This window comes from Homo sapiens, chromosome 11 (genome assembly GCF_000001405.40).
Source record: "Homo sapiens chromosome 11, GRCh38.p14 Primary Assembly".
Classification (NCBI taxonomy): Eukaryota; Metazoa; Chordata; class Mammalia; order Primates; family Hominidae; genus Homo; species Homo sapiens.
In genome coordinates, this window is record NC_000011.10 from 111,287,299 (window position 1) to 111,343,632 (window position 56,334).

The 56,334-nt window shown below is 42.4% G+C and overlaps 1 protein-coding gene and 3 long non-coding RNA genes across 18 annotated transcripts, besides 1 other annotated feature; 3 read left to right on the plus strand and 1 right to left on the minus strand.

Annotated features, from left to right (window-relative positions):
• COLCA1 (colorectal cancer associated 1) lies at positions 6,091-17,750 on the minus strand. Of its 6 annotated transcripts, none has more exons than NR_169237.1 (2): positions 17,530-17,750; positions 6,091-11,368 (listed from the first exon to the last, which is right to left on the minus strand). It is a non-coding gene; the product is annotated as a colorectal cancer associated 1 (long non-coding RNA). The 6 variants fall into 6 exon arrangements; NR_169241.1 differs by lacking the exon at positions 17,530-17,750 and adding an exon at positions 12,847-12,934; NR_169245.1 differs by lacking the exon at positions 17,530-17,750 and adding an exon at positions 12,645-12,738.
• Positions 11,248-21,437, plus strand: POU2AF3 (POU class 2 homeobox associating factor 3). 10 transcript variants are annotated; one of them, XM_017017196.3, is made up of 6 exons: positions 11,248-11,290; positions 13,229-13,323; positions 15,122-15,172; positions 17,630-17,684; positions 19,096-19,325; positions 20,771-21,437. In XM_017017196.3, exons 1-6 carry the CDS (start codon positions 11,284-11,286, stop codon positions 21,137-21,139), a joined length of 807 nt encoding a protein of 268 aa, XP_016872685.1. In that variant the 5' UTR covers positions 11,248-11,283; the 3' UTR covers positions 21,140-21,437. The 10 variants fall into 10 exon arrangements, with proteins under 10 accessions (XP_016872685.1, NP_001258387.1, NP_001258386.1 ...); NM_001271458.2 differs by lacking the exon at positions 15,122-15,172; NM_001271457.2 differs by lacking the exons at positions 11,248-11,290; positions 15,122-15,172 and adding an exon at positions 11,626-11,760.
• Positions 12,188-12,387: a silencer, noted in NCBI's record as "silent region_3894". NCBI's record gives its function as "represses an Ori minimal core promoter by ATAC-STARR-seq in GM12878 lymphoblastoid cells {active_cell/tissue: GM12878}" and the evidence as "EXISTENCE:reporter gene assay evidence [ECO:0000049][PMID:35858748]".
• On the plus strand, positions 33,084-35,776 carry LOC105369491 (uncharacterized). Its single transcript, XR_948011.3, has 2 exons — positions 33,084-33,752; positions 34,777-35,776. It is a non-coding gene; the product is annotated as an uncharacterized LOC105369491 (long non-coding RNA).
• A 9,902-nt stretch (positions 35,777-45,678) lies between these two features.
• LOC124902755 (uncharacterized) lies at positions 45,679-46,497 on the plus strand. Its single transcript, XR_007062890.1, has 2 exons — positions 45,679-45,828; positions 45,931-46,497. It is a non-coding gene; the product is annotated as an uncharacterized LOC124902755 (long non-coding RNA).
• The last annotated feature ends 9,837 nt before the right edge of the window (positions 46,498-56,334 follow it).

Below are 56,334 nucleotides of genomic sequence, written 5' to 3' on the forward strand. Positions count from 1 at the left end.
TGACAAACAGCACCTCCTATTTGGTGGCTTACTAGTCGGAAAAGTGCAGCTCTTACTATGTGTCAATGAAGATATTGACATCTGAAGCATGAATCTGTCCACATTGGATTGGTGTGGGTTCCTTTGCTAATTGGGTTCCCAGCATAATTCCAGCATGCCTATCTGCGGCCAAGCTCATCATACATGCCTGGTATACACTGAGACTTTGCAGATGCATGAGTGGAGGCCCCCGGGTTGTACCTGCACCCTTCTTCTTAGCTTCCTACCACCTGTCTTTCTGCACTTCATTCTCACATCTTTTCCACCCTCTGGTCCCTCCTGATCCAATGCCATTTCTCTCCATCTTCTGGAGGCCAAGGCCTTCATTTTCCCTCTAGTTGCCCAAAGACCCTCAACACAATCTCCATCACATCCTCTGTGACTGTCCCATACTCTACCTCAGCAAGGTAGAAGCCCAGAAATTCCAACAAGGGGATTAATTCACACTTACAAGCAAATAATTGATATTCCTTTTTTTTCCAGGCCTTCAAGGTATTTTCTGGTTAAGCAAACTCACTTCTAGTTTATGGAGTGCCACCAGAAATGCTTGGGTAGTGAGCTTTCGTTCACCTCATCCTTTCGGCTCCCTCCAGGCAGAGCATTCTTCAGGGAGTAGATCAAGAGTGAACGCGTGGGGCTCTCTGCTCCTGGGCAGCACTGCCAGGCCCCCTGCCCCACTTCCTCCCCCTCCACCAGCTCCTTTGGGCAGCCTGAACTTTGCTTTGCTTAGTGCTTGCTCTTCAGTGAAAAGTGGCAACATTCACAGTGCAAGAAAGGAGCTGTTCTTTCCTAAATCCAGCATGACTTGCAACCTCAGTCTTGGTTCCCAATATGGCTGGTAGAACCATCTGTCATTCAGCAGTTACTCATACCTGAAGAGCAGGCCTGTGCATCAGAAAGAAGAGATCTGGCCCTCTCTGCAGATATAGAGGTCTTCACAAGGGTCTCAGGGTCATTTTCCTAGATTGGTGTTGTAAAGTTTAAAATGATTTGTCCTCTACTGCTTACCATTTTACTGGGTATCAGTAACACAGTAGTGGCTGTGTAAATCATGAATATGTGTCCACATAACTTTAACTTTCATGTGATTATGACTCTGAATTTTTGTTTGTTTGTTTTTTGTTTTTTTAATTATTATTATACTTTAAGTTCTAGGGTACATGTGCACAACGTGCAGGTTTGTTACATATGTATACATGTGCCATGTTGGTGTGCTGTACCCATTAACTCATCATTTACATTAGGTATATCTCCTAATGCTATCCCTCCCCGCCCCACCCCATGACAGGCCCCGGTGTGTTATGTCCCCCTTCCTGTGTCCAAGTGTTCCCATTGTTCAATTCCCACCTATGAGTGAGAACATGCGGTGTTTGGTTTTTTGTCTTTGCAATAGTTTGCTGAGAATGATGGTTTCCAGCTTCATCCATGTCCCTACAAAGGACATGAACTCATCCTTTTGTATGGCTGCATAGTATTCCATGGTGTATATGTGCCACATTTTCTTAATCCAGTCTATCATTGTTGGACATTTGGGTTTGTTCCAAGTCTTTGCTATTGTGAGTAGTGCCACAATAAACATACTTGTGCATGTGTCTTTATAGCAGCATGATTTATAATCCTTTGGGTGTATACCCAGTAATGGGATGGCTGGGTCAAATGGTATTTCTAGTTCTAGATCCTTGAGGAATCGCCACACTGTCTTCCACAATGGTTGAACCAGTTTACAGTTCCACCAATAGTGTAAAAGTGTTCCCATTTCTCCACATCCTCTCCAGCACCTGTTGTTTCCTGACTTTTTAATGATTGCCATTCTAACTGGTGTGAGATGGTATCCCATTGTGGTTTTGATTTGCATTTCTCTGATGGCCAGTGATGATGAGCATTTTTTCATGTGTCTGTTGGCTGCATAAATGTCTTCTTTTGAGAGGTGACACTGAATATTATGCATGTTCACGTGTTCCTTCATCTCCTAACAACTTGAAGATGCACTGGCTCTCAGACAAAGAGAGCTCAACAACCAGACCTTGGAACAGAGGTAAATACAGGGAGCACGACAATGTTTACATTCTTCTTAAAGCATCCTATCCCTTTCATAGCATTTGACTAAATTAACTTATAAAAAAGAGACACACTCAGGCCCACATATGCCTGCTAGTGTCCACTTCAGTTATCTAGTCTAAAAGGGGTTTGGGGAGTAGGGCTGGTGCTAATAATTCCAAATAATAAGTGATCTTCAAGAATTCTGTTTAGTTTGGGCTGGGCGCAGTGGCTCACGCTTGTAATCCCAGCACTTTGGGAGGCCGAGGAGGGTGGATCACAAGGTCAGGAGATCGAGACCATCCTGGCTAACATGGTGAAACCCCGTCTCTACTAAAAAATACAAAAAATTAGCTGGGCATGGTGGCAGGCGCCTGTAGTCCCAGCTACTTGGGAGGCTGAGGCAGGAGAATTGCTTGAACCTGGGAGGCGGAGGTTGCAGTGACCGAGATCGCGCCACTGCACTCCAGCCTAGCGACAGAGCGAAACTCTGTCTCAAAAAACAAAAAGAATTCTGTTTAGTTTGACAATGTGTCTCTGTTTTACATATATTTTAATTTGATTCTGTTTTATTGTTCAGGGAATACTTTGTTAAAAGGTGAAATCAAACTACAAAATTATGACAGGAAAATTAATTCTATTTCCTTATCCAACCCCATTTTTCTTTCAATTCCTCTCTGTTTTCTTTCCTTTCTTTTTTTTTTTTTTTGAGACAGTCACCCAGGCTGGAGGAGGGTGGAGGGCAGTGACACAATCTCGGCTCACTGCAACCTCCGCCTCCCAGGTCCGAGCAATTCTCCTTCTTCAGCCACCTGAATAGCTGGGATTATAGGCATGCACCACCACACCCAGCTAATTTTTGTATTTTTAGTAGAGATGGGGTTTCACCATGTTGGCCAGGCTGGTCTGGAACTCCTGGCCTCAAGTGACCCACCTATGTTGGTCTCCCAAAGTGCTGGGATTACAGGCGTGAGCCACCGCGCCCAGCCAATTTTCTACAACACGTGGGGACTAATCGCACCTTTTCATAACAATGTACCACGCCAACATACAAAAATAGGTGCATTCTTCTCTCCCTCACCTTCCTTAAACCTGCTATTCACTGACTTACAACTTTCCTGAGAAAGTCAGAGAAAATTAAAGAGCTCTGTTTCAACACTCCATCTCTTTCAGGTCTTGTAAGGACACAGGATATATTTAAGACTTAAAGTAATCAGAGATGGTATGTCAAGTTCAAGCCACTAAAGAAAGCTGACTAGATGATAATGCCAAAAAGAAATTGAGCACAATTTGCCCATGCAAAAGCTGCAATATAGACAATCATGCCATGAAACACATGCAGTATGTAGTTGAAGGCATTTGCATTCCTCTTACAATATTACACAAACCCCAAAAAAAGGAGAGAAGAAAACTACATCTTTACCTCATTTATTTAATAAATGATTTCAAATGATCATTATGACTTGCTATAGCTCAGTTAATAATACAATTTCATGGTACTATTGGGTAGGAGGAGAAGACAGAAGCACTCTAAAAGAAATTGCATAAAGGGAAAATAATTACTAATGCCAATAGTAAAACATACATTGACATACATACATACATATATACATACGTACACACATGTATAAAAGTATTATAGTATCTTTGTGATCAGTTTTTCGATATTTAATGTAAATATCTAAATAGTGTAGTCACAAGGAATAAAACATCAGTTATATTTAAAGTACCAAAATAATGATTGATGTCTAAGGTTTAAGTCACATTACATTATAGTGATTCTACCAACCACACACCAAAATTATACTCTTTACTTAAGGCTCCATCACTGGGTTCTGTCTACAGTATCCTCTCTATGCAAAACAATATTACACTGTTCATCTCACACACCATAGACTCTAGAGAGGTTAAGTGCAAAATCACACACTCTAGACAAAGTGGTTCTCCAGCTAAAGAGACTCATGGGGAGGACTCATGAGTGGCTCACCTCTGTGTCCCAGCACCTGGCTCGAGGCCCAGAACACTGTAGATGCTCAGTAAATTTTTGTTAGATTGAAGTAAAATTATACCATAAAGATGAGTAACTTTTTAGCCCTTGGTTCTATGGGTGACAGCTCTCTGAAACCAGTATCTGAGAGGATTCTCACCATGTTTAGTATCTAACATTAGCCATACTCTCTCCAAATTCAGACAGTAGGTGGATATTGGGCTTTAGTGGTAATATATTTAAGATGACTGGTTTAGTCTTTTTAGATACCTTTATGAAATAAAATTACTGAACCTTTGAAATAGCACAGAAAAATGTTGATATATTCATTTAGTATGTACATGTACTATGATCTGTTGCTAAGAAATCTTATAAATAAAAGTTATTTAATGTTTGATCATTATCTCTGGTGTGACTAAAACAAGTATGATAAATCAGGAACAAGAATCCCCAAAGGTCAAGCTAAATAAACATTAAAATATTCTATAGTTATTTGCAAATGATGGCATTATATTATATTTGATTTTTGATATGGAAGTATCCTCTGACCAGGTGTGGCAGTTCACGCCGCCTGTAATCCCAGCACTTTGGGAGGCCGAAGCGGAAGGATTGCTCAAGCCCAGGAGGTCAAGGCTGCAGTGAACCATCATTGCACCACTGCACTCCAGCCTGGGAGACAGAATGAGACCCTGTCTCAAAAAAGAAAAAAAAAGTATCCTCTAATTATAATCTCTGATAAATAACATACGTGCATTTGTAATATGCAATGTCATTGTTAGTACAATTAAAAAAAAGAACAGTAAAAAATGTTAGAAGTTCCAAGAGGAATGAAATGTGGACCAAACATACAGTATCTAGGAATTAGCTCTTTTGGATTAGGAAAATTGATAGATATACCTGCTAAACTTCCCCCTAAGAAAATATCTTAACAGGAATAAGCATGGGCAAGGACTTCATGTCTAAAACACCAAAAGCAATGGCAACAAAAGCCAAAATTGACAAATGGGATCTAATTAAACTAAAGAGCTTCTACACAGCAAAAGAAACTACCATCAGAGTGAACAGGTAACCTACAGAATGGGAGAACATTTTTGCAATCTACTCATCTGACAAAGGGATAATATCCAGAATCTACAAAGAACTCAAACAAATTTACAAGAAAAAAAAACAAAACAACCCCATCAACAAGTGGGCAAAGGATATGAACAGACACTTCTCGAAAGAAGACATTTATGCAGCCAACAGACACATGAAAAAATGCTCATCATCACTGGCCATCAGAGAAAAGCAAATCAAAACCACAATAAGATACCATCTCACACCAGTTAGAATGGCAATCATTAAAAAGTCAGGAAACAACAGGTGCTGGAGAGGATGTGGAGAAATAAGAACACTTTTACACTGTTAGTGGGACTGTAAACTAGTTCAACCATTGTGGAAGACAGTGTGGCGATTCCTCAGGGATCTAGAACTAGAAACACCATTTGACCCAGCCATCCCATTACTGGGTATATACCCAAGGATTATAAATCATGCTGCTATAAAGACACATGCACATATATGTTTATTGAGGCACTATTCACAATAGCAAAGACTTGGAACCAACCCAAATGTCCAATAATGATAGACTGGATTAAGAAAATGTGGCACATATACACCATGGAATACTATGCAGCCATAAAAAAGGATGAGTTCATGTCCTTTGCAGGGACATGGATGAAGCTGGACACCATCTTTCTCAGCAAACTATTGCAAGGACAAAAAACCAAACACCGCATGTTCTCACTCATAGGTGGGAATTGAACAATGAGAACACTTGGACACAGAGTGGGGAACATCACACACCGGGACCTGTCATGGGGTGGGTGGAGGGGGGAGGGATAGCATTAGGATATATACCTAATGTAAATGACGAGTTAATGGGTGCAGCACACCAACATGGTGCATGTATACATATGTAACAAACCTGCACATTGTGCACATGTACCCTAGAACTTAAAGCATAATAATAAAAAAAAGAAAATATCTTAACAGGAATAATCCAAAAGTTTTAATGGTTTTAATAAGTTAATTTAGTCATAAATGAGAGATCACTCAACTGTTTTATTTCTTAAGCTTGGTAATACAGTCATAGATTTTCATCATGGTATTCTTTATATGTTTTTGTATGCCTTAAATGTTGCACAATAAAAACGTTTTAAGTAATAGAAGAGGAACTCTTCAAGCAGTGTACGGTGGTGTTTTTCTTAAAGGATGAATTATCAAATGCTTGCTCCCCATGGAAGCCTCTTAAGGAAAAGTTAAAACTTTGAATATGTCTTATGGGAAGAGACTGACGTAGCACAAATCATTAAAAAACCTTCACCTAATTGTCTTCCTGGTCATTTTCATATGGACCAAATGTTCACTCTAGGGCCCAAAAAACATTTGTTTCCTGCATGTATTCAATCTTCTGGAACTTGATATTTCCCACGAGGTTTGGTAACAGTGTCCCAAAGTCAAGGTGACAAAAGAACTTTGCATTAATAAAGACAATTTCGAGCTGTAGTCAAATTTGGAGGGAATAAACTACCCCTTTTCCTTATACTGAAAGTCTTTTAATATGCCTGTGCCTTAGTTGAATAAAATCTCCTACGTGGGGGGGAGAAAACAATGCTCTGCAGTGTCATTTGCATACAAGACTGCCAAAATTTTTCAGTCAAAATATTCGTTTAAAACTTTAAAAAGAAATCTATTCCATTTCCATCACTTTGGGTATGGACTGGGTATAAGAAGGTTAAGGTCAAATACAGGATTTCTGAGGTCAATGGCAAGGATAGCCAGAGATCTGAAAAACAGTGATATATGAAGAACTAAAGAAACTGGATGAGGAGTCTCAAAAGGAGAAGGCTTGGGGTGAAGATGGGATGGGCATAACTTCTTCAGAGTTAGTACTGGACCTGGTCAGAGTAGCTAATCAGTATATGATTGTTGAATGAATGAATAAACCAATTAATGAACTAAACAAACTCACAATAGAAAAGCAGTAGTACAGAAGTAGGAGAAGAGAGTAATTGATAGCAGAAATCAAGGTTTACTTATTTTTGTACTCCTGGTACTTGATACCATGCCTAGTGCATAGTTGGTGCCCAATTAATACATGATTGGATTATAGCATAATCACTGATCACTACATTTAAAGCAGTCCAATAGTGGAACAGGCTGCCTCACAAATAGTGAGCTCTCGTTTCCTCTACACAGATTCTACTATGGGCCAGGATCTCAGCCAAGCAGTGGAGCCAGAGGCTGGACAGACACAAGCAGAGATTTTGGAAAAAGACTGAGTCCCTCTCAGCACTTCAAAGATCCCTTCCAACACCCAAACATCAAAAGCCATGTTATATTGCCAAGCAAGGGTGCCTATGAACGCCTGTTGAAACCCCACAACAATTTTTTCAGCCATTTATTAAAACCCCAAAGAGACTATCAGGACTTCAGGGCAAACATCCTAGAGATAGCAATGCCCCCAGCAAGAAGAAAAGAGTTCTCAGTCTGAGAGGCACAAACTGTAATCAGTGTAATTAACAGCTTACCCTCACCTCTAGCCAGGCGTTTCTTCAAGATTCTAGTGTTTCCAGTCCTTACAGAACATTCTCAAGTCAGCAGGCTACACTGTCTTAGTGTCCTTGTACAAACTGATGGTAAAACAGATAGCACCCCAAAATATTTCCACATGCACAAACAACCTTGAAACGTGTGTTCGCATATCTTACAAGCAGGTATTTTTCCAATGCCACTCACAGCCTATTAGTGGGTCATTAAATTAACTCAGTGACTCCCAACCAACATATATTTCCCATAAATAGAATGAAATGGAAAAGGTGGACTAGAATAGAAAATATCAGAGTGCCTGACATATGTAGGTATATCTTGTTTCATGAAAAGTTTGTTTTAGAAATATAAATGTTGTTATAGATACATGTGAACATGTAAAATGGATTTCTTATTGTAGGTTAAAGTCCAAAAAGTTTAAAAGCTTCTTGTAGAAAAGATCAGGAAGACAACATCAGTAGTTAAGAGCAAAGGCCGGGCATGGTGGCTCATGCCTATAATCCCAGTACTTTGGGAGGCCGAGGCAGGCAGATCACAAGGTCAAGAGATTGAGACCATCCTGGCCAACACGGTGAAACCTCCTCTCTACTAAAAACACAAAAATTAGCTGGGCGTGGTGGTGCATGCCTGTAGTCCCAGCTACTCAGGAGGCTAAGGCAGGGGAATCACTTGAACCCAGGAGGCAGAGATTGCAGTGAGCTGAGATCATGCCACTGCACTCCAGCCCGGTGACAGAGTAAGATTCCATCTCAAAAAAAAAAAAAGCCAGGGCTTTGGAGTTAGGCCTAACAAAGTCTGAATCCTAATTCTGCTACTGATATACTCAGTGATCTTGGCATGCCACTTATTCCTCTGAGCCTGTTTCCTCACCTGTGGAATGTGAATGCTATACAATATAGCACCTGATGTCCAGTAAACAATAATGAGTCTCCTATGAAGTCTTCTCTGAGTCTCCTATGAAGAACAGCCAATGCTGTGGGTACCTGGGGTCTCAGGGTTGCTCTGGGCCTGATCATCCACTCAGATCTGTAAGGAGGATTTGCAGGATCCATTTAGAAAGATCCTCCCTTACTTCCACAAGCATGGCCTTTGGCTCTTAAATACCTGTGCTGGGGTTTTGTAATTATAGAAACAACAGGAACCAAAACTCATTAATGTTGAGCTACAAACCAGAGGGAAGCTTCTTTCTCAAAACAGGGCTCAGGCCTAGAAAAATCTAGTTTTCTGAAATCGCTAGCCAGCAACAGCACTGAGATGGCCATCCCAGAAACAAGGCCAACACAGAAGCACCCATAAAGGCTGCTGGAGGTTGGGACAAAGAGATCCTTGCTGTCCTTACAGACCCCCTGACTTCCAAGGAGCTCCCCTCTCACCCAGCCTGGCCTGCCTTCTCCACAGGGTAGCTGATCGTCAGCATCATCTTCAATGGTGTTGTCAAGAGCACTCAGTGCTCCTGCCATCCCTGTCCATCTCCACATGAAAGGAGAGGTTAGCACTCCAGCCTGGGCGACTGAGCAAGACTCCATCTCAAAAAAAAAAAAAAAAAAAATAGAAAGGAGAGGTTAGGAAGGAGATGAAGCCTGAAAGCACTGGGAGGACACCCCAGCATAGGGGAACACAGAGACACGTGAAGCCAGGGAGAAAACCAGTAGTACAGATAAGAAATGGAAGAAAGCAATGACAGGAAGAGAGACAAAGAAACACAGAAAGAAATAAACAAAAATGCAACAAAGAAGGTTTTTAAAAGCAAATCAAAAAATAAGAGTATAACAAAAAGGAGGAGAGCAGCGAAGAAAAGAAGTAATGGAAGACGCTATGAGGACAAGAGACCATCCCTAGATTCCAAGCTGCTTGGTTCACTGTTCCTTCAGAGGGGGCAAGGCCTAGGCACAGCGAGGAAGAAGGCATGCAGGGAGGGGAGGTGCCATCTCCACCCCCATTGTCCTTCCCCTCCTCAGGTCTGGTCCATCAGGGAAACCTAGGACACAGGCTCAGGGGCATTTGTAGAAAGAAGTTCCAGAAGCTGTCAGATTTCAATACATCCATCCTGCCCTCCACTGCCAGGTGCCACCTCAGGTGTTCCCAGGCCTGCTCCTCTCCCCCAGAGATGTGGCTTCAGCTGCCAAGCAATTCCTATCAGTCTTGTCATTCTCAGTTGCCCTTTCCCTAAGCTCTGTGTGTTTCCCTCTGTATTTGACACATTTGGGGGCACCCCAATCTTTTTCTTGAGGCCTCTGGGGCTAAACTACACTTTTTGCATTTCTGAGAACTCAGAGAATAAACAGCAGAGGCCTAAAACCATGGACTGGTCTTGAATCCTGGAAATATCTTGGTTATTTGCAAAAGGAACCTCACCATGCCTCTCTCTTCTCTTGCTGTCCCCTTCTGTGGAGGGGGCGGGTGGCTATGAGAGGACTTGGCCTGGCACTCTCTCCCTCTGTGGACCATTCCTGTCTCCTCACCTTCCAAATCACATGGAAGAGGCACAGTAAGTACTCACAGAAGATGACCCAGTAGAATCCCAAGTCATTAGTGAGGGGCTTGGGCCTGGACCAAGGGGGAAGCCTGATCCCAAGTCCCTCCCCCTTCTCACCCCAATGGGAGAAGGCTTGAACCTAAGTCCACATCCTTTCAGTTAAAATGAGCAGGAGCCAAACTTGTCATTGTTTCCTAACATGTGCTCCTACAGCAAAAAGGCAGGGGTGGCTCTAGAAGGCGAAAAAGCAAAGAGGGCACTTCGCAGTGCGGTGGTGAAACCCAGAGTCAGAAAGTCTCCAGAGGATGAGGCTCCTGGCATCCCCAGCTCTGTGGGGAGGAGGAAAGGGTCTTAATGGGCAGTCATTCTGAGCAGAAACCCCAGTGTCGGGCCCAGGAAGAGCGGGATGAAAGGGGGAGGGAAGCCCGCTGGTAGCCAGGCGGAGCCAGAAAAATAGGAGGTGCAGAGCGAAGGCCTCTGCTAGGCCGCTGGCCTGCCACCTGGGCCCAGAGCGACTTCTTGCTGTGCCACACCCACTAGCTGCCATGTTCATTCCTCAAAACCTGAGATTTCCCCTCAAAACACAGATGGGGGATGCGGGAATCAGTCTGGCCAGCCAGTCTGGCTCCGGTGTTCATGGCCAGGGCAGCCTAAGTCACTCATGGCTTCTTAGCTGCCCTGAAGGCTGAAATACAGAGCATCTTTGAGGACATCTGCTCTATCTGTGGGAAGGAGGACAAAATGCTCAAACTATAATAAAAGCAAGGGCCAGGACCCAAAGGGGTCTCACTCCCTGTTTCTCTGGACTCTCTGTGGGGTGCCTGTGTGCAGGATTTCTGCAGAAGATAGTCCATTTTGTTAAGCCTTTGAATATTCAAATTGAAAGTATCGCGCAATCATTGATTGTCAAATCATGGGTTTCTAGAGGTTTTAAATACTTGGCATGAGGGGGAAAAAACTCAAACCTATACCCGAAGGTATAAAACATTAATTCTGTTTGTCTCCTGTTCCAGGGACCTGGGTGCAGCCGGATGCTTTGTGAAATTTTAAAAATGTTGCATCTCTGCTTCTCTCCCTGCCCCAGGAGCCCTCCCAGGCGCTGAGTCCCTGCTGCTGCAGCATCCAGCCACCGACCCAGCTCCTGCTGACCACGATGTCGGGTAACTCGGCTGCTTCTCCTAGGGTCGGGTCAGGCGGGCCAGGGGCATTTCAATCCGGGTGTGTTTCCACGGCTTTTCCTGCATAGAACAGAGAGGCACAAAGTCAAGGCATGCGAGTAAGGGCCGGGGATCCGGAGAGGACGCGAGCCACGCTGTGGCCGCTCCCACTCAGCGCCTGTCCCGGAGGGCAGAGGCCCAGAGGCCGAGTTGGCCGCTCCGGACGTCCGCGTACCCCAGGCCCCCGCCCGCCCTCCCACGTATCCACTGTTGTGTCCTGAGACACGCGGTGCGGACCCTGCGCGCCCAGAAGCTGCTACGGGGGGAGCTAGAGGCTCACAGTGAGCCTGGGACGGGGGCAGAGCGCACCGACTGCACTGAGCCGAGCTGTGGCGGTCCCTGCGCGGACCCCGAGGGGCGCCCGCTGCCCGCGGAGTCCGGAGCCGATCGGGGAACGGGGTGGTGGGGCTGCGGTAGGCTGGAGCGCGGAGAGGGCGCGGCGCCTGGGCCCTGCGGGCGGGGCACGGGATTCCCTGGGTCCGGGCTAGGAAGAGCGCAATCTCCTTTCCTGGGGAGACCCTAACTCCTGGAACCCGGCTTGAGGGGGATCCCTGCTGTCCAGCTGCGGTCCCCGCAGTGACCAGGCGAGGCGCTGGCATCCTGGCACTATCTCCAGGCGTCCAGGCTGAACGCGCGGTCACCCTCGGCCGCCGCACCCAGCGCACTTCCCGGCGCGATTCCTGGACGCACACTGCAGGGTAGTGGTCAGGGCCGGAGCCGCCCCGGACTCCTGCGGCCACCTCCACCTTGAAAGCTCGCCCGGCTCGGCTTGGCCTAACAGCCAGTCCCCAACCTACTCACTGCGGCTTTTCGGGGCCCGGGGCTGAGGCTGCCCCTGCTCCCAGCGCTCAGGGGTCCCTCCCAGCGAACCCCTCTTGAGCGCGCCCGCCACCTCCCGCGAGCCGGGGCAGTCCGACCGGGCCCCGCCAGCCCCGGGGCGGCCCCTACCGAAGGGCGGCCTCCCGGCGGAGTGCAGGGTCATCGGGAGCCCCGGACGGCTTTCCCCAGCTCGCGCTGCGCGGACTCGCCCCGGAGCCTCAGTGCGCCTCGGAGAAACGCCTGCCCCAGAAAGGGAGGGGGTAGGGAGAGAGGGGAAGAAGGGGAGAGTAGGAGCGGGGGCGAAGGAGGGAGGAGGGCAAGATGGAGCGCGGAAAAGGCGGAGAAAAGGGACGAGGGAGAGCGGGCAGAAGGCAAAGACAGAAGGGAGCGAGGGAGGGAGTTCCTCGGGCCTGGCCCCTTTACTAGGTCAGTCTGGCAGGTACCTCGCCGGCCCAGGACGGGGCTGGCCAAACCTCACCGCTTGCTCCCGGGCTGGCTTCCAGACCAAGGGCACGCAGAGGTCGGAGCCTGCCCAGAAGCCACACCTGGCCAGGCGGAGAAGGAAGGGACTCGGGACTTCCATGCTAGTGGGAACATCACAGTGGGGTGGGCTACGTCAGCCGCCATAATCAGAGAAAGCCCCCTGCCCCAGGCCTGGCCCCTCCCCAGGTCCATAATACCCTCTCTCTCGGCTGTCTGGGTCTGAAAGCCAAGGTTCCCCCGACCTAATCAGAGTGGTGGGCTCCGCTGCACTGGTCTCCATATTCCAGAGCAGAAAAACCCGTTTGCTATTGGCCTAGGACTGAGGCCCAGCCAGGGGTGGATGGCCCCACAAATTTCCACGGATTCTTTTCCTACTGGGGCTCTGAAACCTGCTCAGCTACTCTTCATTCTTTCAAGTTTGAAATGTTTGGGTTTTTACCATCCTTTGACATTTTTTGTGTGTGTTCTCCGAACTTAGAAACTTGGCTTTGGGTGCCATAGCCTATAAAAGGGGCCCCCACTCTGCACCCTGGCACCCAGACCTTGGACTCGACCACTGACTCAGTTGCCTTTCTCCAGAAAAACCGAAGGTGTATCAAGGTGTCCGAGTGAAGATCACAGTGAAGGAGCTGCTGCAGCAAAGACGGGCACACCAGGCGGCCTCCGGGGGAACCGTAAGCATAAGCCCTTCCCTCATTCCCCAGCCCATGCCAGGCCTCTTTCAAAGCTGTGTCTGCAAGGTGTGGAGGCCACTCAAGGCCCCACGCACTCACCATTCCCAGACCTGGCCTTCCTCTGCTGTTCCTATGACTTCTGTACCCAGCTGCATCCCAATCGGGAAGCTACAGAGGACAGCTGGGGCATGTTGTGGGGCTCAGGATTTGGGGGAGCCCATCCATCCCCCATGGGTGAAAGTAAAGTATAAAAAGTGCGTTGGTCCTCTGCAGGGGGAGGAGCGGCCAGCAGGTAAGTATACATCGTTTTGTTAGGAAGACAGTGGATATATGTACAGCCCTTGCAGACCCATAGAAAATCTCTCCCAGAAATTCACCTCATTTTAGGGGCCCCTTCCAGGATAGCATCTGTGTGGAACATCCTCCCTTCCCTCCTCATTCTTCTGGAACTCACCCTCTGAGATCATTTATCTGTAAATCATCAGTTACCTAAAGTATCTAGCAGAAAAGGGCCCTGTCTCTGCAGAAGAGACAGCTGGAGTACAGGACCACTTCCCTAAAATGTATCAACACCTTAAGCAGTTTCAGGTTATTACAAAATTGAACTGAGCAGTCATAAGGGTATACCCTGACACTTTATACACCTTCCTACGGTAAGTACTGCCAAAGGCACTCAGGGCAGCAACAGAACCAAATAAACTAGGTGGGGTTATTGCCCAAGAGAGGGCAGCTCATCCCTAAAAAGCCTCAATCATACAATTGCTTGGGGGTTGGTTTGGGTGTGAACATAGGATCTGACAGCTGGGGCTCATATTGCCTCTGTTAGGATTGGTCCTTCTCCAGCCCATTGGCATCTGCCCCACAACAGTTTTTGTGCCTGATGCTGTTCATGTGCAATGTGTGACTTCATGAAATAGGCCTTTGACAGCGGGACTTCTTGAAATGGGAGGGGGCAAATGATGTAGGGGAGGTAAACACAGGTTCCAGAACCAGATGGACTGGGCTCAGATCTCAGTTCCTCCATGGTGTGTATCCTCAAGCAAATTACCCAATTCCTCTTGCCTCTGTTTATTCGTCTTCAAATTGGGGATGATAGGATTTTGTGAGGGTTAATCGAGTTATTGCATACAAAGCCGTTAGAAGAATGCTTTCCACATAGTGAGTGCTCAATAAATGTTAGTTGTCATTATTTGAGAAATAATAATATTATCTGGGGAAAGCAACTAATATTCCAACCAAGGATTGAAAGCCAGCTATTTGGTAATGTTTGTTCACACCCTTTGCTCAGAGTTTAGAGTTCAGATGCGAGCCAGCTGCAATTTGGCATATACAGCACATGCAGCTGGAAAAGTAAGGACCTCCATGTGCAGAATTTCAGGTAACGCATTAACACTCCCTTACATTTCTAGAGGACTTCACAGTGGTTCTTCTTTTAAAGCACTTTTGCACAGCCACTATTTCATTTAGTTTTTATAACAACCAGCGGAGGTAAGTAGATCAGAGATCTGTACCTCGATTACAGGCAAAATTCAAAACCTTGAAGTTGCTCATGGCAACGCTAAAAGTAGGACTAAGGTCTTTTTCTTAGTGTAATATAAAAACCCTTCTGTTGGCTCTTTATGCTCTAAATTCATCATTCTGCAGATCTGACGATACTAAGCAGGAGTCTGATAGCCTCAACCCCTTCAGTTCAGAGATGGTTATATAATTAACAAAACCAGGTACAAGGGAACTGGAAAATGCTTCTGGAGAAAAACATCATCAAGACTTTCATAATAAAATGTAACGTTTCCTTAAGGAGCTTTGGTACTTGCTACAGTTCTGCTCAGCTGCACCTGGAGAGCCCCATGTGAGTGTGGCACTTCTGTTGCTGCTGGGCCCTTACAGATGGGTGTGGCCACTGTTCCCTTCTTAGCTCGCTACAGGAGCTAATGTGAGGGTAACACACTTCACTTGTGTATCTGACCAGTTTCTGTTCCCCGGAGTAGTTTGACTTATTTAAATTTTTCTGAATTCCCTCCTGAGAAATAAAGCAGGACTTCTGAACCAGTGTCTTATAGGAACAGGCAGAGTAAAGCCTGCTCTACTTTGCTTCCCTTAAGACTGCATCAGCCTATGCCCTCGCAAGCAAGCAGGTTTAACACGCATATAATTTAATTACAAAAGCCAGACGTAAAATCCCTCACTGGAAGCCATCGGATGGATCTGGGATTCTAAAGAAGCTGTGAGAGCGTACTTAGTAGGCAAGGGTAGCAGACACCAGGGGATGATGTTGCCTGCTTCTTAGTGTAGACCTTTCTGGTATAACAGAGATGATCCCCAGTTTGTTCATTTGTTGAAGGATGCCTCTGGGAAACTTTAAGCCAAGGAGAGGGTTAATTATATCAAATACTACAAAGTGGCAAGAAATCTATCTTAATTTGTTATAAAGTCAGTGTAGTATCCACAATTTAAAATTTTAAGAAGGCAATCACGAATGGAAGTTATAGGTTGAGACAGACATTCAGTAAAGAATTCAAATATTCTTCAAGCAGTGCCGGAAGAAACTGTGTGTATGCCGGATTGGAACACTCGATTTTAAAAAACTTATTTCAGCCAGATCAATTTGCAAACATGCGCATGCACGCACACACACAGACACACACACACTTGCCTTTGGGGTAAAAGGAAACTTGAGTTAGTCGTTATCAAAAGATATCATTTACCTTTCTTTTTTTAAATCATTAATTTTTTAAACAGCCTTGATGTGTTTTTATAAATTGTAGACTGTGAATTTTTGTGCTGTTTGAAATCTAAGAGAGAGTTGCCTTTCTTTGTATTCTTGGAGCAAAGTAGAAAGTGAACCCATGACTAGAAAGATAATATCAAGTAGGATATTGTAAACACACCTCAGGGAGATAACATGGGGTGGAGGCAGACAAACAGGCCAATCCGGGGGAGGAATGGAGTTAAGGAAAGCTCTACAATGAGGCAGATTTTTTAATACCCACTCCTTCCAAGTCCTTCAGCTCAAGCTGCAGCCAAATATTTGCATAAAGAGCTGGTAAAGGATTCCAGCTTCCTGGTTCATGACATTACAGCATGGATCGTTTTCAAAATTAATACTGCCTCCTGTTTCAGCAGTGGCTGCCTGCACAGCTCTCCCTGTGGCTCAGAGTATGGGAGTGAGTATGCCCTGTAACCCAAAAGAGGTGTGGTGAGCTCGGCTTCCCAGCACAGAATCACAGAGCAATACGGGTACCTTTAAACTTTAAAGCCACACCTGAAATTTAAAAAAAAAAAAAAAATCCTAAATTACTCAGTATAATTATTAATTCAACTGAAAAATGCAGGCTGCTTTACTTTGAATAGTTAAAAAGAGCAGTCTCATAAACTTTTAAGTATTTAAATACAGTAGTTTAAATAAAAGCAACTTTTATAGATAGTAGTACAAAACATACAAAGTACTGGAATAATTCCCGACCATTAACTAGAATGAAAGTAGGTTCCAACTCACCAACCACAGCTTTAAGAAAATATTTTCTATTTTAATATTTCATGTATACTAAGAACATGTGAATATTTTTAGCTACTCAGAATTAACAAAATTAAGAATTGTGTTCTTTGGGGAAACGACTCCCTAAGGCTAAGTAGCCAGATGGTATATGAAATTTTTGAGAAAAATAATTGACTAAGCCATAGATAGTTGAGATTAAATAAATGTTAGTCCTTAATAATTTTAAATCGAATAGTTTAATAGGAAGCCTTTTGCTGCATTTTCTCAAACTGTTACATTTTTACCACATAAAATTATTTACATTAATTTTTTACTAAAAATTAATCACTTTTAAAATTTAAGTAGAAGAATCTGATATTAGGAAAAAAACTCCCCAAGCAAGCAAACATAAATATTGGATCTAGATAAAACATAATATTGGTTGTATTTAAGAAGTCTGTTTTATGATTCGATTTCAGGTTTTCATTGTTCCAATGCAATTTTCCAGATTGAATCTTAAAAGGATTATAAACGTCAAAAGGCATTTTAAATTCTACACGGACTTAATACACCTACCGCAATTCTATGCACCTGTCTTTCAAATTCTATAAAATATTTGTTGACACTTTCCCTTTCACTTGTTTTTTACAATATATTTTGTACAAAAATTTGTCAAACATTGAAAAAAAAAAAGAAAGCAACTTTTTCTGAGAAGGAAGAATCTGGCTTACCTTATAGCAGAAAGAAACATAGTCCTCATCAAAATGTCTTAGCTTTCCCTTCAGAGCATTTCTTTCAGCCTGCTTCACGGTGATATTCTTGCTTTGACAGCGGTCCGGAGGCAGCAGTGTCCACCTTTCAGACCCAGTTGCACCATCTTCTGCAGGTCAGTACAGCCAGCATTAACAGTTCCCTCAAACACTCTTTCAAAAGTCCATCTCAAAAGTCTTTCAGTCTTGATTCAGGGGTTAAGATAGGCACCACCATTTAATTGGAATCCAACCAATCAGAAGGTGAAAAAGGCATAGTCACTCCACATGCAAGCCCAGCAAGAAAACAAGCATAAATGTTGTCTTCATTTCTGAATTCTCTACTCTCTGCTATATTGTCTCAAGAGTTTGTTCTTCACATTTATTCCAGTTCCTCATCGCCAAGTAACTAAACTGAACTACAAAATCAGAATTGTTCTCAGGAACTTATCTTTTTTTAGTGCACTGTTAGATGGAATACAGAACATCCCAAGACACTCAAATAATGCCTTTGCTCTGTTCCTTTAGTTTCCAGCCGACAGGGGCTTCCCTCCCCTTCTCTGTTCCCAGAAAGCAGTTCAAACAAGTGTAGGTTTTCTCAGCCCAATAAGAATAACTCGATTACATAAACACTCCTACCTCTGCTACTCAACAGCTAAGAGTTTAAGGAGGTCGTATATAAGGAAACCTCTGCCTATGGCCTCTCCCCACTAAATGTGTCACCGTAGCTTCACCTTAAAGGAACTTGAGACCTCAAGAAGAACACAGTGTCCTTTAGTCCCTTTGATGAGCACACTCTAATCCTCTCTTCTTCCAGCATTTACAGATAATTATCACAAATTGGGCCTATTAATAATAAAATGGAAAAGGAGTAATGTTTACTGATTATCTTTGTTTGATGTTTAACAACTTACTTTGATCACATCATGATGTTAACATGTTCACTGAGAAAACATTTTTGCTTTTTGTACTTCCGAGCCAATAGTGTTAATTGGTACTCTATGTTCCTGGTTTCCATGATTATCATTTGCATTCTCATTTAAATCACTTCTCAAAATTCTCTCCTCCAAACTTAAGTTACTGAGTAAGAGTGAAAAGTTCAAAAAAGCAATCACCATAAGTCAAAAGAATTATTTCCCGTAGCATCAGAAGTTTTCTCAAAGCCTCAACAACTTTGTCAGTTACTTCTGAGAGGTTTACGTGAACTGCCGGTAGGGGCTGGATGTCCATGGTTTTACAGCCCAAGAAAGGGGAAGTTTGAGCCATTATTTGACTGTGACACTTGGACACAAATTGGGTCACCATCCTTTTATTTTTGCCCTAACCAGTTTTACAGCCAGTTTCCACATTATTAACCATGTTCATTTCCCTGGAGCTTGAATTAGCTAGGACAACTAAAGAGTCAAAATTGCATTCCCGTTTACTTTTCTGGATTTGTTAAGCCCCCTTTCCCCCTAGACATAGTAAATATTCAGAGTATAGATCTCCATTCAAATCTGTGTTTTGCAATTTTTATGCAAAAACCTGCCTTTTTCCTTTCTCCTCTAGGACTGTATTTTGAGCCTGAACCAATTTCTTCCACGCCCAATTATTTGCAACGGGGAGAATTTTCCAGTTGTGTTTCATGTGAAGAAAACTCAAGCTGCCTCGACCAGATCTTTGATTCCTACCTTCAGACAGAGATGCACCCGGAGCCTTTGCTCAATTCCACACAAAGTGCTCCACACCATTTCCCAGACAGCTTCCAGGCCACCCCTTTCTGCTTTAACCAGAGCCTGGTAATTTTTCTCAGTTCTTTATATACCTGATTGTGTCTAACTATGGGGTAATAGTGCTTTGTGAGTTTGCACCATCCCGTGGGAAATCATACAAAAACTATCAGCAAGGAAATCATCCAAGGAAACAAGCAGAGAAGAATTTAAAAGTCAATGTATAGAAGTAGCCACACACTGCAGGGCATAAACCTTTGGATACACACGTAATTTAGATTTCCCAAGATTTAGATTTTTCGGCCACCAAGTAAGTTGGTGGGTAGCAATAAAAAGAGGTTCCTGGCAATATTCATTTAATGTTTTTTAAACTGTAAAGTCAAGAGACCTACTAATTGGAAGTCAGTGGTTTAAACAATGGCTCTTGGATTTTTTGATGGAATTTTGAGTTCTTGGAAATGGAATTAAGGCTGTGTATATATGGTAACAAACTTCATTTCATTAGGGGGAGGTTTTGCTTTGTTTTGTCATTGAACTGGCTCTACTAACTGATAGTTTGAGTCTGCTATAAGCACAATAACTCATTTGGGTCTGAGATGGTTAGTAAAAATGAAGCCGTAATCTTTGAAAAAAATTAAATTGGTTGTTCTCGGTGGATCTCAAATGTTTGAAAATGTGTTATCCTTCAAAATGAAGTAAGGTTTCTATTAGTGGAAACTAGTTATTTCAGTTGTCTTTTAGAGACTCACAGGTTTGTTTTGTAAACCTTAAATTGTAAAGTTTTCTTTTTTAAGGAATGTAAATACTTTTTGCCTTTGGATTGTCAAAAGTCTGTGTGGGCATCAGACTAAATTTTAGAGCGGATGGGAAATTAACTCTGCAGAATATGCACATTGTCACGGGGAAAATATGGGGCCCCAGTGACCCAGTTCCTTCCCAGCCTCCAAGTTAGGTTTTCTCAGTAACAATTGTAGACTTGCTTAAGAGAAAACAGACAGTAGCTCTCACTCCAGGGAACAAGACTTTAGTGGCGAGACAGGTAGTGACACATCTTGGCATATGCCAGGGATACTCCAAGATCCTTGAAGATCCAAGTTATGCCTTTGCATGATCACCTGATTCTTCATGGTGAGGGTGTGGAGAAACATCCAGGGTGCCACCTACAGCTTAGATTGTGGCATACAGCAGGATTTGATATGCAGGTGACTTGAAGCACAATGGGATTTTGTGGTTTCAGAACGAGCACCCTCTAAAGTAGGATTATAACAAAGGAAGCCAGTGAAGCAAGGCAATTTATTGTTTGGAAAGAAATAGGTAACTATAGATTGTGGTGTCATGAAATCATGTAGTCAGCAAATAAAATTACTTCTGCAGACTTGGGTTGGGTGTTGTTTCGTTTGATTTGGTTTTTTACCCCTCATTTTCTCACTCTGCATTGGTAAACCCACACTGTTCAGTTCTTTGATCCTGTCTAAGTTATTAAGCTCTTTGTTTCTTGGTTGTCATTTCTCTAGATCCCAGGATCACCTTCAAATTCCTCCATTCTCTCTGGCTCCTTAGACTACAGTTACTCGCCAGTGCAGCTGCCTTCATATGCTCCAGAGAATTACAATTCCCCTGCTTCTCTGGACACCAGAACCTGTGGCTACCCCCCAGAAGACCATTCCTACCAACACTTGTCCTCACACGCCCAGTACAGCTGCTTCTCCTCGGCCACCACCTCCATCTGCTACTGCGCATCGTGTGAGGCAGAGGACTTGGATGCTCTCCAGGCAGCAGAGTACTTCTACCCGAGCACAGACTGTGTGGACTTTGCCCCCTCAGCAGCCGCCACCAGTGATTTCTATAAGAGGGAAACAAACTGTGACATCTGCTATAGTTAATAGAAATTACAGTAATTCAGAACATGGCATGGGTATATCTATTTTTCTACCACGTCTAGATGACACTGCAAAATATGCAACTTGGTAACACAATATCCCAAGCACAGTTTACATGTCACTATTTCCAATTTTCTGATGCTAAGCATTCATATGAAGTCCTCAGACCCGGTCACAGCGCCACTCCTACTTTGTATGCTCATAGTTTAAATTTTTGTAGGAAACTTTCAATTGTTTTACTTTTTGTATAACGAACAAATGCTGTCTCCTTTTTTACTAATAAATAATTTTGTATTACTAACTGTTGGATTTTTTTTAATTTCCAGTAGTCATTTTTAATTGATTTGAACATTATCCATTAATTCTGGAAATTGCTAATTACTCTCAAGTGGTTTAATCTTATGGATTCATGAATTTAAAATTATTTTTATTTGGGCCAGGCGAAGTGGCTCACACCTGTAATCCCAACACTTTGAGAGGCTAAAGCGGGAGGGTCACCTGAGATGAGGAGTTTGAGACCAGCCTAGCAACATGGAGAAATCGTGTCTCTACTAAAAATACAAAAAAAAAAAAAAAAAAAAAAAAAAAAATAGCCAGGTGTGGTGGTGCATTCCCGTAATCCCAGCTACTCAGGAGGCTGAAACAGGAGAATCACTTGAACCCAGGAGGCGGAGGTTGCAGTGAGCCGAGATCGCACCACTTCACTCCAGACTGGGCGACAAAGCAAGACTCCATATATATATATATATATTCATTTAAAATGCAGTGAGACACCTTGGCTTCCATGGGATGGAGGGTAGGCACAGCTAGGATGTTGGAAAAGGGAAACCCTGCCTCACCTCCAGATGAGGGGGTACATCTTAGAGCAACATCACGAAAATGCATTTATGAACCATTAGTTTCTCTTATCTAACATTAGTCAATGAAGTGTTAGGACGACCAAAAAGCTCATGTTGCCTGCAGCTATGTTAGCCTGTAGATCATTCTTTTTCCTTTCCAAAGCATTGCTTTGGAAACTTTCTGAGCAAATAGTTGATCTTTTCCTTGAGAGCTGCCATACAGTTAATGCAGCCCAAAGTTTAGAAGTCATTATTTTCTATTTCTGAATTTTTGGCTTTAGGTTCTTAAATATACATCACTTTTGTTTACACGTTGATTTATAGTATTGACTATGTTGTTTACACTTGAATTTTAGAGTTTGCTTCCTCTGATTAATCTATTTGAAGAAGCCCAGCTGTCTTTCAAGGTAAAGAGGAGTTATTTAATCTACCTATGTGGGACTAGACTGTTGAATCTTGTTTGCTGAAGGCATTAAGGCACAGGACTTAATCTCTGAAGTGAAGTCTGAAGAGCCTTTGCCACATCTCAAGTGCCAGTACAATGGCAGCAATACTGGTACCTTCAGCATTGGCCACAGGTACCATTTTCTGAGCACGTCCTATGTGCCAGAATTATGTAAGAGTATTCTCACTCGTTATCTGATTTAATCTTCACAATACTGACAGCAAAATGAGGAGTCTGAGGCTCTGGGAAGTTAGTTCACCTGTCCAGTGTCACCCAGCCTGTAGGCACCCAAGCTTGGGTCAGAAAGATAGCAAAGCCCTGTTCCTTCCTCTCCAGGGCTGGGAAGTTTGAGCCACCATTCGTGAAAGACCATTCAGGAACCCATGGCATCATTAAATGCCAACTTCCTCATATACACAAAGGTGTGTCCCAAAAACAATTCAGTCAGACCTCGCCAAAAGGGCCGGATTGTCCATAGGACACAGAGATGCCAGGCACAAGAGCTACCAGATTATAGGTCCTATACTCTGGGGACTCAGGAAGAAACTGACTCACCACCACTTCAGTGTGTTTCTTCCTACCAGGAAACAAATATGCTTTGGAAATGTCACCATCTGACCACCCTCCCTGGGGACTCAACTAAGGCTTGGGCAAATAGAACAAGTTGCAGCCTGCCCCATGGGATAATCGTGCCAGGGAAACAGAACAATTGCTGCCTTTCTGAGATGCCAGTAAAACTAGATTTTTAATGGCTTGAAACTAGCCTCTTGTCAGCAAGTATCTATTCACACAGACCAAAGACCCTTCATACTGTTCACCCACCACCTCACCCCCAGCAAGTGTTCCCAAGATATAGAGAGCAGAGAATCCAAAGCTGTCTAGTGGTTGGCACCAATATACCCCTTTTCTAGATGCCATTCTTTTTTTATTCCCCATGTCAGTCCTGTGGCACCTGAATCAATTCTCTTGCAGCTTAAACAGAGAGCATTTTTCTACCTCCTTAGGACTTACTCTTTCCTCGCACGCTCCTAGTTTTTCCCTAAATCTAGTGCAGAAAAGGATTCATAGAGGAATGTGAGACAAGGGTGAGCACAGCTCCTGTGCATCACGATGTGTAACTCCACCTTAAAACCGTCATTAAGAACTTGCTAGAAATTTGGGCCAATGGGTAACCTGGTGCATTCCTAAGTGGGTGGACACTGCCCACTCAGTCTCTCAGGTGCTGCAGCTCACACAGAACACCTCAGGAGCCCTGTAGCCTCAGGCAGCACATCCATCAGCAGCACGTCTCATCAATATATACTGTGGCATCTGGTAAAACCCGGGTGCTTACACCTCTGTGTGAGAAAGAGCAATTCAATAAATCCAGGGTGGGGCCCAGGCATCTGCATGTTCTAAATGTACCTAAGTTGATACTTTCTGTTTTTTGTTTATCGTGTGTAAATGTATGTGTGTGTGCGTGTGTGTGTGTGTGTGTGTGTATGATGGAGTCTCACTCAGTCACCCAGGCTGGAGTGCAGTGGCCCAGTCTCAGCTCATTGCAACCTCCACCTCCTGGGTTGAAGCAATTCTCCTGCCTCAGCCTCCCCAGTAACTGGGATTACAGGTGCATGCCACCACGCCTGGCTAATGTTTGTATTTTTAGTAGAGGCGGGGTTTCACCATGTTGGCCAGGCTGGTCTCGAACTCCCGACCTCAGATGATCCACCTGCCTCGGCCTCCCAAAGTGCTGGGATTACAGGCATGAGCCACCACGCCCGGCCTAAATATACCTAAGTTGATTCTGATAGAGATGATCTTCTGTTTACACTTGAAAAACACTGACATAGTCAATGTCCAGATTGTTTACTTGAAGAACCAGCAGCACAATAATAATAGCTTTACATGGATTAAGCTTTTTCTATGGTCCGGTGCTGTGCAGATTATCTCACTTAATCCTCAAAAAAAAATCACACAAAATATGTGTTATTGTCGTCCTCATTTTTATAGATGATGAAGCTGAAGTTTGGAGAGATATGATAACTTGCTCAATATCACAGCACTGATATACCAGGAAAAGAGTTCTCTAACACAGGTGATCCGATGTTACTGCCTGAATTTCCAATGGCCTCAGTATACTTTCCATGCATTATACACGGAAGAATAATCTTCTCTGGAATTTTATCTTTTGCCTTAAATGTCACAGGTATATCTACAACCAGTTCCTCATACCACAAATGCATTTGATAACATTATAAATGGAAGTTTACATGAAGGAATATATTTTGTTATTCAGAACCATTATGGAAATCAATAATCCACAAAATGTGAATTTAGTGCTTGCCATATGCAAGACTGATTACATGTTACATGCCTTCAAAATGCAAAGGCAAAGGTTAAAAGGGGATGTGATTTTAAAAATTTAAAATTATGAGGATTTCAGGCAGGATGGGCATGGACAGATTTTAAAATTCTTAGAAAAGTTTAGTTAGGAGTCAACTCTTGAAGCTCGAGAGAGAGGAGACAAAGCTGAAGGTAGTAAACATTTGGAAACTATTATCTCAAGAAATTTCCAGAGCATGACATCTTGGCAGCTGGCCTAAACCAGCAGGTGAACACTTGGGAGCAAGGTATAGACAGATAAGGATAACTGAAATGATGGAGTCAGGGAGGGGAGGCTACCTATGGATAAAAAATGCTTTTAAAAATCACTCTTTACTCTAGAAAGATGAAGACTGAAAAGGGTTAGGATCAAAGCTAGTGAAATTGTGAATAATTAGGTGAAAGTAAACATGAACTTACCATTCTTTCCAAATCCTCGCAACCTACGTAACTAACCCCATAGCAACTCACTGGTGAGGCTTTTCTGAGAAGCCCCCCTCATGGCTCCCTCCTCCTCCTACAAGTGACAGTATGGAGATGCCCTGCTAATAGCATTATTTGGTCAATGGGGTATCTCAGAGCCCTGGGGGCTAGATTTCGGGGTGGCCAGAGGGTGGCCATCCAGGGCCAGGTGGCTCTGTGCTTTAAGGCAGAGTAATTGACCTCATTTTTTATGCTTCTATAGGCCTCTGGGAAAGATGTAGAGGCTGGAAGATGAACAAACCTGAGACAACACAGCTTTGCAGGTAATAAAGCACCAAACTCAGTGAATACAGGAACCTGTGTCCATTAGGTCATACTTCAGAAAAGTTTCTTTTGCTTAATATGGATAGAGAACATACAGTTGTTATTTGAGAAATATGGAAGCATGTGTGTGTGTATGTGTGCGTGTGTGATCTTTTTCATTCTTTTTCAGACAAACAAATGCTGAGAGAATTCACCACTACCAAGCCAGCACTACAAGAACTGCCAAAAGGAGTTCTAAATCTTGAAACAAATCCTGGAAACACACCAAAACAGAACATCTTTAAAGCATAAATCTCACAGGACCTATAAAACAAAAATACAATTAAAAAAATCAAGGTATACAGGCAACAAAATCACAATAAATGGAATGGTACTTCACATCTCAATACTAACATTGAATGTAAATGGCTTAAATGCTCCACTTAAAAGATACAGAATCACAGAATGGATAAGAATTCACCAACCAACTATCTGCTGCCTTCAAGAGACTCACCTAACACATAAGAACTCACATAAACTTAAGGAAAAGGGGCGGAAAAAACATTCCATGCAAATGGACACCAAAAGTGAGCAGCAGTAGCTATTCTTAAAACAGACAAAACAAATTTTAAAGCAACAGTAGTTAAAAAAAAAGACCAAGAGGGACATTATATAACGAAAACAGATCTTGTCCAACAGGAAAATATCACAATCCTAAATATATATACACCTAATACTGGAGCTCCCAAATGTATAAAACAATTACTAATAGACCTAAGAAATGAGATAGACAGCAACACAATAATAGTGGCACTTCAATACTCCACTTACAGCACTAGGCAGGTCATTAAGACAGAAAGTCAACAAGGAAAAAATGGATTTAAACTATACCCTGAAAAAATGGACTTAACAGACATTTACAGAACATTCTACCCAACAACTGCATAATATACATTCTATTCAACAGTGAGTAGAACTTTCTCCAAGATAGACCATATGATAGGCCACAAAACAAGCCTCAATAAATTTTTTTCTTTTTTAATTTTTTTATTATACTTTAAGTTCTAGGGTACATGTGCACAACGTGCAGGTTTGTTACATGTGTATACATGTGCCATGTTGGTGTGCTGCACCCATTAACTTGTCATTTACATTAGGTATATCTCCTAATGCTATCCTTCCCCCCTCCCCCCACCCCACAACAGGCCCTGGTGTGTGATGTTCCCCTTCCTGTGTCCAAGTGTTCTCATTGTTCAATTCCCACCTATAAGTGAGAACATGCGGTGTTTGGTTTTTTGTCCTTGCGATAGTTTGCTGAGAATAATGGTTTTCAGCTTCATCCATGTCCCTACAAAGGACATGAACTCATCCTTTTTTATGGCTGCATAGTATTCCATGGTGTATATGTGCCACATTTTCTTAATCCAGTCCATCATTGTTGGACATTTGGGTTGGTTCCAAGTCCTTGCTATTGTGAGTAGTGCCGCAATAAATTTAAGAAAGTTTAAATTATATCAAGGATTCTCTCAGACCACAGTGGAATAAAACTGGAAAGCAACTTCAAAAAGAACCTTCAAAACCATGCAAATGCATGGAAATTAAACAACCTGATCCTGAATGATTATTAGGTCAAAAATGAAATCGAGATGGAAATTTAAAAATTCTTTGAACTAAACAACAATAGTGACAAAACCTATCAAAACCTCTGGGATACAGCAAAGGCAGTGCTAAGAGGAAAGTTCATAACCCTAAACACCTAAATCAAAAAGTCTGAGAGAGCACAAAAAATCTAAGGTCACACCTCAAGGAACTAGAGAAACAAGAACAAATCAAACCCAAACCCAGCAGAAGAAAGAAGATAACCAAGATCAGAGCAGAACTAAACGAAATTGAAACAAAAAAAAATACAAAAGATAAATGAAACAAAAAGCTGGTTCTTTGAAAAGACAAAATTAATAGATCATTAGCAAGATTAACCAAGAAAAGAAGAGAGAAAATCCAAATAAGTTCAATTAGAAACGAAGCAGGAAATATTACAACCGACACCACAGAAATACAAAACATCATTCAAGGCTACTATGAACACCTTCATGCACATAAACTAGAAAACCTAGAGGAGATGGATAAATTCCTGGAAATATACAACCTTCCTAGCTTAAATCAGGAAGAATAAGATACCTTGAGCAGACCAATAGCAAGCAGCGAGACTGAAACGGAAATTTAAAAATTACCAACAAAAAAATGTCCAGGACCAGAAGGATTCACAGCAGAATTCTACCAGACATTCAAAGAAGAATTGGGAGCAATCCTATTGACACTATTCCACAAGATAGAGAAAGAGGGAACCTTCCCTAAATCATTCTGTGAAACCAGTATTGCCCTAATACCAAAACCAGCAAAGGACATAACCATAAAAGAAAACTACAGACCAATATCCCTGATGAACACAGATGCTAAAATCTTTAACTAAATACTAGCTAACCGAATCTAACTACGTATTGAAAAGATAATCCACCATGATCAAGTGGGTTTCATACCAGGGATGCAGGGATGGTTTCAACATATGCAAGTCAAAAAATGTGATACACCATATAAACAGAATCAAAAACAAAATCACACGATTATCTCAATAGATGCAGAAAAAGCATTTGACAAAATCCACCATTGTTTTATGACTAAAACTCTCAGCAAAATCGGCATACAAGGGATATACCTCAATGTAATAAAAGCCATCTATGACAAACCCACAGCCAACATAATACTGCATGGGGAAAACTTGAAAGCATTCCCTCTGAGAACTGGAACAAGACAAGGATGCCCACTCTCATCACTCCTTTTCAACATAGTGCTGGAAGTCCTGGCCAGAGCAATCAGACAAGAGAAAGAAATAAATGGCATCCAAATCAGTGAAGAGGAAGTCAAACTGTTGCCGTTTGTTGGTGATATGATTGTTTACTTAGAAAACCCTAAAGACTCCTCCAGAAAGCTCCTAGAACTGATAAAAGAATTCAGCAAAGTTTCTGAATACAAAATTAATGTATACAAATCAGTAGCTCTTCTATACACCAACAGCGACCAAGCTGAGAAACAAATCAAGAACTCAATACCTTTTACAATAGCTGCAAAAATAAAATAAAATACTTAGGAATATACCTAACCAAGGAGGTGAAAGACCTCTGCAAGGAAAACTACAAAACTCTATGGAAATAAATCATAGATGACACAAACAAATGGAAACATCTCATGCTCATGGATGGGTAGAATCAATATTGTGAAAATGATCATACTGCAAAAGCAATCTACAAATTCAATGCAATTCCCATGAAAATAACATCACCATTCTTCACAGACTTAGAAAAAACAACCCCAAAATTCCTATGGAACCAAAAAAAGAGCCCACATAGCCAAAGTAAGACTAAGCAAAAAGAACAAATCTGGAATCATCACATTAACTGATTTCAAACTATACTATGAGGCCATAGTCACCAAAACAGCATGGTACTGGTATAAAAATAGGCACATAGACCAATGAAACAGAATAGAGAACCCAGAAATAAACCCAAATACTGCCAACTGATCTTCAACGAGGCAAACAAAAACATAAAGTGGAGAAAGGACATCCTATTCAACAAATTGTTCTGGGATAATTGGCAAGCCACATGTAGGTGACTAAAACTGGTTCCTCATCTCTCACCTTTTACAAAAGTCAACTCTAGATTGATCAAGGACTTAAATCCAAGACCTGAAATGATAAAAATTCCAGAAGATAACATTGGAAAGCCCCTTCTAGACATTGGCTTGAGAATAGACAATTATCAAAAGAAGATATACAAATGGCCAACAAACATAAGAAAATATGCTCAACATCACTAATGATCAGGGAAATGCAAATCAAAACCACAATGTGATACCACCTTACTCCTGCAAGAATGGTCATAATCAAAAAATCAAAAAAAATAGATGTTGGCACGGATGTGGTGAACAAGGAACACTTACATGCTGCTGATGGGAATGTAAACTAGTATAACCACTATGGAAAACAGTGTGGAGATTCCTTAAAGAACTAAAAGTAGAACTATCATTTTATCCAGCAATCCCACCTCTGGGTATCTACCAAGAGAAAAAGAACTCATTATACAAAAAAGATACTTGCATACAAAATGTTTACAGCAGCACAAATCTCAATTGCAAAAATGTGGAACCAACCCAAATGCCCATCAATCAACAAGTGGATAAAGAAACTGTGGTATATATATATATATATATATATATATATATATATATATATATACCACATCATATATATATATGATGAAATAATACTCAGCCATAAAAAGTAATGAACTAATGGCATTCTCAGCGACCTGGATGAGATTGGAGGCTACTATTCTAAGTGAAGTAACTCAGGAATGGAAAACCAAACAGAGTATGTTCTCACTCATAAGTGGGAGCTAAGCTATGAGGATGCAAAGTCATAAGAGTAACACAATGGACTTTGAGGACTCGGGGAAAGGATGGGAAGAGGGTGAGGTATAAAAGACTACAAATTGGGTGCAGTGTATACTGCTCGGGTGATAGGTACGCCAAAATCTCACAAATCACCCCTGAAGAACTTATACATGTAACCAAACACCACCTGTTCCCCAATAACCTATGGAAACAAAAAAAAATTTTTAAAAGAAAATAAAAGTTTATTTTGCTTAATATGGATAGAGAACATACAATTGTTATTTGAGAAATATGAAACAGAGAGAGAGAGTGTGTGTTTGTGTGTGTGTGTGTGTGTGTTCCACTAGTTACCACCTGGATAATCAGGAAGAAAGAGGAGACATCGGCCCCCTAACCTGTCACAATTGGACCTGGAATGCTAAAGCGGACCTGGAATGCTAAAGCTTACCTGGGACAGTCCTAGTGAAGCCACCACTTTCCCTCCTCCATTGTGTAATTCTTGGTTGATTATCTCAGATTTTGAGAGTATTTCCTCTGTGGGTTACTGAAGTTCTAGGATTATCCTGATGAAAGAAAAGGGGTGAATCCTGGAAAGGGATCAATTTGGGGATAGACATCACTTTCCCTAAAGGGGGATGGGGTAAAGAATTTCACTATTGCTGTACAAAGAAAGGAGTTCTCTGAAAGGAGGACTCATCAGAGGACATGGAACTGAATGAGGAATTGGAGTGCATCCTCAAATGGGCTCCCTGTGATTCTGGTATACCATAAGGCTTTCAGTGAAAGTATAGAGAATAAAGTGAAGAAACTGCAAAGGGCAGCATGGCCTGCCCAGTTCCTCCCTCTCTGCTGAGAATCATGTGGAGCTGGTAGCATCTTATTGCAGGGAGTTGCAATCAAGGGATCATAGGAAGTGATTGTCAGCCAGTGAGGGGTGGGTGGCTCATGGAGAAGGTCAGAGTCATGGCAAAGGGCATCCGTTGAGAAGATGCAGCTCCAGGACACAGGTAGAGGACAACAACGCTTGGGAGTGAAAGAGGCTAGAGCTTGGGTCACTCAAAGAAGGAGTAACTTTAGGACAAATTCAAGAAAGTTTTTATACAGCAGGTAATAAACTTAACATCTTACCCCTGCACACTGAACATGTAAATAGTTTCAAGAAGGGTTTAGATAAATTTAAGTGATAATATTTTAGGGCTGGAAAGGGATCTGGAGATCACCTACTTCAGTAGTTCTCAACCATGGCTGCACATTGCAATCACCTGAGGAGGTTTTAAAAAACATTGACGTCCAAGTCCCAGACTAATGAATCACAACCTTTGGGGTGGAACTTGGGCATTAGGATTTTTTTTAACTTTTTATTTTAAAATTGTAGGAAGTTGCAAAAATCATACATACAGTCTCATGTACCCTTCACCTAACTTCCCCCAGTGGTGATTATCATCTTAAATATAAATAAGACGATATCAAATTCAGGAAGTTGACATTGGTACAATGCTATTAACTAGACTACAGATTATTCGTCTTTCACCATTTTTTACATGCATGCATTTATGTGTTGTAAGGGTATGTGTCTCTATGCAATAAAAATTAGTATTTTTCACAAACTCTCCAGAAGATCCTAATTCACAGTAAAGGTTGAGAACTAGGGATCTAGTCCAGCCAATCCTCAGTTCACAGGTGAGGAAACTGAGTCCAGAATGGCAAAGTGACCTGCCCAAGCACACAATCATCTTTTGGAGGGAAGGCAGTGGACTTTCTTAGTCCAGTGTTCTTTGCTATGCATTAAGTTACCTCTGCTCCTTTATGGGTTACAGGTCACTAATGTGCTACTTAAGAAGAGCTGATTTCTTGGGGGCAGGGTCAGGAGGTAGAAGGGCAGTGTGCCAATTTTTTAGGTTGCCTTAATTAAAAGACAAACACAAAAACACAACTTTTGGTAGTTCTTCTAACGTTATAAGGTTATTGAATGACATTTCTAAAATAAATTCATAAAAAACATGGGCCCTGGTCAATAGTAAGCACCCTCCTTCCCAACTCCCACAACAATATTCATTAGTATTATTAGAGAATTCTGGCCTAGAGGGATCACGGGTTGGGCATCCTGTCGAAATTATTTTATTCTTTGGCTTTCTCCCACTGTGGCTCCTTTTATTTGCTCCACGTTGCAAAGGGACTTCTAGCAGCTGAGGTCAGCCTCCTGATCGTCACTCCACAGAATGAGGAGCCACGGTCAAGCTTGTTAATATGACCTCCTGCCATGCTGGTCCTGGGAATATTCCTCCCTCTCCACTGGCAGCATGCAGCCAGGCAAGTGCGAGAACTGACTTACTCTCTGTGGGACTTAATGTCTTCATCTGATATGCTTTCCTGGCCTGAACAAGACACAGAAATGTTTCTTCCTTCTACAACAGCCCTCTGTTGAAAGCAGCACATCCAGGGAAGTATGTCAAAGGACTCAATGGCTCCAGCCCAAGCTCTTCTCAGCCTAAATACTTCACCTGTCTCTAGAAATCCTTCTGTCAGAGGTGTTTGAACCAGAGCAACTCCATCTTGAATAGGAGCTAGGTAAAATAAGGCTGAGACCTACTGGGCTGCATTCCCAGCCGGTCAGGCATTCTAAGTCACAGGATGAGATAGGAGGTCAGCACAAGATACAGGTCATAAAGACCTTGCTGATAAAACAGCTTGCAGTAAAGAAGCCAGCCAACTAACATGGTGAAACCCCATGTCTACTAAAAACACACACACAAAAAAAAAATTTTGCCGGACGTGGTGGCAGGCACTTGTGGTCCCATCTACTTGGGAGGCTGAGGCAGGAGAATGCCGTGAACCCGTGAGCCGAGATCCCGCCACTGCACTCCAGCCTGGGCAAGAGAGCGAAGACTCCATCTCCAAGAAAAAAAAAAAGGAAAGAAACCGGCCAAAATCCACTAAAACCAAGAGAATGACCTCTGGTCATCCTCACTGCTACACTCCCACCAGTGCCATGACAGTTTACAAATGCCATGACAACGTCAGGAAGTTACCCTATATGGTCTAAAAAGGGGAGGCATGAATAATCCACCCCTTGTTTAGCATATCATCAAGAAATAACCATATAAATGGGCAACCAATAGCCCTCGGGGCTGCTCTGTCTATGGAGTAGCCATTCTTTTATTCGAATACTTTACTCTCCTAACAAACTTGCTTTCATTTTACTCTACAGACTCACCCTGAATTCTTTCTTGCACTTGCTCTAAGAACCCTCTCTTGGGGTCTGGATCCGGACCGCTTTCTGCTAACACTTCTACATACCACGTTTATTTGAGACAGAAAAATACAGCAAGGACATCCATCTAAACTTTGTCTGGAGTCTGGGCCCAGGGGAGCTGCAGTACATGGAGGGTCTCTGGAAGTGGGTATGGCAGATTAGCGCCTAAGCTCAACTGGCTTTCCTCCTCTGCCTCTGTTCCTGGGACTTGCTCACGGCTCACAAGGTAGCTTCCCACTGTCAGTCCATCAGCAACAGCCAGTTAGAGTCGATTGGGTGTGAGAAGCGAGACTATTCATAAGCAGCCTGTCCCCTGTGCCACTGGCTTATTAAGCAGAGCTAGGCATAGACAGCTGGGAACTCTGGGCAGCTCCTTTAAATTTCTCTTTGAAGAATGTTAAGTATTCACCAGCAGTGAAGGTTACAAAGGCTGAAGTTTTCTCTCCACCCCCAGCATTTCCCAGGGGAGTAAAAGGAAGGATCAAAGCTACAATGGGCTTGGCTGCCCTTCTCCAGGAATGGCCAGAGGACAACTTCTGCTTGGTGAGCAGCCATTTATGCCACCCCGGTGCTGGCAGGTCACCTCTCCTGGGCTGGGGAGCAGGAGTTCAATGATTAACTAGAGGAGGCCATCTCTGGAGGACAGAAAGAGTCTTCTGATCTGGTTAGCCATGCAGACCTGAGCCTGGATTTTCCTTCCCACTCCACTTCAAGAGAGGGGTGGGTTCATTTCCACAGTTCTCCTTCCTGCAGCAGGAAGGGAGAGTAGAAACCCAACTTCCCAGACACCAACTCCATTTCCACACAAAGCAGTAGAGCCCAGACCTAAGGGTTCTGGAGCCACACAGACCTGGTTTGAGTCCTGGTTCCATCACTTATCTGTTCTGGGACATTGGGCAAGTGCCTTAACCTTCCCGGGCTACAACTTAGTGGCGGAAATCAGTGGAGTAAAACCTCATTCAGAAAATTTTTTCAAAACTGATGTCATCCTGGGAACAACTTGCAGAATGCTATTTTTCTTGCACTGAGCAAAAAGAGGTTAGTTACACTAGGTGTCATCCCGGGGAATCAGGTCTCATCACAGGGCCCACACCATCTGAGACCTTTTCAGATCCTCTAAGATGCTGAGACAAGAAGCCATCTGGTCTTGGAGGGAATGGAGATGGTAAGAGCATTGTCAATGACATGGAAGTCTGAGAAGTGTCCTATTCATGCCTTTGGAAAAGACTTCTCTGCCTGTCTGGTTTTTATGCTCTCCCCACACTTTAGGAGAAAATAATGGTTTTGCTGACTTCATCTGGTCACCTCTGCAAATGCCCCCAACCCCTGTTATTTTGTGTCTGCTGTGTACCAGATTCTCTGCTAGACTGCCTACATGCACTATCTCATTTCATCTCCATAACCAAACCAATGGAGTAGGTATTATTATCCCATTTTATACATGAGAAAACTAAGATTCAGATAGATTGAGTCAACTGCCCAAGGCAGTAAGTTAGAGCACCATAATTCAAACCTAACTCCGTGTAATTCCACAGCCTATTCCATAGCCTGTGTTTTCTTCCCCTAGGAAAGTTCCTGGATACTTCTGGAACAGAATTCTCCTGGGGTGAGTGGTTCACACAACTGACCCACTTCATCCCCACTCAGCAAAATGAGAGCGCCGTTGACTGACAACAAAATGCTGAACTGGAAACCTCCGCAGTAAAACGTGATGCAGAACAGAGAAAGAACTAAGATGTTCTGCACAGACGGTATCATGCCCTCTATGAGGAAACTACTCGAGCATATCTGTGTTTCAAATGATGTCTTTGAACTATTTATGTTAAATGCCCCCCCAAAAAAATGGAAAGGCTTCTTCGTAGAGGAAAGAGCTTGAAGTTGCTAGGCTGTTCTGCCTTCAACAGGCATTTATTGTGCAGCTACAAAATGCTGCACCAAGCACTGGGCAGTGGAAAGGTGATTCAGACACAGTTCCTTTGACAAAACCTCAAAATCCCATGTGAAGTTCTCTTTTATAAAGTAAATCAGAAAAGATTCAAAAGTTGAGGTACCAAAAAAAAATAATATAAATGCAAGTAGTAAAGCGCTATTGACTGTAAATAGAAGCACTTAATAAGTGGTTGTTGTTTCTGTTCTTCTCTCTAATAAGTGTATACAGGTGGCTAAATGCTTTTGTTGAGCTATGAGTACCTCATTCTGTGGAGTGACTCAGAAAGTCTCTAGGTGTTAGACTGGAAACAGGTGATGTTCAGTGCACGCAATGCTTGAAGTGTTCCCAGGTATTTAGTTTCAGGTAAATTTTACTGTTTAAAAAAATTGTTTTTACTTGCTATTAAGTGTGTTGACCTTGGATAATTTACTTAACCTCTCTATGCCTTGCTTCCTTTTCTGCAAAATGAGAGTAAGAAAAGTGCTTACCTCATTGGCTTTTTGTGAAATTCAATGAGTTAACACGTGGGAGAAAAGATGTTTTTAAATAATCAATTCTTAGCAGTTGGTCATTGTTATGAGTTACATCATGCGTAGTTAAATATTTTTTAAAAAATTAAAATTTATTTTCCTATAGGAAAAAGGAGGGACTGAATTGTGAATCCATTTTCTCTGCTTTCAGTTATTTCTACTCCTGAGAAAAACCCTAAGCACTTAGGGTCTAGAACCACATCCCGAGACGGTGAGCTCTTCCCACATTTTCACATGTGCCTGAATCATTTGTAGGTCTCGTTCAAGCAGAGAATCTCCGGGATTCTCACTCGGGAGGTCTGGGGTCGGGCCTGAGTCCTTGCATTTCTAACAAACTCCCAGTTGATGCTGGTGCCACTGGTTCTGAATTAAGATGCTTGTTTACCTAGTGACAGCAACAAAAATTGTAGCAATGGTATCCAGAAATAAACAGCATACTTTTATAGGGCTAGTCAAATGAACCCAAACATACAAAATAAAGGCAAACCTCACAATCTTCTTGCAATGATTTATTACTCTGAGAGCTCATTTTAGGTGAGATTGTCTCCCTCCGGAGCCTGATTCCTAAAAGCTTTCTATGACTTTGAAATTATCGTTTTCCTTTTGGAGGTAGCACAATATAAGAGCTAAGAAGAGAATGAGAACTGGAGTCCCTCCCAGGTTTGCCCCTCTAGGTATGTAAGCTAAGGTAAACTACTTAGCCTTTCTTAAGCCTCAGTTTTCTCATTACAAATGGGCATATACGGAACATTGGCTTGCCTCCTACAGTTGTTTGAGGACTCAATGAAAATGTACGTGAAGCTGGTTGCGGTGAGCTGAGATTGTGCCACTGCACTCCAGCCTTGTGACACAGCGAGACTCCGTCTCAAAAAAATAAATAAATAAATAAATAAAAATAAAAGACTGGTTGCGGTTGCTCATGCCTGTAATTCCAGCACTTTGGGAGGCTGAGGTGGGCGGATCACAAGGTCAAGAAATCAAGACCATCTTGGCTAACATGGTGAAACCACATCTCTACTAAAACTACAAAAATTAGCTGGGCATGGTAGCACATGCCTGTAGTCCCAGCTACTCGGGAGGGCTGAGGCAGGAGAATCGCTTGAACCAGGGAGGCAGAGGGTGCAGTGAGCCGAAATCATGCCACTGCACTCCAGCCTTGTGACAGAGTGAGACTCCATCTCAAAAAAAAAAAAAAAAAAAAGAAAAAGAAAAAAGAAAATGTACGTGAAGCAGTTATCCTGGTGCCGGTGCCTGGTACGTATCAAGGGCACCAGAACATTAGCTATTTAACCTTAAGGTTTCAAATCCACCCTTCTCTGGAGACTTCTTGTTCCCTACTCTCATGCATCTCTGCATCATGGTCATAACCCATAGCAACGAAAAGCCAAGGTTTCACTCTTTGAAATCTGGATAATGGTATTTGTCTGCAATAATATCCTAGGAGTAGAGCTAGAGAATTTGTTTTGGGTTTTGTTTGTTTTTGTTCATTTTTCAGACACGGTGAGTCAGAAACGTAAGGCTCAGAGATATTTTTAGTTTTTCCAGCCACTAAGAATTCTTGTTGCCTGCAGGGAAATAAAGAAATGCAGAGAAGGGGGAGTGCTAGACTTGCCTGCTTGCTATCCAAAACCACTTCTTTCCTTTGAAAAAGGGTCTGTGCAGCCAAAACAAGCAGCGCTAACGCTGGGCTGAGAGTAGGCACCAGCCATCCAGGAAAGAGACAAGGCAACCATCAGCTACAAAAGCTGCTTCAACAGCAGACAGCTCAAAGAATCAAAAAATGCATCCCAGGAGGGCTGGGTGAGGAAAGACAGTGATCTTGCCTTGGTATTTGCAGCAAAGTCACAGACCAGGAAGGTCAAATCCTCGCTGAGAACCATGTGGACAAATGTCCAGGACATGGTCGCTGGCCTCAGGGAGCCCACAATTTTATTGAAGAAGCAAGATTGTCAGAAGTAAGGACCAAAACTCGTGTATACAGAGAAAGGAGAAAGATTGAGAGGAAAGAAGAGGAGAATCAAGGAGGCAGAGATTAAAAGAAGGAAGGGATAGAAAAGAAAAGAAAAAGAAAGAGGGAAGGAGAGAAGGGGAAAAGTACGGACTCCGTTTCGTGACTACATCACAAGCATTGATGAAAAGAAGAGAAATCTGTGAAAACGAGAAAGCAGGCACTGTATGTTGCATCCTGACACACAGTGAGTTGTTACACTTTAAAAGCCACAAAGAAGAGACGCTCACCCAGAGACAGACTTGATGGATTTGGCAGCTTATCATACTGGGAAGGGCAGAATTGGGTTATGCTATGTTTTCAATGGGTCCCCTCCAAAAGTCAGCCAATGTGATAGTATTAAGAGATGAGGCCTTTAAGAGGTGATTAGGCCATGAGAGCTCCTTCCTCGGGCTTGGAATTAAGTGTCCTTATACAGAGGTTTGGCACAAGGAGTTGGCCCCCACTTGCCCTTCCGTGTTCAGCCATGAGGACACAGTGTTCCTTCTCTCTGGAGGATGCAGCGTGAGGGCGCCATCTTGGAAGCACAGAGCAGCCATCACCAGACACCAAACCTGCTGGTGCCTTGATCTTCCCAGCCTCCAGAACTGTGAGAAATTTCTGTTCTTTACAAATTGCCTAGTCTCGGGAATTCTGTTATAGCAGAACAAAAGGACTAAGATAAGTTACCTTTTCTTAAAGGAAAACTTTGATAAATATTCTTTGTCCTCTATTCCTTTCACCTATACCCCATGAAGCTGGGAGGATAAGGGGAGTAAGAGGAGGAGCTGAAACTAAGAGGTCAGCAGACCCTAAGCCCTAGTCGGAAGCCTCCAAAACTGTCAATCAAACCACTGTGTCTCCAGCCCTGGGCCTGACTCAGGAAACCATCACCTGCCTCTTCTCCAGCCTCTTCTCTCCATCCTTGCTTGTGAAGTAGTCATGGAATACTCTCCATACTCTTTTTCCCCCCTTTCCTTCCCTCTTTTTCTTTTGTTTTTTCTCCCTTCCTTCCTTTATCCTCCTCTGCCTCCTTGATTTTCCTCTTCATCTTTCTTCTCAACCTTTCTCCTTTCTTTTTATACCCTAGTTTTATTCCTTACCTCTGACAATCTTGCTTCTTTGACAAAACATTAAACTGAGATCTCAGACTGGCATGCAACCTGATTAGTAGAAACTTGCTCTTCCTGGCCTAGTGCAGTTCATCATGCAGCCTCTCTTCCTCTTCCCCTGGCACCTCACAGCAGTCAGCATCCACGTGCTCCTGCTAACAAGTGCAAGGCCAAATGAAGAAAACACTAAGAATGCATTCACAAAAGTGACAGCATCTCCTCTAGCCACTTTGAATTTTCCCCTCATTTACTGAGGAAAATAAAATTCCTATTTGATCTACAGGTCTGCCACCTCTAAGGAGTCGTTCCATTTTCTGAAACCCAGAATTAACCAGAACTACAATCCCCACTGTCACCCAATTTTGTGTTGTGTTCAGAGATGTTGGCTGGTCAGCCAGGTTTTTGAGAATAAAGCTGACTTCAGGTTGAAATAGTCAAAATCAAAACCTTGGGCCCTTTGGACAATTCCCTAGGGACTCTTCATAAAGCCCAATAAAGGTCTCCATAGAAACACCTTGCAGCCCATTTATGAGCTTTTTTAGCAATAGCTGTCCAGAAAACTTTTACACCCCCCTGAAATAGTCAATCTACCCCATCTGCTCCATGACAACAGAAAAATGGTGCCTCATATCACTAGCCAGCATCTCGTAACACATCAGGGTTTTGGCCTGAGATTGTTCTCTGAGATACACTATGCAAATATCCAGCTGGTATCACCAGACAACAGGAATTTAGTTGGGAAAGGCACAAGGATTGGGAAGTCTGAGGACGGGCTCAAGGTCTCCAACTGGACAGCCAGCTCAGGACTCCTTTGTCAGGGTCCCTGGGGACCTGGCTGAGGTTTTCAACAGGTAGGGCTTGATCCTAGTGCAACACCTTGTTCTTACCCTGGGTCTCTTAGATGAGTGATCTTGGCCAAATCACTTAAGTGATCTCAGATTGTTTGCTCATCATGATAATAATCGTAATATTGCCAACCTCACACGGCTGTTGCGAGTGCCCAGAGAAAGAAAAGGTAAAGGAATGTGGCCCTCCTCACATGAGAAAGGAGACTAACAGAAATTAAGGAGCTTGCCCAAGTTCACACAGGAGGCAAGCTGTGGTTTAAATCTAAGTGTATCTGACACATATTGTGTTCTGTTTCTACTAAGCTCTAGATATAAGATAAAAAATATTATGCTTATTTGCATATTGTTATGCATAATGTCCAAATGTATGCTTCATTTGCACATATGATTGCTACTGTCTCTCATCTGGGATGTAGTTCCCAGCTGGGTAATACATTTGAGCTAAACTCTCCTCAAGCCCAGCTTCAGCCCAGCAGAGAATTTTTAGGGGCGAAGTCTCATCACAACACATAGCCCTTCTGAGCAATCAGGTGAAGCATAGAGTTCCAAAAAGCCCAAACTTCACTCAAATTTCCTCTCGTAGCTCAGGATGGGAAGCTGGGGCTCTTCCAAGGGTAAGCAAGCCAGGTATCATGGCAGCTTCACACCACATTTTTGTATTCATTCTTGACCACTCCCCACCATCCCCAACCCTGCTGCCTGTGCCCTTTTCTAAAGCTCAAGACTCTCAATATTCCAGAAACAGCTAATACCATTAAAAATAGTAATTAATTTTGTGGAACACCTACCAAGGTAAGTCAGCCTCTTTATGATATTTAATATTCAACATGAAACTAAAAGTAGGGGTTTTTTAACCATTCCCATTTTATGGTCAAGGAAATGGAGGCCTGGAGAGATGAGGTGGCCCACCCAGGGTCATACAACTAAGAAAGGTAGAACAGGATTCAAATCTAGGTCCTCTTACACCAGACCCAGTGCCTGTCCCAGGGTGCCGTCAGTCCCATTGCTGCTGGAGGGCAGCATGAGTAGCACACCATCCTGCCAGCCGCCCTCTAGCCAGGGCAGACTCTCAAAATGCAAAACTTGCCAGACAGGCAGGAATGCAAATGCACACACAGCCTGAAGTAGATCTGCCCTGACAGAAGTCACCCAGGTGGCCACTTGGCCATGGAATGTGCCCAGCTTGATAAGAAGGCAAATGCCTGGCGTCTTGCAGGGCCAGGGTGCATATCAGGTTTCATTTCTGGGCTGTGGCAAGACAGAAGCCGTATGTGGTCTTTGCCTGCCAGGACTGGCTGGCCCTGATGCCCACGGCCTGCCAGGCATGACAAGCCCAGCAGTCTTCCCTAACGGGGCCTTCTCTTGCCCCAAGCAACAGTCCTAATGTCTTCCAAGTTGGGCACAGTTCCACAGCCCCATAAAGCTGCAAGCCAAGGAATGCAGCTCCCTTTTACTTCTGCCTTTCTGAACTCTACCCTTCTTTCAAGGTCAGCTCAAGCCTGCCCCCCACATTACAGGTTAGGTTCAAATGCCAATTCTAGCTGTATGGCCTTGGATGACTCATTTAACATCTCTTAGCGCCCTTTTGTGAATAAAATGGGCGTAAAAATGTCCACTCCCCAGGGCTATGGTAAGGATTGAGAGGCCCAGTGAAACTTCGCACATAGTATATGCACAGTAAATGGTAGGCAGCCCCCACTTCTCATAGTGACCTCTCTTCCCTGCATTTCAGTTTCTCTTATCACCCGCCTAATTCAACTTAGCATTTTATTAAACACTGACTCACATCTGTTTAGCTCATCATTTTCCATTCATGTGTAAGTCTCGTCTTTCTCTGATCTTCTTAGAACCAAGAACCAGGCTGTTCTTTCTCTCATTTCGCCATGGACCACTAAGCACAGTTTGGAATCGTCACATGACTTATCAGTTGCTGCTGGTGGGTTGGAGCTCCTAAGTATATTGATAATACAGATTGAATATCCTTAATCCAAAAATCCAAAATCCAAAGTTCTCCAAAATCTGAAACGTTTTTAAGCACCAACATGATAATCAAAGAAAATGCTCATTATCACATTTCAAATTTCAGATTTTTGGATTAGGGATGCTCAAAAGGTAAGTATAATGCAAATGCTCCAAAATCTGAAAAAATCTGAAATTTAGAACATGGCTTATCCCAGGTATTTTGGATAAAGGATATTCAACATGTACTACTAAACATTCTGTAAGAGTTTTTAAGTGTTATATTGCTGTTCTGTGTGATTTACATAATTATGTTTTTAATCCTGGCAAAGTGAAATAGGTGCTGTTTTTATATCCATCCTAGAAGTAACCAAGTCTTAGGGTGGTGAATTAAAGTGTCCCTAGTCACAAGGACTGAAAATGGAAAAAGTCCGAATTTAAATCCACATTACTTCAACTCTAAAGATCATGCTTTTAACCATTATCTTAATCCCAGTAATGTAGTCAGGGCCATTCCCCTATTGGAACAGAGCGTCCCACAAAAAAAGAAAAGCACACAAAAAGTTAGAGAAAAAAAGGAAAGTTAGACAAGGAAACACCAAAACAAGCCCCAGGGAAGGCCCAGAGTTGGCTGGCAGCTTCGTCTTTGATCTAAGACTGACCCAACCATCACCCAAGCAACAGCCCCCGGTTTATTCCTGCTAAACACACTCACAGAAAACATGTCATATTCAAAAGCAGGAAAATAAAATTTCTTCTTAGAGTGTTCTTAAATGTTACCCTCTTCAACACCACAGCCTAGAAAGACCACCAGATGAGAGAGACCTAAATGATTTCTATAGGAAAAAAAATCAACTTGCTTCTGAGTTATCTGCTTCATGGCAGGAACTACCAAGAAAGTGCTGGCTTCAGAGTGCTAATTCCACCTGTCTGTTACACCTCAAATTAAAACCATTTGCATATTGCTAGAGGGCTTTGAGATTTAGAAATCATGTGCCGTAACTTGAAAGCCAAAAAAAATCTATCAAAGCAAGCCAGGACTCGTTCCCAGGAGATATAACTGAAATTTACAAGAATCTACCCCAGTGGTTCTGGGTACTTTCCTAGCAGAGACTGTTGCTGCCTTCTGGGTCTCAGCCCAGTCTGGCCTCTCCTCTCAAGGCTACTTGGAAGGGGAACCTGGCTAGGCTTCGTCAGTCACTCCAGCTCCAAGCATGGGGCCAGCTCCAGGGTGCTTTGGGTCCTTCCTGATGCTTTTAGACTCAAGGAAGACAAAGTAGATGATCAGAGAAGGTGGCCTCAGAACCAATGTCTTAATCAGACAAGGAGCAATTCCAAAGAGAGGTAAAAAAAGAAGAGGAGCTCCTGTTCTATGCCAAGCCTTTTGACAAATGTGGGCACCTTTAACTGAACCACCCACAAGCTCTGAGACCAGTATTATTATCCTCATTTTACAGATGAAGAAACTGAGGTGTAGAGAGGTAAAGTGATTTGACCAGGGTCATCAGGTTAGTAAATGGAGTCAGGGTTTGAGCCCAGGTTGACTGGGCCAGAGTTCACTTCATGACACTTGGCTGCTTTCCCTCAGTACATCACATTCAGGCCTGAGCAGAAGCATTGCCTGCAAAGACCTCAGCCTGGCAGCTCAATTGCTTTATCCAGGGTCTGAGGACAGATGAGACCATAACTGGGGCAGAGGACCAGGTCTGAAGGCCTCAGGGATCACCGTCTTCCATGCCCTTATGATGATGCCTGGTATCTGCCAGCCCAGACAGGGGCTGGGCATATTCCAAGGTCACAGTCCAGGACAAAGTGCACACTTAGAAAGGCCTCTGAAGCCACCTGTCCCCTGGCTCCCTGCAGGCTGCAGGAACCTGAACTTGAAAGGTCAGCCCTGGGCCCTGTTATCTCTCTCCAGGCTCCTAAGCCTGTTTAGGTCTTGGCCCCTGTCTGGTCTGGAGACAACACAGAGGAATGCAGGTGGCCGCCCAGCTTCCCCACCACCACCACCAGCCTTCCCCATCACAAACACATACAGCACAGGCTCCTTTACTAAAAATCCATCCCTCTGTGGTAGGGAGAGATCTGAGTCTATTAAGTAATAGTAACCAGGACTCTCCATGGCCATGTGCCTCCATTTTAAAAACAGAAGAGAGCAGGCAGAAGGGAATGAACCAGTGTTGTCAACTTTTTCCCAGGCACCAGTCGTGAATATTTTATCCTTCCCAAGGACTCAGTAAAATATAGGTATGGTCATAGTAGCCCCATTTTACAAAGGCTGTTCACTATAGTGGTTCAGGGCATAGGCTCTGAAGAAAAGATTACTCGGGTTCAAATTTTGGCACCTCTTCTTACTGCTATGTGCCTTTGAGCAAGGAACTTCACCCCTATGTGCCTCAGTTTCCACACTCATCAGATCTTCCCTGACCCCTCCTCCTGCCCCTCCCTCCCCCTCACCTCTGCTCTCTTTCTCTCCCTCTCCCTCTTCTTCTCCCTTCCCTCCTCTTTCTATGGCCCCATGCTTAGGCCTGCCTCCTGGGACAAGTCTCCAAAGCACTCTGCCATCAAAACTTACCTTTCTTGGTGTCCCGTTCTCTTACTGCCATTCTTAGAATTCCCATCTTACAGACCCCTTGTCAGGAAAGCAGACCTGATGAGCTCCAAGAAGCCAAGAAGAGGCTGTTTTGCTTCCCCTCCTGGGTAACTTTTGCGCTGGGTTTCAGCAGGGTTTACAAGCTGGAGGAAGAGGGATTAGGCCGTGGGCAATCCTTTGACACAGTGGAGTTGGGCATGGAGAGGGATGGAAGTGGGGAGATTGTGGTTTTAAGAAGCCGTGGACAAGGCTCACCATGAACATTTCCAAGAAGCAGGCCTGGAAGACAGGGGCCCCATTGCTTCCTCTTAAGCCAAAGATTGCCAACAGTGCCCTCATCTACCAGGCCCAGGAGAAGACCACGACTCCTCAGGAGAGATGGGCTCAGCCCTGGTACTTGGGGACTATAAATGCTCTCAGGATTACCTTTGCTTGGATTTTCACAAGGGCCTTTGCCTCCCCGGCCAACCTCTGTCCCACAATCAGAGTTGGCACTTGGAGCAGGGCATCCTTCACAGGTCTGTCTGGTACTTGTTGCTTCCCATTATGGTCAGGGAGGGGCCCTCTCCTGCTAAGAGACCATGGGTTAATTCTGGAGTCTTATATATCAGTCTCTTAACCTTCCCAACAAAACTGCCTGAGCCACAGAGAAACATGGACACTTGCCCAAGGCTGTGCTGCAAATAGATTTGAACTCAGATTCACCTCCAGGAACCATCATCCACTTCTATTAATTATGAGCAGTAAATTAGATAGTAACAAAGTAATGCAGCTGAAATGTAATTAGCCCATTGTCTGGAACACTTTCAGTGCTCCATAAGCATTAGCTTTTCTTATAGATATAATTATCATCCAGTTTTTACAAAGTACTGAGACTTTGAGAGCTTCCGCAATTTTCTCAAGATTACTCATACCAAGTCAAAGTCAGAGCCAAGATGACTATGCCATGCTGATAGCAGGAAAATAAACGTACCAGATGAAAGCATTATTCCTTTCCTGGCATTGCCTTAATGGCCTAAAACCCTGTGCATTTGCCACACAGAATGTTAAAGGGGTTCGGGTTTAAAAGTTAGAGTAGTTCAAAGGCAAAAACATAAAAAGAATTTCTTGTGAATTTATAATTTTCATAAAAAGGTAATGAATATCCATGCTGTCCATGTATTCTGCCTCCCGTAGGCTGGACTGAAGATAACTCAAGGTCAATGTCATGGCTTGTGGCTTATCGTTCTGCTCTGAATTTGGCTGGGTATCAAAGCCCTGTCATCCAAACCTCCCTCCAGAGGATAACACCTGAGTCTATCCCAGGTGTAGGCTTGCTGTCCCTAAAGATTTTCCAGGGAAGACAGCCCAACCCTTCCCTGTCTTCATTTTCTCCCCGCCTAGCTAATGATTGTTGTTGTCAAGTGCTTTGTATGAACATGGCCATATGCTATAAGCTGCTCAAAAATCATCTCAACTAATCCTCACAATGGCCCTCTGAGTTATTGAGATTGTGGTCTCTATTTTGCAGGTGTAAACACTGAGGCCCATAGAGGTCATCACCTGCCCAACTGGACAGCTGTGAAGCCACAGCTCACACCACTTGCTGCATCCTCCTGCAATTTCAGCACACTTTCTCTTGTGCTGCTCTCCCTGGAAAGACAGTGCTTTTCCCCAACACGTATGTAACAATTCTTACAAAGCTATTGATTAGTGAAGCCACTTTAGAGGATCATTTGTCAATGTCTATAAAAATTAAAAATTTGCATACTCTATCACACAGCAATTCCACCGGCATCGCCCTAGAAAAATACTCACAAAGAACACGGGGAGCTATGTCTAAGGATCTTCAATGAAGTATTGTTATAATGGACATTTAGTTACAACTTAAATGTTCACCAACTGGGTGAACATTTCCACTGACTGGGGAATGACCAGAAACAGAAAACAGAGAACTATGCTGTATAACCATCACATGAAATTCTGGGCAGCGGTAGAAAGGAATGAATGAATCTGCTCATGCTTACATGAAAAGAGACATATTGTGAAGTGAAGGAAGTTTCAGAATGAAGTTTACAAGTATGATTCCACATGTTACAGAACAACAAGAGATGTGGGTGTTTTGTATGCAGACATATACATGTATGTAAACGTATAGGAAAAGGTCTGAAATTACGCAAGCCAAACTGATAACAAAATTACCCATTGAGAAGGGGAAAGTGGTAGAAAAGAGAGAATGCTGATCAAGGGGATTCTAGCCTTATCTGAGCTGTTTGAATTGTTTCACAAGAATAATGTATTCATGTGTTACTTGTGTGCTTATAATAAATCTAAAATAAGTTTGTCCTAATTCTTTACAGTAGAGAAATGGTGGCATTTGGTGATCAAGGATGCAGTGTGGACTCAGACAGGCCTTAGCTTCCATCCCAGCTTGGCTACTCGAGAGCTGTGTGACTGTACATAAGCTACTTAAACTTTCTGTATCTCTTTAGCCTCTTCTATAGAATGAAGTTGATGACAATACCTCAGAAGATGTAGTGAGGAATTAAATGAGGTAATGCCTAAAGCTCTTATCCCTATGCCTAGAGCATAATAAGCAATCGGTCATTATTGGGAGCTTTCATTGCTCCCAAAGTCCTGTGAGGAACTGTGATTTGGGTGACTGTGCTGGAGGAGATCTGTCAGGAAGTACTAAATAGTCCAATCCACCTCCAGGACTTCTATCAGGGGATATCAAGAGCTCATTCCTGCCCAGCACCCTATACACACACCCAAGGGGAGAAATGGGAGGGCAAGTGACATCCAGGAGGAAAGCTGGGTGGGAACCAAGGACGATGTGCTTGTGTGTTGAGGTCAGAGGATGCTATGGAGTAGGCCACAGAAGCCAGGACTCAGCTGCTCAGGGTCCACCATCCTGTCACCAGTGCAGCAGAGCCCAGGAATCCCCTCAGATCTGAGGGCAGATCAGCCCTAGGGAAACCAAATCCCTAGGATGAGTCATTGGGAAATAGAAAGGGGCAAGACCCCGGCTTGGCTGAGCCTGCTGAGCGCTGGCTGAGCAGAGAAGGTAGACAGAGCAGCAGGGGCAATAAGAAAGGGCCTGGGAACATCCAATTCAGAAAACGGGGGTTTTTCCCAAAGAGTAAGGGCTAGAGCTCCCACCTTTGTCCCTTACAGCCAAGCACAGACACAAAGCACCAGCATTGCTGTGAAAGATGCAGGAGCCTGGGAGGTGCTATCCAGCATGGCATATTCATCCAAATTCCTGGGATTGACTGTGGGATAAATAACTATGTCATGTTGCCCTTACAGCACGGGCCAGGGGCCTAACACTTTCCTTGGCACTCCTCCAGAGTCTGCAAACACAGGCCTGAGTGCTGCCTTTACAGAGCCGAATCCTGTGCATCTTGATTAAATATTGACAATAGCTCTACCTGCCTTATCTTGATCCAGTGGAAACCCAGTCCCCGGGGAGCTGTGCAGGGCAGGATTTACCTCCCACACCAGAGCCACAGATGTCCTCCTGAACCAGCTCAGCAAACACACTGCTCTGAGGCACAAAATCCGCATCTGTGCTCCTCAGCAAAATACGTTTTATGACTAGTTAGACCCTAAAATAAAAGTCTTCTTTAGTCATCTGGGTTTGGGTTGGGAGGTGATATTCCTGTGGAACTTAATAAATCAATCATTAACTTTCTGCCAGTGGGCTAACTTGTAAGTGGGAAAGTAGGGACTGGGAGTGGGTAGAAGGCTGGATCATCAGGCTTCCCGGTGTCTGAGGCTGCCGACAAAATCCAAGCCTATCAGCCCAGAGATCAGTGGGGCCAGCCCAGAGGTCAGAGGGAGTCTAAGAGTCCCAGGCCTCTAGCAAAAGACAGGCTTGAAGTGAAGTTACAAAGGGGCAAAGGTTATCCTCAGCTTCCAGCTGGTGCCTTTGGACCTTTCAGTGACATCCAGGACCTGGGCCTCTTCGCTGTGCTTTCCCTGAGAGCATTCCAGATCCCTGAATATTCAAGGGAAAACACAGTGAATGGGTTTAGGATGGTCAAGACTCCTGTCCTCCCTTCCTCTAAAGGGGCAGGATTGGAATAGGAGTTTCTCCCTGGAGATGCGGCGAGGAGTCCCTATATCCTAGGCTGCCTTATTAACAGAGAGCTTCGAGATCTTCTTCACAAAGAGGGCTTCTCATGGTAGAGAGCACTCCAGCTAAGGAGGGGCAAATGTTCAGAAAGGTGATGAGCTTTGGCCCTTTTAACTCCCTCTGCAGGCATAAGCCAAGGTTTCTGCTGCACCTGGCAAAGAAGTGAATCAGATCAGAAGCACAAATGCACGGAACTGAGTTTTCTGCCTGGACAGTGTCCTAAGACTCTCTGGCAAGATCTCTGGTTTAACGACTTCCTGTACTTTCTTCATCATTTCGCCAGACAGCAGATCTCCTGAGGGCATGGGGATCCCTATGTAAGTGGAAACCCTGATCACCCCCAGTGGAATTCCAGAGTTTAGAAAGGTGGCGGCCACATCTCCCTAGAACACAGTAGACAGTTTTCTGTTCAGGGGAGAGCACATTGGCATCAAATCCCGCAGGCTTCATAGAGAAATCCCTAAGAAAGCAGGTTTTCCTCCTCATTGTCATCACAGCCACCCATCATGCAAAACATCAGGTCCTAGGCTGAGTGCTTTGCATGCACGTTCCCATTTAATCTTCATCATAATCTCTTAAGGACCCATCTTATAAATGGGGAAACTGGGGCAGACGGGTACCAAGCAACTTGTCCTTGGTCACAGATCTACTAAGTGATAGAACCAGACTTTGAAGCTAGATCTGTCTGACCTCATAGGTCATGCTCACCATAACCAGTCACAGACTCCGAGCCAGAACGCTGAGGTTGCTATAGGAGGGAATAACTTAATATCTGCTAAATACTTTCAACAGTGCTTAACACATAGTAAGCCCTATATAAGTGCTTATTAAATAATTAGAGGCTTTGTAGGACAACAGAAGTTGACTTTGCACACCTGTGTGGCTGGGATAAACCCTATGAAAATGAATACAATGGGGCAAGACTGAAGAGCCCCTCAGCCCTTTGTGCCTTACTCCTGACCTTACTCCTAACCCTATCTGTTGAGAAGGTGGTGATAGTCACCTCTAGCATAATTCTCACCCCAACATAGGAAGTTCTGTATGGACTTTTGCTGTCTGTCCCCTGGGCTGGAGGATCTGCAAGAGCTCCCAAGAGTGATCTGCAAGGGCTCCCAGGAGTGGCCCAGCCAAACCCCTTAGTCTCAGAGGCTAACACAGCTGGAGCTCATTTGCATTGGAATTGCAGGGCACTGCATCATCCAGGAGATAAGTCTGCATTATGCAAGTTACTTGTGCCAATTCTCCAGAAATTACTGAGCCACAGGGGGATTGCCTAACTGCTTAACCCTTTCCATCCAACTATAGAGCAAAAATAGACACCACTGGTCAATGCAAAGAGTCTTCCCCAGACGTGACAACTTGATGAGCAGAGAATGACCACTCAGGACTGGTGTGACCAGTGCACACCTCTCCCAGCAGGTTTGTTCTTGCCCCACAGGGTCTAAAACCCAGCCCCTCCCTATACACACCTTCTAAAGGGGAGTGAGTTGCCTCCTGGGGATGCTCAAGGTTCACTGGAAGGGGAAGGATTTCTTCAACAGGCTTTGGGAGTTCAGAGTCATTTACTCTGGCCATATTGGGTTGGCGGGTAGCTCTCAGATAAAGTGGTATTTGAACTGGTCATTAGATGTGAGTCAATGAGGAGAAAAAGGGCATGTCAAAAACATAGGAGCAGAAGATCACAGCTTATCTTAGGAACAGCAGATTGCAGAAGCGTAGATTATAGCATTGGACTAGGTGGCAAATGAAAGCAAAATACAATTTTGTTAGATAAATCACCATAATGAAGCTAAGAATATCTAATAAAATCACAAGTGCATGCCTATGAGTTATGAAACTCACCATTTGAACAAAAAACAAACAAATTAATTAAAAACTACTGTTCATATTTTCTAGACAGAATATCTTCTAGTGGGCATTGGAGATTTAAAAACAAGAGGTGAGGTTGCCACAAATACAAACTCATAATGGGTATTTGCATAGCTGAGCTCCTGGGTCCAGCTGGAACAGCCAAGCCTGGGGGAACCCACAGCCTGGCCACTTAGGACATAGATTGCCAGATGAGTAGCAAGGAAGGGCTCCTGCAAGGAAAGTCAGTTTCTCCATCTGACTGGCACCTCAAGACATCAACTTCTCTTGTGGCTCCCCTAAGAAGGAGTCATGGAATCTTAGGGTAGGTAGCCCAGCAGACATCATCTTATCCTGCTCTCTGCCTCTAGGCAAAACTATAATACATACAACATAATGAAGGTAATTGGATGATGGTCATTATGTGTGTATGTTGTGACAGTGACATTTACAGCCCAGCACCTCCTTTGACACTGACAGAACTTGCTGATTCCATTCACTCCAGTACTACTGACAATGCCTCACCAACTTTATAACCAAAAGTTTCTTCTTTACAGCCAATCTTTTTTTTTCTTTTGAAACAGGGTCTTGCATTGTCAATAAAGCTGAAGTGCAATGGGATGAACACAGCTCATTGCAGCCTCGACTTCCCAGGCTCAAGCGATCCTCCCACCTCAGCTCACCAAGTAGCTGGGAAAACAGGCGCATGCCGCCAACATGCCCAGCTAATTTTTTTTATTTTTGTAGAGACAGGGTTTTGCCATGTTGCCCAGGTTGGTCTTGAACTCCTGGGCTCAAGCGATCTGCCCACCTCTGTCTCCCAAAGTGCTGTGATTACAGGCATGAGCCACTGTGCCTGGCCTTTACAGCCAATCTTGAGCCCTGGAGTGGAACTATGAACACTGTGTCTTTAGAAGACACCTTCTCCACATACACTTCCTACCTTTGCCCTCACCTATCCTGTGATTTGCTACACAGGATCTCTCCAATTCTCCTTCCACTTAATCTATAGAGAATGGCATAGCATAATGGTAAAGAGTCCAGGCATCAGGGTAAAACTGAGACCAGGCTGGTGCTCACTCACCACTGTGATCTTGGGACAGTCAATTAATTCCTGTGGACTCAGTTTTATCTCTGTAAAATGGAGATAACAATATTATTTATCTGTAAGATTGCTGAGAATATCAAAGGAGAGCATAGAAGCCAATTGCTTCATAAATACTGTACCATATAAACATAAAATATTACAGTATTATTTCTACTTACAAAAGTAACAGAAGTGCCACTGGGCAAACAGTAAGCATAAGGAGACTAAAGTGTCTATATTTATATCAAGTAAAGTAGATTTCAAAACAATCAGTTTCAGCAGAGATAAAAAGGGATCTTTTACAATGATAAGACAGCCTACTCATGAGAAATGCATAATAATAATAAATGTGTATATCTCAAATAACAGAGATTCAAAATGCATGAATCAAAAGTCAACAGAATTAAATAGAGAAATAAATTTAGAATAATAATTAGAGATTTTAACACTTTTATAAAAAATAATCAATAAATACATAGAAGACCTGAACAACACTATCACCTTGACTAAATTAATGTTTGTTAGTTAATTGTTATTAAGCACATTACACCCAACCATTACAGAATTTACTTTTTTTCAAGAGAACTTGGTATATTCCCCAATAAATACTAAATGTTTGTTCATAAAACAAGTCTCAGTACATTTAAAAAGATTGAAATCTTACAGAGTATATTTTCTCACAATGGAATTAAATTGCAAAGAAGTAATAATGGATCTAGAAAAATGCCAAAATACTTGTAAATTAAACAGAATATATCTAAATAAATCATGGGCCACACAAGAAAGCATAAAGAAAATTAGAAAATATTTCTAATTGAATCATAATGAAAATAAAAAATATTAAAACTTTTAAATGCAGCTAAGGTAGTGTTAAAGGAAATTTATAGATTTAAATATGTATATTAGGAAAGAAAAACGATACTAAAAGAAAAATTAATGACTTCAGGCTATATCTTTAAAATATAGATCAATAATTCTCAGCCAGAAATTACTTTGTTCCCCAATAACTAAAGACATTTTTGTCTTCACAACTCAGTGGGGAAGAGCTATTGGCATCTCACGAGTAGAGGCCAGGGTTGATGCTGAACACCCTACAATATGTAGGATAGTTCCTCACAACAAAGAATTGTCCAATCAAAAATGTCAATAGTGCCAAGGTTGAGAAACACTGATCTAGTTAAAGAAGAGTGAAGTAAAACCAAATTAAGTAGAAGGAAGAAATAATAAAAGATAAGAGTAGAAATCAATGAAATACAACATTGAAAAACAATAGACAACATCTGCAAAGAAAACATTTACAAAGCTGAAGCTGATTCTTTGGAAAAATCAAGAAAGATCAAGAAAATTAATAAACCCTAGCTAGATAAGTTGAGGAAAAAAAAGAGAGGGAGCTCAAGTTGCCAGTATCAGGAATGAAAGAGGAGACATCACTACAGATTCTACAGTCATTAAAAGAAAAACAATAACATAGTATTAACAACTTTATGCCAATAAATTTGACAACTTTGATGAAATGAACAAAGTCTTTGAAAAATAAAAATTACCACAAATGACACAGGTTTTTCAGAAATCTAAGTAGTCATTTATTTATTAAAGAAATTGAACTTGTCATCAAAAACATTTCCACAAAGAAAACTCTAGGCCCAGATTATTTCACTGGTGAATTATATCAACATTTCAGGGAAAAAGTAACACCAATCTTTTATGAACTATTGCAGAAAACAGAAAAAGAATGCTTCTTAATTCAGTTTATGCAGCTATACAAAAATCTGATAAAGACATTATGAGAAAAAAATTACAGACAAATAGTCCTCATGAATGTAGACAAAAAATCTTTACCAGAAAAATAATATGTTTTGGCTAAGTCAGATTTATCCCAGGAATGAAAGGTTAATTTAACTTTCAAAATAATCTATCAAAGTAATTCACTATATTAATGGTGAATGAGGGAGAAAATCAGCATGATCATCCCAATGGATCAAAAAAGTCATATGACAAATTCAGCGCCACTTGTGATTTTCTTTTCTGCAAATTGGAAATAAAAGTGTACCTTTCAAGCTGATGAAGTGAAGAGTGCCCATAAAAAAATCTACAACTAATATCACACATAATGGTGAAATACTGAGTGATTTCTCTCTAAGATTGGGAACAAAGCAACAATGCTGTCTCTCACTGCTTCTATTCATCATTGTACTGGAGATTGGAGCCAATGAAATAAAATTTTTTTAAAAAAGAATACCAATTGGAAGGAAAAAAAAGAAGGGAAATCTCAGTTGAGACATAAAATGTTTACATATAAAAACCTAAGGAATAAAAAAAGAGCGGCCAGGTGCGGTGGCTCACTCCTGAAATCCCAGTACTTTGGGAGGCCAAGGCGGGTAGATCACCTGAGGTCAAGAGTTCAAGGCCAGCCTGACCCACATGGAGAAACCCCATCTCTACTACAAATATAAAATTAGCCTGGCATGGTGGCACATGCCTGTAATCCCAGCTTCTTGGGGGCTGAGGAAGGAGGATTGCTTGAACCTGGGAGGCGAAGGTTGTGGTGAGCTGAGATCGTGCCCTTGCACTCCAGCCTGGGGGACAAGAGTGAGATTTCGTCTCAAAAATAAAATAAAATAAAGTAAAATAAATAGCTACTAGAACCAACAAGTGAGCTTAGTAAGATTGCAGGATACAAGGTCAATCCACAAAAATTAATGATATTTGTATCTACTAGTAGCAATCAGAAAATGAAATTTTTAAAAATTCTTTTTACAGAAACATAAAATACTTAGGAATAAATTTTAAAAACATGTGTATGACTTGTGCACTGAAGACTACAAAACCTTGCTGAGAAAAATTTTGAAAGATCTAAATCTGTGAAGAGACATACCTTGTTTATGGGTTGGAGGATACAACATTTTAAGATGTCAGTTATCTAAAATTGATCTAAAGATTTATTACAATCCCAATTATAATTTCAACAGGTTTTCTTTGTAGGAATTGACAATCTGATTCTAAAATTTATATGAAAATACAGAGAATCTAAAATGTTTAAAGTAATCTTGAAAAGAAAACAAAGAGAACTTGTTTGATTTTAAAACTTATTTTAAAGCTATATTCATTAGTATGGTACTGGTGTAGGATAGATAAATAAATCAATAGATCAGAAAAGAGTCTAGAAATAGAATCACACATATAATTTAATTTTCAACAAAAGCATCAGAGCAATCTAATAAAGAAAGAAAAGAGTTTTCAACAAAAATGTGCTAGACAACGAAATATCCTTAGCCTTGACTCCTGCCTCATACCACACACACATACATACACACACACACAAAATGAATTATAAATTTAAAAGTAAAACATAAAACTATCAATCTTCTAGAAGAAAATAAGCTATCTTCACTATTTGAGGGGCAGGCAAAGATTTCTTACATAGGAAACAGAAATACATACCCATTAAAATGATAAATTGTACTGCATTGAGTTTTAAAACTTCACAAAATACACCAGTAGAAAAATGAATAGGCAGGCTGCAGCCTGGGAAAAAATATTCACAGAACGCATATCTGATGAAGGAATTGTATTCAGAATAGATAAAGGACTATAATTCAATAATAAAAAGAAAAGTTGCCCTATTAAAATGTGGTCAAAAGATTTAAACAGACACTTCACAATGGAAGATAAATAAACATCAAATACATATATGACAAAATGTCTTTCATTAGTCATCAAAGAAATGCAAATTATAAACCAGGTGAAATACCCCAAATGTTGTTGAAGGTGTGGAATAACCAGAATTCTCATTTGTTGGTGGTGAGAGTATAAAATGGCACAACCACTTTGGAAAAAAGTCTGGCAGTTATCTTGTAAAACTAAACATATATCTACTATACAAGCCAGTGATTTCATTCTTAAGTATTTATCCAGAAGAAATAAAAAACATCTGGCCAAATATGAAAAAAAAATACTTGTTCAAGAATGTTCTTAGCAGCTGTATTCATAATAGCCAAAAACTGGAAACAGCCCAGGTGTCGATCAATAGGAGAATAAATAATCAGAGTGTGGTAGATTCATGCAATGGAATACTATTCAGCAGAAAAGGAACTGCCTATACGTGCAACAATATATGGATGAATATAGAAAAACATTATGCTAAGTGAAAGAAGAGCTACACAAAGAGCGCATGCTGTGTAATTCCATTCACCCTTATTCTACAAGCAACGCTCATCTATGGTGAAAAGAAATTGGTGGTTGCCTCTAAGGAGATAGAGGTGGAGACTGATTGATAAGGAGCACGAGGAAACTTGGGGATTAATAGTATTGTTTTGTATATTAATAGAGATTTGGGTTACACAGCATTACATATTTTCCAAAACTCACTGAATGATGTCCTTAAGATTTGTTTTTTTTGCTCTATGTAAATTTGACCTCACAATAAAAAAAGAAAGAACCTCAAGTTAATATCAGTTTAATATATACATCCTAAAGTCTTTAGGGTGAGTGCACTGATGGCTTAGCTTACTTTGAAATGCATCTAACAGAAAAATACAGAGTCAATAGATGGATTGATAGATTTCTGATCATCTAGAGCTAAATGTTCATTGTAGAATCTAGGTGATTACAGGCATTCACTGTACAATTCTTTAAACTTTTCTGCATGTTTGAAATTTTTCATAATAAAATGATTAATAAAAAAAAGTAACGCTGATGTGAAGTATCAAAACTCTCTATGGTAACCTCAGGGCATAAACCTAAGGAATCGAGCCCCAGTAGGTATACCTCTCCCAGCTGCTTACCAGCCCACCTGTGTCTTGAATGGGTTATCCAACACCCAAGCTTCTGATCAACCTGGACTATTGCATTGCATTTTCCCAGCAGAAGAATATGCAGGATTTTCAGTAAGACTGTGTGTACATTCTAATTTTAATAACTGCAGTTACTAGTATGATAAAGCTTCTGACAATCATATAATTTAAGTATATAAAAGGTACTTTTACTTCAGACTAAAAACTGGTGACAAAGGACTGCAATATGGAAGAAAATAATTATTTTCCAGCCAGGAGATTCTATTTCAATATCAGCTATAAGAAAAATAATTTGTATTTAAATTTTGTTTATAAAGT

What these genes read in the sequence shown, in the direction of transcription:
- POU2AF3 (XM_017017196.3), top strand. An exon ending in AGTTGCACCATCTTCTGCAG is followed by an intron (nt 17,685 to 19,095) that starts GTCAGTACAGCC and finishes TTTCTCCTCTAG; the next exon opens with GACTGTATTTTGAGCCTGAA. An exon ending in TCTGCTTTAACCAGAGCCTG is followed by an intron (nt 19,326 to 20,770) that starts GTAATTTTTCTC and finishes TCATTTCTCTAG; the next exon opens with ATCCCAGGATCACCTTCAAA.